Here is a 70004-nt window from a genome sequence, read left to right as displayed (position 1 = left end):
ATGAAGAGGGAAAGCTAGTGCTGGTAGCATATGAATCCAAGAAATTTCAAGGAGCAGAAATAAATTTTGATCACTGTGAACATGAGTGTCTAGCAGCTGTCTGGGCAGTACAATCTTTTGAGTCCCTTACAGGAATGGCCTCTATTACTATCCAAAGCACCAACACTCCTCCCAAGTACATTTTATCAGGGAGATTGATGGGAGGTAAAGTCTCAAACACCCGAATGGCTCAATGGACGCTTATTTTAGTTAACAGAGGAGTGACCACAGAAACAGTGTCCAAGCCGGACATGCTAACACATGCCCTAATCAAAAAAGGGAACTGACATGAATGTCCAGAGGTCACTTTGGAGCAAAGAATTGCCTTGGTAGAGGCACCCCCACTGGAAGAATTAGATACTGTGGGTATCTGACAGGAGTGCAATGGTAGTAAAAGGGAAAAGATGTGTAAAATACTCTGCCATTAACTTAGAAAAGGAAGTCATTCAGACCATGGATCGGCTCAGCATGCTGAGCTCCATGCAATTTATCAGGTTTTAAGGCAATATGAAAATTCCCCACAGCCTGTGTATATTTATGCTGACAGTGATTTTTGTGTGAAGGGGATACAGTTTTGGATACATGATTAGTATAGGAACAGGTGGAAAGCAGCAGATGGAAAGCATATTCAGAGGAATGGGAATGGACCCTAAACACTTAAAGGTGCGACATGTAAAGGCACACATAAAGGCATGGGTATGGAGGCCACCTGGAATAATAATAATTGGACACCTGGAACAATAGCCCGACAGCATGACATAGCAGTTGTAACCAGAAGTCAGAAAAGGAATGTCTGTGCTGACACATCTGAGACAACAGATGGCACTACAGACTGCCCTAACCGTGTTACAGGAAAACTAGAAGGACAGGAGTTACTTAATGTAGCCCATCAGTTTATGCATGAAGGAGTGGAAGGGACTTTAAGAAGGCTAAAGCAAGTAGCAGAATGGGAGTGTATGGAAGATTATGTTAAAACATGGTGCGAAATTGTGTGTGGTGAGCTCAGGACAAGGCTCATCCTCCTAACTGACAACCCATGATGTACCAATGAAGGCTTGGGCCATGGCACAGGGTTCAAATTGATTTTATTGATAAATTGCCAAGGAGTAAGGAAGGATTCCAGTATTGGTGATAACTGATTCTTTTTCAGGATGGATGGAGACATTTCCTACTAAAGATAATAGCACCAGGGTAGTGGCCAAAAAGTTTTTTAATGAGGTAATATGTAGATACGGCATCCACAAAATAATAGATTCTGACAATGCGGGAGCCTTTGTAGGAGAAATTTTTACAACAATGATACAAGCCTGGGGAATTAAACAAAAGCTCCATATACCACACCGGCCTCAGTCTTTAGGCCAAGTAGAGCGCATAAATCGCACTATTAAGGATGTGCTCCAGCAGGTACTAAATCACACAGGAAAAGACTGGCCGGATAAACTGCCTCTGATTTTGGCTGCCATCCACATCAGTAATAGATTAAGGACAAAAATTCAACCCTTTCAAATTCTGTTTGGACATTCAATGCGCCTAATGATTGATCCTAGTTTCCTGGTACAGGGTCAAGAAGAAAGCTTTAATATAACCCTGCATGATTATTTTCAATGGCTCAAACAGTTACAAGAAGATAAAACCACCCTCCAGTATAGGGTTAATCAGGCCATCGAACACGTGAACAACAAAATTCAGAAACCAAGTCCCACAAAGGCAGCCCTGTGGGAAACAGGGGACCAAGTCACATACCTTCAAATGGGGAAAAGGGAATTGAAATGAATAGGCTCTTACTCCATAGTGGACTGCCTTAGCCCGTTGGTATACCGTACTGAAAAAGATGGAAAACTGAAATGGGTCCATGGTTCGCAAATTAAACTGTTTACATAAATAATGATCTGTGAATTCTTTGCAGAAAAGAACATTCCAGAACCTGAGCACAAGGCGCTGCTTAACTACCACAATTTTAATCCACAGAAAATGAGACTCCAGTGTAAGGTCTGGCTTTATCTGTTTCTGGGAACTTTCAGTACCTAGATAATTAGAGCAATCATGGGAGAAGATGCAGCCCTCCTCATAAGCCAATATTTAAAAAATAATTCACTCCCTGCCAACCAATCATGGATTCCTACCCATGATCCAGCGATCCTCATGGAATGGTATGATAAAAATACTAGCCAAATCTTAAAACCCTTAGGAAATATCAACATGTATGCCTGGGAAGGGGAAGTAGAACTTAAGGTTCACCTTATAAACACCACAGGAATACCAAACCACTGGGAAATAGGGGTTAAAATAGAGGGTCCCTATGGGGATACCACCTGGAGATCCAGCTACCCACGATTACTATATCAGTGGGATAAGCCTGTTAAGACAGAGACAATACTAACAGTTATTGTGGGATATGGTTCAATACCCCATAGTAAATTGAACCTATGGTTCCCGCACACATTCATCAGAACCTGGACCAGGGACTATGCATTCGAAAATTGGAATCTAAATGTTCACCCTACTCCCTTCCTATTATAACGGCCTGGATAAAAACACATCAACACTCCAATGGCCGAGCAAAACGAGATGTAGTAGACACCATACTAGGAGGTGTTGGTTTTGGAGCAAGAATTATGAATACTGTAGACCTGGAGGTAATTAAGAATAAGTTAAGTTCCTTGTCACAACTGCAAGATAGTCTCATTCACAAGCAGGCAGATAATACTGTGGATTTGGTACAAATAGGTCTGGGAAATCTAAAAGCAAAATGGAATATGTGGCGGTGACTGAACACCACCTCCTGGCTGCTATATAAACAACAAATAGAGTTAGGAAATAAAACTGCCTTGGCCATAGGATGTACCGAGATGCAAATTCTTAGTTGAGCATCACTTGAACACGAAACGTTTTGGGTAATATCTGGGAATGTTCGGGTATTAACGCATCTTTTAAAAGAACAGAAGAGGTCCTTGTTTGACACCTACAAACGAATGGATGCAATATGTTTCCAGCATGAGTAAGCCTGATTTGTTATTAGGTGAAATTATTGTTAAAATTGCTCACCGCCAGTCTGTGGAGACAGAAATATGGAAAGTGGAAGCTCCCAAAATTGACCATGGGATCCTTTTGGCTACCCTGGGTTATGGGTCAGTGGGCTGAGAAAGAGGAGACATTATTGGACATCCAAGGGTGCACGGAATGGAGCCCTCAGAAATGGGTGTGCTTGTCCCTGCCTGTCACCACAGACCCATGCGGCAAGGACACATCATTGAGAACATGTGTATGGGACAAACTAGAAAATGTGACACGTGTTTTGTACAACGGACAATGTGTATGTGTTATACATCCTGGGAAACAGCATTCTGGGAGGGTACAAGTATTAGCCAACCTCCAGTGGGTGAATGTAAATATAATGCCCATGTATTATATACTAGCAATCAGACAAACTATTTACCAAAGATAGAAGTACAGAGCACTATAACCGCCATCCCAGTTAATTTCTCTGTTAGCCTTGGCCTGGATTGGCATGATCTAATTGATCATTTGCTGTCAGAAACAAAGGTGACTCAGTTTTTACAACAGACACAGAGGGATATAGGGAAGCGTGTCATTCAAATATTACATGCAAATGTAGACATGCTAAAAATTGTTAGGTCTGAAAAAGAACTGACAGCCTATCAGTGGTAAGACGTTTTTACAGGCTGGTCGCCAACCTCTAAAGGCATATTGTCTATTATGTTTCACCCATTGCTGGTTGTGTTAATATTGTCCTGTGTTTGCTTGCTAGGAATGTGTTGTATGTGCTGTTGGGCAAAGAGAATGTTTGTTAAATTACAACCAGTTGTATAAAATATGACCCACTCGAGAATTGTTCTTGAGGGGTCAAAAGGGGGACTTGTAGTAGGATTTTATGTTTGTATTTTGTATAATTTAGAATGAAGGATAAAGAATAATAAGATAATAATGTAGCATGTGTTAAATGTATTGATGTATGATTTGACCGTATCCTTCCAGCCACCCTTTTTGAATAGCAGAAAGGAATGGCCTAATGTGCCGTTGGTAGAGATGCATTAGCCAGAATCTTTTTGTCTGGGCTGATTTCAAGGCGGTAACAGAGCTTTTAGGGTCACCATTTTGTTGTAGGTTTAGTATTTTAAAATAAGTAAAAGAATGCAATGATTGTTTTTCTTTTGTATTGATGTTCCTATTCAAAATGATCTGTGTAAATCAATTCTGTTTTGTGTGTGACTGAGGAATGTGTGTTAAGAGATAAGTATGAAGGCCATCACTGAACCAGATGTTCTAGGGAGGAACCGGAGACACACGCAAGGACTCTAGGAGGTTGCAACATGCCCCTATTGAAATATCAGAGGAAGGCAGATTGGCGACTCTAAAGATGAGACAGGCACTTACCAATGGGGACAAGATAGCTGTGATCAAAAACAGCATGGGGTAACTCCCTGAGAGACTCGATGAAAGAACAAGATAAAGGATGAGAAGGACAATTTAAGAAAACAAGCACTCATCAAACAACAATTGATTACAGCATGATGGTGCAAAACTCATTGGTCCCAATGAAAGAAAATCAATATATAAACAGGGTGCCTTGCCATGAAACTTTGGGTTCGTCCTGCCAAGACTTCCCTGGAGCATTGTATTGTGACCGACAGAACCCAGCTCCTACCTACCCGTGATCAACCTAGCTGGCCACTAGATTGATCCGGACTCTGGACTGGTAACTATAACATTGACTGGCAGGACAGTGTGTGTGTGTGTATGTTGTGATTGAATACAAATGCTAATTGTTGTATCTCCAATAAATGCGGCGTATTGCCTTTTCCCCTGAAAAAGATCTCGTGTGCTTCTTATTAGCATAACACATCCACAGCCAGGGGACCTGTCTGTTAGCCCCCCAGGAGATGGGGTATGCAGGCAAGGGTCACTCTTTCTACCCATACCATTCTCCCCTCAGGGAATCATAGAATCATAGAATATCAGGGTTGGAAGGGACCTCAGGAGGTCATCTGGTCCAACCCCCTGCTCAAAGCAGGACTGATCCCCAACTAAATCATCCCAGCCAGGGCTTTGTCAAGCCTGACCTTAAAAATATCTAAGGAAGGAGATTCCACCACCTCCCTAGGTAACGCATTCCAGTGTTTCACCACCCTCCGAGTGAAAAAGTTTTTCCTAATATCCAACCTAAACCTCCCCCACTGCAACTTGAGACCATTACTCCTTGTTCTGTCATCAGCTACCACTGAGAACAGTCTAGATCCATGACGGCATCCAAGTGGCAACAAGACCTTACAAGCCCCAAGCCCCCTTGAGCTCTTAATTCTGAAGTCAGAAAGATCTGACTCCAGTGAGGACAAGCTGTCCTGACCAGGGCACTGGTCGTCAGTGTTCCGTAGGACAAATGATTGCTAATGTGAGCAAAAGCAAGTTTACGGTTCACTTTGTTTGGGGTATGAGAAAGGATCACTGGGCCATCCAGTGCTGACAGAGTTTCCTATTAATGAGCGCCAATTGCAATGCTCCTTTTCTGGCAGATGTGCCTTAAGGACACCCCACCTAACTAAGCAAAGCAGCTTGGAACACACTTTTTATAAAAGGTATAGTCCTGGTAGATAAATGAAACTGAGGTTTATCTGATCTGTGAGTGCCTCCAGGGCTATCCATAAAGCCTTGCTGGGCTAAGAACCTTTGGCTCTTCTCTAGGACAGCTGTTGCTTGTCTGGCGGATAAAAGACTGCTGTCTGTCTTCACTGTGTAATTATTTCTCCAATTAGGACTTGGTTGGTACTATTCCAGGCTTTTTCTACCCACACAAGTGTACATTTTTTTTTTTTGTTATGGATTGCTGCTCTTTAATTATGTCTTTACATTGCGCTTATTTTAGCAGGAGTTTGAAGTGAATCAGCTATTCTATGGGGGAGAATTACTCCATTTCCTGTTTTCTTCAGCAGATGTTAACACAGGTGGTCTTTGTTCCAAGTGGCTTTAGTGCTAGTGAAAAGTGCCCAGAAACTAAAGCCACAGGACAAGAGCAGCACAGGCTTTGCCAGCTTGTTCAGTGTGCCTCAAACCCTGACCTGGAGGGAACCCTCAAGTGGGGCAGAGGAGTTTAATCTCCTTAGCTCATTACCTCCTTGGGCTGAGTGTGATGATGGTTCCGTTGACACGTGACCACTAAAGGACTGGACTGAGACTACAGACTGATTTCACATGAGTCACAAACAGCCATTCAATGCCAATCAACCTAGTATGGATTCAAACCAGTAACCTAGGATTGTTTTTGAAAGCTGAGGGCCCCTCTCCCTCAGAAAAATGAATTAATTGCAGCCCCTCTAGCCCTACCATGTATTGTTAAAGGTCTGCCCATCCCACTGCTCATCCCTGCTCTGGCTAGTCTGTTTCTCAGACAGGGGGTCCCAACCCAAAAGGGAGTCATAAGCCTATTGTACAGGGAGTCACGGTATTGCCACCTTTACTTCTGCTCTGCCTTCAGAGCTGAGCAGCTGGAGAGAGGTGGCAGCTGGCCGGGTTCCCAGCTCCGAAGGCAGCACCCCACCAGCAGCAGCACAGAAGTAAGGGTGGCAGAACCATACCAGGCCACTCTTACTTCTGCTGCCTTCAGAGCTGGGTGCTCATCCAACAGCCACCCAACTCTGAAGCTAGAATGCAATGCTGCTGCCAAGAGCAGAACAGAAGTAAGGGTGGCATGGTCTTGGGGAGGGGGGCAGATCATAACAGCCTGAAATATTTTTAAAGGGGTACCCAGCAAAAAAAGTTTGGGAACACCGGTGGTGCGTGCCCCACCCTTTGGGAAGTACTGCAGTAATCTGTTTCATGACAAAAAGCCTGATTCTGTGTCCCTTATTCACCCTGGATAGTACTTATTCATGGTAGTGTTCCCACTAAAGTTAGCGAGATTACTTACATCTGAATGAAACATAAGCAAGAATTGCAGAATTGGGCCCTTTGGCCCAGCTCCTCAAAGGTTATTAGGCTCCTAACTTACATTAAAACCAATGGGAGTTAGGTGCCTTGGAGGATCTGGGCTTTTGTCCGTAAAATACTAGTGCCGCTTGCTATTGGTCACCATTTGCACTAAAATCAGTCCAAATTTAGGGGGGAGGAAACAGGATTCTGCAATCACCTGTGGGTCTGATGCCACCTGGTGGTAATTTGATGCATTGACCTCAGAGTAAAAGCTGGATGGATGTGTGACAGGTGATGGATGTGTGTTTTCGATCTCTTTTTGTATATTTTCAGGAAAAGTTGTTTCTTTTGAAAGAGAGGGACTGAAAACTAGGTGTAATATATAGTTGCCAGCTTTCTTACTGAACAAAACAGAACACCCTAGCCCCGCCCCTTCGCTGCGGCCCCGCCCCTTCCCCGTGGCCCCGCCCACTACATTCCCCCCTCCCTCAGTGGCTCACTCTACCCCACTCTCACTCACTTTCACTGGGCTGGGGCAGGGGGTTGGGGTACTGGAGGGGGTGAAGGCCCTGGCTGGGGGTGCAGGCTCTGGGGTGGGGCTGATCTGGGCAGGTTTTGGGGTGTAGGAGGGGGCTCCTGGCTGGGAGATGAGGCCGAGGGATTTGGAATGTGGGAGGGGGCTGCAGGTTGAGGCAGGGGGTTGGGGCGTGAGAGGGAGTGAGGGCTCTCAGGTGGGGCTGGGGATGAGGGGTTCAGGGGAGGGGAGGGGACTCTGGACTGGGGCAGGGGGGTTGGGATGCAGGAGGGGTACAGGCTCTGAGCTGGGGGTGTGGGCTCTGGGGTGGGTCTGAGGGGTTTGGAGTGCAGGAGGGTGCTCTGGGGTGGGATTCAGGAGTTCAGAGGGCAGATCAGGACTGAGGCAGGGGGTTAGGGTGCAGGAGGGGTTAAGGGCTCTGGGCTGGTTGTGCGGGCTCTGGGCTGGGGCCAGGGATGAGGGGTTTGGGGTGCAGGAGGGGGCTATGGGTTTGGGGGGGCTCAGGGCTGGGTCAGGGGTTTGGGGCTCAGGGTTGGTGCGGCGATGCTGCGGGTCTAAGGCAGGCTCCCTGCCTCTCCTGGCTCCACAGAGTGCCCCGAAAGCAGCCAGCAGGTCCGGCACCTAGGCAGGGGCAGGGGCAGGAGGCTCTGTGGTGTACGCTGCTCTTGCCCACAGGCACGCCCCAGCTCGGGCGGTGTGCGGAGCCCTGTGGCCGTCTCATGGCCCTCCTGCCGGATCTCCTGGCCACTTCCAGCACAAAGCGCGGTGCCCCAGGACAGGTAGGGACTAGCCTGCCTTAGCCCCGCAGCACTGCTGACCGGGCTTTTAATGGCCTGGTCGACGGAGCTGGCCAGAGCCACCAGGGTCCCTTTTCAACAGGGTGTTCCGGTTGAAAACCGGACACCTGGTAACCCTAGATATGGAAAGAGAATGTGCACATTTCAACAATGCAGCCATGCCGTTCCTCTCAATCCTGATCTATAGTGCCTCCTGCTATTACACACAGCATCCTCAGACAGTGTCATTAACAAACCTCGGTCCACACTTGAAATATTTATTCCCTCTACAGGGTGTATTCTAAGCAGACACTGCAAGTCAGACCCAATAATATTATGGTTTAATATTATGCATAACATAGGGAAGCAACCACTGGGAATTATATTGAGATCATCTAACTTGTAAGAGGAGGTTACTTACTGTAACTGGAGGTTCTTTGAGATGTGTTGTCCCTATCTGGATTCCAAACGTGGGTGCGCATGTGTGCCATGTGCCAGAGCCGGAACTCTTCAGAGCAGTGACCCGACGTGCACCATGTGTCAGCCACGTTGCAGAGGCGATGCGTGGGTGGCTATGGGGGGTGGTGTCAAGTGCCCCCCTGATTGGTCTTCCTGGGGGTGGGGAGGGAGAGAGGCTCTACCTTCTCCAGTGGTGAGCTGGAGACGGTTCGCACCACTTCACGCGAACCGGTTGTTAAATCTTGAAGCCGGTTTAGAATCAGTTGTTAAAGGGGTTCGGCAAACTCCAGCCCGGGGGTCACATGCAGCCCGCGGTACCGTCCTGTCCGTCCCGTCTGAGCTCTTGGCTGGGGAGGCTCCCCTGGGAATTTCTACTCACCCGGTGGCCCTGCAGTCCTTTGGCGGCACTTCGGCGGTGGGTCCTTCACTCGCTCCGGGTCTTCGGCAGCACTTTGGTGGCGGGCCCTTCAGTGTTGCCGAAGACCCGGAGCGACTGAAGGACCCACCACTGAAGTGCTGCCGAAGACCTGGAGCGACTGAAGGAACTGGTTCTTCAGCTTCTGGCAGCTCGTCACTGACCTTCTCTCCCTGTGCCTCCCCTACCCCCGTACCTTTGGCTAAATTGGCTGCTCTCCCTGACAGCCAGGCAGGGAGCAGGACAGAGCCGCATATGCCTGAGAAAGCTGCAGGAGAGGGGGGAGAGGGGACTTCAGCTCACTCGGCCCCTGATCCCACAGCAAGGCCTGGGAGGTACCTTGGGCATCTACTACTTTTAAAGCAGCAGATCCAGGTAACTTGCATCTAGGAGTTTAAAAGAGCTGGCCAAGGAGCTGGCTCACCCATTAATGCTGATTTTCGATAAGTCTTAGTACACTGCAGAAGTTCCAGAGGACTGGAAGAAAGCTAATGTTGTGCCAGTATTTTAAAAGGGTAAATAGGATGCCCTGGATATTTGTAGGCCTGTCAGACTGGCATTGATCCCAGGCAAAATAATGGAATGGTAGATACCCAACTCAATCAATAAAGAATTAAAGGAGGGTAATATAATCAATGCCAATAGCATGGGTTTATAGAAAATAGATCCACTCAAACTAACCTGATATCTTTTTTTGATGTGTTTACACATTTGGTTGATAAAGGTAATAGTGTTGATGTAGTACTTAGAATTTTGTGCAGCATTTGACTTGTTAACACACAACATTTTGATGAAGAAACTAGAACAGTTCAAAATTAACATGTTGGCACCCACTAAGTGGATTAAAAACTGGCTGGGTGACAGGTCTCGAAAGGTAACCGTAAACAGGGAATCCTCATTAATGGGTGTTTCCCCAGTGGGCTCCCACAGAGATCGGAGTTTGGCCCTACGCTGTTTAACATTTTTATTGATGACTTGGAAGAAGGCAAAAAATCATCACTGATAAAGTTTGCAGACAAAACAAACATTGGAGGAATGGTAAATAATGAAGAGGACAGGTCACTGATACAGAGCTAGGGTGACCAACTAGCAAGTGTGAAAAATCGGGACGGGGGGTGGGGGAAATAGGAGCCTCTATAAGATAAAGCTCCAAATATCAGGACTGTCCCCATAAAATCAGGACATCTAATCACCCTATACAGAGCGGTCTGGATCACTTGGTAAATGGGGCACAAGCAAACAATGTATGTTTTAATATGGCCAAATGTAAATGTACAGCGAGGAACAAAGAACGCAGGCCACGCTTACTGGATGGGGTGGGCGAGGTCTATCCTGGGAAGCAGCGACTCTGAAAAAGACTTGGAGATCATCTTGGACAATCAGCTGAACGTGAACTGCCAATGTGACACTGTGCCAAAAGGGCTAATGTGATCTTTAGATGTATAAACAGGGGAACCTTGAGTAGGAGCAGAGCGGTTATTTCGCTTCAGTGTTTGGCACTGGTGTGACTGCTGCTGGAATCCTGTGTCCAGTTCTGGAGCCTACTGTTCAAGAGGATTTAGAAACATTGGAGAGATTCAGAGAATGATGAAAGGATTGGAAAACCAGTGAGACTTAAGGAACTCTGTCTCTTTAGCTTAGCAAAGAGAAGGTTAAGGGGTGACTTGATAGTAGTTTCTAAGTACCTACTTTGAAGTAGAAATTTTATAATGGGTTCTTCAATCTAGCAGGCAAAGGTCTAACAAGATCCAGTCTTTGGAATTTGGAGCCAGACAAATTCAGACTGGAAATAAGGCACACATTTTTAACAGCCAACAATTGTGGCAGATTCCACGTAACCGGCAATTTTTAAACCAAGCCACTCTCTGAACTATTTTGTAATGTATTGTGGGAGAACTTGTCTGTCCTCGGCCCGTGTGTGGAAGTGTTTTTAGGCCACCAAGTCAGTAAACAGGCTCCATGTGAGGAGCTTGCCCGACCCTTGAGCCCCAGAATGCAGGGAGGCCATACCAGTCCAGAAACGGGTAGCCATTGCCATATGGAAGCTGGCCGCCCCAGACTGCTGCAGGTCAGTGGCTGGTCAGTCTGGTGGTGACAAGCCAACCGTTGGTGTTGTGATGGAAGTTTGGGAGGTGATTATTCCTGTGGTTTGCCCACGGGTGGTGGCAATTACTAAGGGCCCCAAAATACTAGCTGGCTTTGAGCAGATGGCCTTCCCGAACTGAGTAGGGCAGGGGTAGTCAATTATTTTTTGTCAAGGTCCAAATTTGTTGATCAAGGTAATTTTAAAAAATAATAACAATCATAATGATAATAAGTAAGTAGAAAGATTTCACAGTCCATTCAAAAGCGTCTGGCAGTCCGGATTTGGCCCGTGGTCTGCTTATTCGTGGCACATCTGTTCCCACTGTCTGCCTAGCACAAGGGGCACAGGCATATGGCTGCTGGAAAGCGTACTGCTCCCTTGTTACATAGCCTTTGGTCAACAACAGAGGCGGGGTTCGTGGACACAGCATGGGACACACCGGCCAGGCGCATGGTACCAGAGCATTCCAGAGATCTGGCATTTACCCATTTGGACAAGAAGGGGTTTTGGTCCCCCCACATGACATGGCTATCGATGGGGTGTCTGTGCCCACTGTTGCGTGGGTGGCTGAACCCTGATGAGAGAGCACCTGGCAGTAGAAGGCTCAGCCATCCCCAGAGCAGTTGCTGGATGGTAGGGGAGTGTGCCCGGGGCAGGCTGAAAGCAAGAGCGTGCTGCCTACAAACCCATCGCTTCTTCCTGGGGGCTGCCGTGTACTGCGCAATATACACCAGGACACAGGCGAGAGCTGTCACCCAGGGTGGGTTGATGCCTGTGCTGGGTTACAGATGCAGGGCAGGAAGCTTGACAGTGGCCTGTGCTCAGTGGGGCTGGATCTAGGAGAGCAAGGGGCGTGAGGGAAAACCCTGTGTGCCCCCAGCCTTGCTCTGCAGGGGGAGATGAGATACTGTGGAAACACTGGCTCACCTGTACAGTCCATAGCAATGTCTGTGTATTTTATCTGTGGCTCTTTAAACTTCCCACCCTTCAGGGGATATTGAAAAGGTGCGTGTCTGGAGTCAGGCGCCGTTTCTTCAAAAGGACCTTGGGCTGGGATACATCACCAGCCCATCACCCAGGCCCTCACCTGCCTGGGGTTACTGGCTCCTGCCAGGACCACAACGAAGTGGGGCAGGGCAGCCCACTCCCCTTGGCCCTAGACTCTACTACACATTCACAGTGCCAGTCTCTCTGTTGGGAGGGGAGGGGAGGAGAGTGGGGAGACATCCCAGCCGGTCCCGGTCTCTCTGGTGAGAAGGAAGGGGGAGATGGCCCGGCCTGGCCTGGTCTGTCTGGAGGGAGGGAAGAGGGTAGACATCCTGGCTGGTCCTGGCCTCTCTGGTAGGAGGGAAGGGGGTAGATGTCTCAGCCAGTCCTGGTCTCTATGGGGGAGGGAAGGGGGGAGATGTCCCGGCCAGTCCTGGCCTCTCTGGTGGGAGGGAAGGGGAAAGATGTCTCAGCCGGTCCCAGTCTCTATGGGGGAGGGAAGGGGGGAAGTGTCCCGGCCAGTCCTGGCCTCTCTGGTGGGAGGGAAGGGGGAAGATGTCTCAGCCGGTCCCGGTCTCTGTGGAGGAGGGAAGGGGGAAGATGTCTCAGCCTCTCTGGGGGAGGGGAGGGAAGGGGGAGATGTCCCAGCCGGTTCTGGTATGTCTGGTGGGAGGGTGTGATGAAGTGGGAATGTTTTTAATATTTTGTCTGAATAGAGTGTGCGCCTCAGTTTCCCTGGTGTGTTACGCAAGTATATAGGTGATGGGATAAGGGCATGTGATCGTTCCAGAGACCCCTAGCAGGCAGGTGTGACTGCTGGCTGGTTGCCTGGGCACAGACAATGGACGACACTCTGTATCCTGGCAATTTATGGCTGGGGCCCATCCTCTGCGACAGCCAGCTGGAGGTGTTGGAGAACAAAGCCAGAGGTGTAAGCCAGGGGACGTGATTGCCCGGGAAACAGAAAGAGAATGGAGGAGGGCAGCTGGGAATGACTGAGGCTCGGCTGCTGGAAGCTGGTCCATCTGCAGTTGGGGAACTCAAGAGGGGAAAGCTGTGGCCTTGGGGTTCTCCGCCCTCCCGTTAGGATGGACTTTGCTGAATATTCCTAATTTCTGTGCTAACGAGCTCCACTCTATGCTGTGTCCCCGACCACTAATAACCCATCTGTGTTACCCGCTGGCTGAATTTACTGCTGACTGCAGGGGTGGGGTGCACAGCCCCTCCGGGGGCTGGGGGAGGAGGCTTCCCCAGGTGTCCCATCCTGGGGACTCCCTGCGGAGGGCTCATGGCATGGAGTGCCCCAGCCTCGTCCGGCGTCACATGCCATGAACATTCCTAGGCGCACGCGCTGCCCTCGACAGGGTCTCCACGTACAGATAGCACGGCCTGGAGCATGGAGGGCGCCGTGTCCTGGAGCTGAACTTCCCTAGCCTGGGACTCCTCTGAGGAGCTGGCGAATGCACGCTGGAAGTGGGGATTGCTGGAGGCCAACTGCCCCCTGCACGGGAGGTGGTGCTGGTGTTACCAGATTGCTCCGCAGGGGCTGAGCCCAGGGAGGTCTCAGCACTATGCAGGGATGGGGTGGTTCTCTCTTTGTGGGGGTGACTCAGCAGGGGCTGCCCTTACCCAGGAGCCAGCATGGTGCTGGGGGAACTGTGCTTCTGGGAGTGCCACCCTTTGGATGAAACTCTGAGCGCCTGTGCCTGATAGCTCAGTGGGCATGATGCAGGAGCCAGAAGTGCCAGCACTCCCCAGGATCCAGGGTGGGGCTGGTTCTGCGCATTGTGGAGATAAACTAGGGCAGGGATTCTCACTACACATTTTTTGGTGGCCTCTCAGTGCAGACACCAACTCTTGCTCATGGCCGATCTGACGGTTTTTGCAGACTCAATAATACAAATAATGCACAGTTATCTCTATTCTTTCCTGGACCTACACAAAATAGAAACACGAATAAGGTGCTTTGCTTGTCTTTTTTGTTGTTGCTTTCTTTTTTTTTTAAGACTTGCTGGCTAGTAAGTCTGCTGTGAAAAGTGATATTAACATACAAGTATCACTTTTCACAGCAGCAGGCTTACTCAGCCTGGGGACAAATAAAGCCCAGGATCGGGAGTTGGGTAGGGAGACAGCAGGGGCAGGGCCGGCTCTAGGCACCAGCAAACCAAGCATGTGCTTGGGGAGGCACATTTTCAGGGGCGGCATTCGGGCTATCTTTTTTTTTTTTTTTTTTTGCTTGGGGCGGCAAAAGGACTGGGACACTCGGGCAGGGGGCTGCCCCGCAGGGCGCAAGGAACCGCCTGCAGGTGCTGGAGGACAGCCGCCCCCCAGCACCGCAGCCGGGGCTGGGCGAAGCAGGCCAAGCCGCCCAGGGGCTGCGGCAGGGTGGCCAGGAGCAGCAGCAGCGGGACCATAGAGGGGACTGGTGCCCAGGGCACTGCTGTGCGGGGCCCGCATCCCGCTCTCCAGGGCTCCGCTCCCTCTGAGGCTGCCCTGCCCCGGCTCCTCAGCCCCCTGCTGGGGTGGTCCCCCTGGCTCTGCCCTCCCGGGTCCTGGCTGGTCCTGGAGGCGGGAGCCCCAGCTGGAGGGACCCTGGGCTGAGGCGTGGCCCGGGAGCCCCGCTGCTTACCCCTACACTGCCAGTGCCGGACCAGCTGGAGACAAGGGGGTAGTGGGCAGAGTCAGCACTGGTGCGGGGGAGCCCAGGGCTCGGGCAGCAGGGGGTGCCGGTGTGGGAGTGGGGAGAGCCCAGGGCTGGAGCGGTAGAGGGGTGCAGGGGGGAGCCCAGGGCTGGGGTGGGGGGCAGCCAAACATTTTTTTGCTTGGGGCAGCAAAAAACCTAGAGCCAGCCCTGAGCAGGGGCCAAGAGCAATAGGAGGGCTGGAGGCTGGGGATGGCATCAGCCACTGCACGGCCAAGGTCTGAGCCCAAAGCCCCATAGCAGGATTCCAGGGCCTGAGTCTGAAGCCCTGAGGCTGGAGCCTGGGGCCTGAAGCCCTGCAGCTGGGGTATGCACTGGGCCGAAGCCTGGGGCCAGAGGTGATGCGGGGGAGGGGGCATGAGCTCAGGGTCAGAGCCCGCTGCTGCCTGGCCGGGGGATGGGGCCCAGGGATGGAACACAGAGATGGAGCCTGAAGCCCCATGGCCAGAGCCTGGGCCCTGTCACCCCAGGGCTAACGCTCAATTCCACCACGCCCGGGAAGGTGGGGAACTCACTGGCTCTTGACTTCTTCAGTGTTTGTGTCTCCAGAAGGGGCGGGGCCCAACCCCTGCTGGCAGCCCTTGGGGAGGGGGCCACTGCTTCCCCACCCCCATATCACAGCCCAGGAGGCTGTGGCCACAAGAAACACCTTCCCCCACCTGAGAAATGCTCATCTGGGGGATCACAAACTTCACTGCATCTGTTGGCTAAGCTCATTGCCTGCACCAGGTGCACCTTGCATCCCTCCACACCTTGCCAGGCTTCCTGGGGACTCCTCTGCCATCCGCTCTATTTCTGGGATCCCCTGCAACTCCCCCATACCAGGCATCTGTGCCCCCATCCATGCCATGGCTCCCCCATTGCCCTACTTAGCAGTGGCTCTTGTGGCTCTTCTTTTTTCCCCCCTCCACAGTAGCTTTCTTACCCCGTTTTGACCTGAATTGTATGGGATAGTTGTTATGGCTTGCCACTGATTGCATCTGACCAGAAGATTGATAGGTTCTTGTCCAATTCAGACAACAGGGTCTGAGAACTCAGAGAGTTCTATATCGGGAGAAGACTCTCAGGGTGCTTGGCAAAAACACTTACACTGAGGACAATACCAAATTGATAAAAGCTTTATTGAGATTAACAAAAGAATAATAAATGCTGTGAAACTTGTGACTGTAAAACAGTAAAAGAATTCCAAAACTCCTGGTAGTAACATTCCTATTATAAGTACCTTAACCTAACATACTCACACCCGTCCTTGAGGATCCAGTAATAGGAGGTGTAGGACCAACCTTACTCCTGGCATGCCCGATAACACGATGGCTCTGGCTTCCCAAGTAGTTAGGACTGTTGAGTAGTTATACTACACTATACAAGCTGAGCTGATAGCGTGACAGAAGATAGAATGATAGGTAGAACAAAGAAAAGAAAGAGCTCCCTAAGATATCCTTACACGGTATTTTATTTTATTTTATAGGATCCTGACACTATGTAATTCAGGCCCAACCTACTATACCCAAATCTTATTTCCATACCCTAAGAAATTTATGGGTACCCTTAGCCTATAGGTTAGTAGATTATGACACTTATTCTCTACATATTAATAAGTATTGTCTCACTCCAAAAACTGCTATAAGTAGGCTCTCTTGGTGACTTCCAGGTTTGTGGTATACCCTGCGGTTACCAACTGGTTGCAGACGCCGGATAAACCTGTTCAGTGTTGTGTGTAGTTCCTTCCTTTGGTTCACCAAAGTTCAGGGACCATTTCTATCTGTGCCAAAGGTTGCCAGATTTTATACTGACTTAGTCTCAACTGATCATACTTTTAGCTATTTAGCGGATCTTAACGGATACAAGCCAGTAGGCTTCTTGCATTTCAGCAAAACTTTTTCTATGTATAATTATTAGGAAACACATATCATATGCCTCAACACAGCCTAATTTCATAGGAATTAATACTGATAACCTAGAAGAATCATATATGAAATGGATTAATTCAGAAAGAGAAACATATTATTTGATACGGCTGGCTGGATTAGTAGGATATAATAGCTAGCAAAATAATCCTATGGGATACACTCGCCCCTGCTGGGAAGGGAGAGCAGACAGCTGGCACCCACTCTATCTCTCACTCCCCCATGGAGCAGGTTTTGGGGAGACAGTGCACTGGGAGGGAGGGAAGAATGAAACCTCCTTTGTTCTCTTCCTCCACTGCCCCCCTCCCCCTCACCAGCTGAGCCTCTGCCCCACAGCTGTCAGGCAGAGCTCAGCAGGGAGAACAGGGAGCAGCGGTTTAAGGCTTTTATAGTTTTCCAGTTTTCACCAAAATAGCTCACATTCTGCCCTTTGATGCCTAAAACATTTCCCAAAACTGCGGACTATCAGCTGGGGTGTTACTGTCCCGGACCCCCGGTGTCTTGGCTGTGCCCAGCTGTCAAACAGTCCCTTGGAGGAGTCCATCAGTGTGCCAGTCCCTCACGTGGCTCCAATGTTCCTTAAGGGCAGGCCCATAGGCTCAGCATCTCTGAGATTGAGCCTTCGGGCTCCAGCCCCCCTGCTTCATCCCGGGAGCTCTGCCTGGCGAGTCCCACAGCCGTAGACTTCTGGTCAGAGACTGCCATACTCTGCAGGGACTAATGTACCACAGCAAGTATTCTCAGGAACCCTCATGCCAGGCAGCATCTGCAAAGCAGTCGCGTTCAGTGGGCAGCTGGAACCTAGCGTGGGGAGTCCCGAGCTTAGCCTGGAGAAATGTTGCTTAAAGCATCCTCCAGCTGGCCAACCCACAGCACGCTGCAGCTAAGCGGGAGCGCCTCCATCTTAGGCTCTGTCCCTGTCTGACAGTGCCAGGTGGGAGCAGCCAGCCTCTTCCAGACACCCACTTGTGCTGGAGTCTTGAGAGGTAGCAGGGAGGGAAACCTCCGTCCTCCCAGGGGCTAGTTGCTGGGTGTGAATGTTCTGGGATGCTGATATGGGGTCACATTCAGCAGGTTCCAGCCAGCTCCTTAGCGGCCCATTCATTGCACTCCAGACTGCAAGGCGAGCCGCACACCTCACATCTCCTGCACCGGCCCAAAGCAAACATAACCCTTCTCCCCCCGTTGGGGAAAATCACAGGGGGAAACTGAGGCACACATTGGCGTCATAAAAATATTCCAGACGACAACAGCACCCCGCCACCTCCCTCCCCAGACAACAGCAGCTCCCCCATGCCCCAAAGAGAACCATGCCATCTCCCTCCCCAGGTGATGATGGCGGCCCCCCGCACTCCTCCCCAGACATGGACAGCGCCTCTGTGACGGAGTAGGGAGTGGAGAGTATTGACCTGGGAATGTTGCGTGGGAGTTTTACTGGTACTGTCTGCATTGATGCTGGATGGAGATGGGATATCAGGGTGTGACTTCACTTGAGGGATGATATGTGAGCAGGTAACCTGAGCCCAGGAGGGGGTTGGGGCCAGGTGACACCTTCTGCCCAGGAAACTGGACAAAGGCTGGAGGAGGAGCTGGGGTGTGTGGCTGGGTGAGACTGCTGGAGGGCGTTTCAGTTTGGAGCTGACTGGGGAAACGGAGACCGGGGTCTGGGCTCCCTACCCCACAAGATGGACCTGACTGAATGGTCCTGTTTCCTGTACCTACAAGCTCTCTTTTGGACTGTGTTCCTGTCGTCTAATAAACCTTCTGTTTTACTGGCTGGCTGAGAGTCACAGTGAATCACAGGAACTGGGGAGTGCAGGGCCCTGACTCCCCCACACTCCATGACCACTGGTGGCAGTGGTGGGATGTACTTCACCCCGTGGATGGCGCTTCCTGCAGTAAGTGACTGGGGAGCAGTAAAATGAAGGGGGACTAACAAGGATCAGGCATGCTGAAGGCTCAGAGAGGAGCGGTTTTGGGGGACAGAGAAGCTACACTTAACCCCTGGGAGGGTGTGACCAGCGAGAAGGACTGTTGCAGTAACGGGGTCCCCCTGGTGAGCAATTCCAGCAGCGGAGGAGTCTGCGGCTTGACCCCGGGAGAGAGGTGGTGACCTGGAGAAGGGCTGGCACAGTAGGGGTTCTTCCTGGAAACCGTGGGAAACTGAGAGCACAAGTCTGCAAGTCCACAGCAACTTGGGAACAGTGGGAAGATGTATAACCATCGCCTTAAGAGGGACCTGGTCGAGCTGTGCAAGCAGAGAGGGCTGCGCATTGCAAGGCTCACCAAAAAACAGCCGATGGCCCAGCTGGAGGAGGAGGATCGCTCAGAGGAGACAATCCCTGTCTCTGAGAGAAGCAGCCTGGCAGATGCAGCGCGGGCACCGGTGTCTGTCCCAGTTGGGAGGGGTCAAACTGCTGCTGAGGGCATTCCAAGGTCTCACCTACCTATGAGAGGGGCTGGAAGGAGCCTGGCGAACACAGAGGGCACCGTGACCCCTGCAGCCAGCAGGGGATCCTCACGGCAGAGCTCCCCATCTCTGGAGCTGAGGGGTTTGGAATGGGAGCGGGAGTTAAAACTGAAAGAGCTGGAGGATCGGAAAAACAGCGGCTGCATGAACTGGAGGAGCGGGAGAATTGGGAAACATAGCGGCAGTATGAACTGGAGTTGGCAAAGCTGAGGAGCAGAAAGCCCCCTGCTGCTGCAAGTGAGGGGGGATCCAAGACTGCATGGATCTTTGATAAGCACATCCTGCCCCAGTTTAAGGAATGGGAGGACATAGATGAATTCCTGATTGCCTTTGAGAAAGCCTGTGAGCTGCACAGGGTTGAACCTGCAGACAGGCTCCAGTTTCTCACCCCCTTACTGGACCCCAAAGCCGTGGGGATGTACAGCCAAATGGAAGGGGTGGAGGCAGAGGACTATGAATTGTTCAAAAAGGCCCTGCTATGCAAATTTGGATGACTCCCAAGGCGAATCGGAAAAAGTTCCGGAGTCAGCATAAAACCCCTGAGGACACATATCTAGAACTGATCCTCCAAATGGAGGAATATGTCCGCAAGTGGGGCCCAGATTAAGGAGGACATGGTTAAACTGATTGTACTGGAGCAACTGTATGAACATTGCCCAACCAACCCGAGGATATGGTTGGTGGACAAAAAGCCAGAGGACTTGCAGAGCACAGGGCAGCTGGCTGATGAGTTTGTGGACAGCCGTTCAGGGGGTGGAAAGGAGGAGTCCCAAAAGAATAAGCCCACGATGATGCAGAAAGTCACCCTGGGACCCCCCAAAGGGGGAATGTGGAGAACTCCCTCCCAAGGGGAACAACTGGCATCAGGACCAACCACCTGGCTTGAGGGGACCAATGGAACAAAAACTGCTATTACTGTGGCCAGAGAGGCCACGTACAGACCCAGTGCCCAAAGCTCAAGGGCAGACTGAGCAGACTGAACCCACACAGGGTTAACTGGGTGGGGACCCACCTGGAGGAGGGGCAGGCTTCCCAGGCAGAGGAAGCTGGCAGCTTGCCAGCTGCTCAGGAGGGAGGAGTTTCTCAGACCAGCTCCTCTGGGGAGCTGGATGCTCCTGACTCAAGGTTCTCAGCTTAAAGGGTGGGCACGGGGCTGTCCCTGTGGAGCTAGTGCCTTGTTCCTCTAGAGGTGGATGGGAGGAAGGTCAATGGACACGGGTGCTGAGGTGATGCTGGCCCAGCCCGAGGTGGTGGCCCCAAATTGGGTGGTGCCCAACAACTACCTGACCCTGATGGGTGTGGGCAGAACGCCATTCAAGGTGCCCATGGTGAGGGTACATCTGAAATGGGGGGCCAAGGAGGGCCCCAAGGATGTGGGGGTGCACCATCATTTGCCCACTGAGGTGTTGATGGGGGGTGACCTAGAGGACTGGCCAAGCAAACTCCAGAACCCCCTAGTCGTGACCCATAGCCAGAGCCGGCAAGGGGTACTACGCCTTGAAATTGGGAACGGTACCTCACCGGAGGCATAGGACCCTACTCTGGTGGGGAGGGAGTGCCCAGGGACAAGACTCAGAGGGGTGGTGGCTTCAGACCCAGCCAGTGAGAGGGAGTAGGTCCCCATCCCTTCCCCAGCTGCTGAGTTTCAGGCCAAGTTGCAGAAAGATCCCTCCTTGAGGAAGCTAAGTGGCCTCAGTGCAGCACAGACCGTGGGGAGAGCTTACCAGGAGAGGCTCCTGTGGGAGAAGAGGTTCCTGTACCGAGAATGGGCTCCCCCAGGGGAAGTGGAGTCCTGGGAGATCTGCAGGCAGCTGGTGGTCCCCCAGAAGTATCCCCGCAAGTTACTGTACCTGGCCCATGACATCCCTCTCTCAGGACACCAGGGAATTTGGTGCACTAGGCAGAGGCTGCTACAGAACTTTTACTGGCCTGGAGTCTTTATTACTGTCCAACAGTATTGCCGATCCTGTGACACCTGTCAGAGGGTGGGAAAGGCCCGGGACAAGGGGAAAGTGGCTTTGAGACCTCTGCCCATTATACAGGAGCCTTTTCAGAAGGTGGCTGTGGACATAGTGGGTCCTCTCAGCAAGACGACCCGATTGGGGAAGAAATACATTCTGGTGGTGGTAGATTTCGCTACCCGCTACCCCGAAGCAGTGGCCTTGTCTTCTATCGAAGCAGACACTGTTGCAGATGCACTGCTGACCATTTTCAGCTGAGTGGGGTTCCCCAAGGAAGTCTTGACAGATCAAGGATCCAATTTCATGTCAGCCCTGCTCCAGTGCTTGTGGGAGAAATATGGGGTACGGCACATCTGGGTCTCAGCATATCACCTCCAGTCCAATGGGCTGCTGGAGTGGTTCAGTGGAACTCTAAAGATGATGCTGAAACCCTTTATGAACCAACACCTGCAGGATTGGGACAAGTACTTACTTCACCTGCTGTTCGTGTACAGTGAAGTGCCCCAGGAGTCTACCGGGTTTTCGCCTTTTGAACTGTTTTATGGAAGAAGGATAAGGGGGCCCCTGGACCTGATGAGACACGAATGGGAGAGGAAAGCCACTCACAATGGAGAATCAGTGGTGGAGTATGTCTTGACCTTCCAAGAAAGATTTGCTGACCTCCTTGGCTTGGCCAAGGAGAATCTGGCCAGAGCCCAGAGGAAACAGAAGGTCTGGTATGACTGCACAGCATGGGCCCGCGCCTACATGGTTCTCATCCCCGTGAGAAAAAACAACCTACAGGCCACCTGGGAAGGCCCTTTCAAGGTTGTCAGGCAACTAAATGAGGTAAACTATGTGGTGGAACTGTCCAACCAGACACACCGCCATCAGGTGTACGACGTTAATATGATGAAGCTATATTATGAAAGGGGGAATGTGATCTTAGCTGTGTGTGTACATTGGGAGGAGCAGGGAGATGACCCTTTAGTAGATCTATTCCCTGAGACAGGAGCTGGCTCCTCCCTGGAAACAATTCCCTTCTCTGATCAGCTAACCCCTGCCCAGCAAGCTGAGATCAGAGGGGTGTTGCATTTGTACCGACAGATGTTTTCCAACCAGCCTGGACTAACTAATCTGACTGTCCACTGGGTGGAGACAGGATCACACCTGCCTATAAGATGCTCCCCCTTCCAAGTCACAGGGAGAGGTCAGTGACATGCTGGTTTTGGGGGTGATCCAGCCATCTTCCAGCCCTTGGGCCTTGCCTGTGGTGCTGGTACCCCAATAGGATGGGTCGATCCAGTTCTGGTGTGGACTATCGGAAGCTTAATGCCATCACCGTGTCTGATGCCTACCCCATGCCCAGGCCTGGCGAGCTCCTAGACAAGCTGGGGGCAGCTCGCTACCTTACCACCCTGGATCTTACAAAGGGCTACTGGCAAGTGCCACTGGATGCAGATGCCAGGCTGAAATCTGCCTTTATCACCCCTCTGGGGCTCTATGGGTTCCTGGCCCTGCCTGTTGGCCTCAAGGGGGCGCCTGGTGGATCAGCTACTGAAGGGGATGGAGAGTTTTGCCGCAGCATACATTGATGACATCTGTGTCTTTAGCCAGACCTGGGAGGACCATGTGTCCCAGGTTAAACAAGTGCTGGACCGACTCCAGGAGGCTGGGCTGACCATAAAAGCTGAGAAGTGCTAGGTGGGGATGGCCGATATATCTTACCTGGGACACGAGGTGGGGAGCGGCTGCCTAAAGCCAGAACCAGCCAAGGTGGAGGTGATCAGAAAGTGGCCCGCTCCGCAAACCAAAAAGGAGGTCTAAGCCTTTATTGGAATGGCGGGGTATTATCAAAGATTTGTGCCACACTTTAGCTCCATAGCCATCCCCACCACAGAGCTATGCAAGAACGGGAAACCAGACAAGGTGGCCTGGACCGAACAATGCCAGAAGGCTCTCTGTGCGCTGAAGGAGGCTCTGGTCAGTGGCCCAGTTCTGGTAACCCCAGACTTTGACAAGCCCTTTATGGTATCCACCGACACCTCAGACACAGGGCTGGGTGCAGTGTTAATGCAGGCTAATGAAAATGGGGAGAGACATCCCCGAAGTTGTTATCTCGGGAGCAAAACTACACAGCCATAGAGAAGGAATGCCTGGCTATGGTGTAGGCCCTTAAGAAACTACAGCCATATCTATTTGGGAGACACTTCACTGTGTACACTAACCACTCTTCCCTGACCTGGCTACACCAGATGAAAGGAGCCAATGCCAGTCTCCTGAGGTGGAGCCTGGCTCCTGCAGAATTATGATATGGAGGTGGTCCCTGTGAAGGGGAGTGCCAATGTGATAGCTGATGCGTTTTCCCGGAGAAGGGGGCCTGAACTTCCCCAGGTCACTGGTTAGAGTGACCCCGCTCAGTTCAGTCTCCAAGAGGTGAGAGATGTGGGAATGTTCTTAATATTTTCTCTGAATACTGTGTAGGTGCCTCAGTTTCCCTTATGCATTTCTTAAGTATCTAGGTGGTGGGATAAGGTCGTGTGATTGTTGCAGAGCAGGGCAGGGGTGTGCCGTGGTCTGCACAGAGAATGGCCAACACCCTGTCTCCTGATGACCAGGACCCCTTCTCCGCAAGGTGCCAACTAAAGATGTTGGAGAACAAAGAGATTGGATGGTCTCCTTGCCTGGGAGAGGGACAAAGGCCAGAGCAGGGGCTGGAGGGGTTTTCAGTTTGGGGCTGGCTGGGGAGATGGAGGGAGGCCCAGCACCGGGGTCTGGGCTCCCTGCCCCTCAAGATGGACCTGACTTGGGGGGGGGGTCCTGTTGTCTGTACCTACAAGCTCTGTTTTGGACTGTGTTCCTGTCATCTAATAAACCTTCTGTTTTACTGGCTGGCTGAGAGTCACGGTGAATCGCAGGACGTGGGAGGTGCAGGGCCCTGATTCCCCCACACTCCGTGACAGAAGGGCAGTAGCAATCCTGAAGGGGAGGACCCAGAACTGGTAGTGAAAGTGGTCAACCGTGAAGCAGAACTTGCAATGAGCAGGCTGGATGTGGAAATATTTGTCCTTCACATCTAGAACCGTGAACTAGGCTCCATGGGGAAGAGAGGGGATAATGAGGGGGAGGGTGACCATATGGAAACGGATCTTGCAAATAAATTTGTTCAGCAGCTGGAGGTGCAAGATAGGGCGGAGGCTACCCCCCTTCTTCAGCACAAGGAAATAGGGGGAGTAGAAGCCCCAGCCCTGGTAGTGCTGTGGAACGAGTTCTATAGCGCCCTTCTGGAAGAGGGCATCTGCTTCCTCTCAGAGAAGGTGAGAATGCGATCACATGGCAGGGTACTCCCAGGATGGGCCATGAGACGGGAAGGAGGAGAATTCAATTAGGTACCCCTGATGGACAATGTCTAGCACCCAGCGATTGGTGGTAGTCTTGCCCCAGTTGTGAGTGAAGAGGGCAAGACAACCCCTGAAAAACACTGGTGGGGTGGTGATGGGGGGCAGGAAGGTTTGCAGTTCTCAGGCTACTTGGAGGAACGCTGAGGAAGGGTAGAAGCAGAAGGAGTAGCAGCGGCGGAGTAACGGGATTGCTGGGAGCAACACCAAGAAGAATCTGGTGGGCACTGGGTGTAAGGCTAGTGGTAAGGCTGGTACGTGGCCCAAGGGCGGGGTCGGAAGGACGACCGTTGCTGGCAGCCGGCAGAGGCCAGAGTATAAAGAACCAGTGACCGGAGAGTGGCACAAGAGTCTTTGAGGGAGTGCAAAGACTCGTCCGTTTTGTCACTAAACAACTTGTGGTTGTCGAAGGGGAGGTCCTTGGGGTAGTCGGGACCTCTTGCAAGAAGCTGCTAGACTAGAGCCATGAATCCTAGCGAAGGACAACTCTGGATGCTAGCAAGCAGGATGCCATATTGGCAGCGTTAACTACGGCCTGGAGAATCACCTTGACCACCAACTTTCCCTCATCTAGGAGACGTTGGAAGTTCTACTGTTTCTCCAGGAGGAGGAAGGCCTGGAAGTCCATGAGCTTGGAGTATGAAAGGAAATCATGCTTGGCCAGGATGGCATCTTCGACAGGCAGATTGAGGGCTGTGGCCATGCGTCAAAGTAAGGCCTGGTACTGCTTGTGGTTGGTGGGGGAAGGTGGTGGAAGGAATGATGGCATTGCCTGGAGATAAGAAGGCACCCATATGGACCAGAGGTGGCAAAGGTGCTGTTGGTGCCACTGGGGCAGGGATGGCCAGAGGTTCCTCGAAGACAGAGGGGAGGGACTGTGTATGTTGGAGACAGGCAGTGCTGCAAGCGAGATGGCATCCTGCACTCATGGTAGGGGTTCCAGGCGGCCCAGTAGGGCCAGGCATAGGGGTTGCCAAGCATCAGCGGTGCCCGCAGGTAGTGGAACCACAGGTCGGCCAGTGGAGCGTACACCAGAGGGTATGGTGTGCGCCAAGGGTCCGGCCTGCAAGACCATGCAGGTGAAAAGGAGGGGTCCAGTTCGCAAGACCACTTGGAATCAGAAGATGGGTCCAGTAGGGGCGGAGCCGCCAGGACCGTCGGTGCAGGAAGGGTGGGACGGTCCAGGAGCAACAGAGGCGCCTCTGTGGAAGGGCCCAGCGGAGAAGGGTGGAGCAGAGCAGGAGGCTGGAGCAGGACAGGCTCATCTGTGGGAGATGGCAGGCGGAGAGCGACAGTAGACACAGAGCCAGGAGCGGATTTTTGCTGTGAATAATGTGGCTTTTTCCAGACCTGTCTCTTCGTGGGCCTGAGCACAAACCCACTGAAGTCCATGGAGAGACTCCCATGGACTTCCGTGGGCTTTGGATTAGGCCTCATATGCTCATTTAAGAGGTACATGCTCCTTCAGATGTCCCCAGGTGATAGATCTCAGGTCAAAAAAGAACAGCATATTTTGGCTTTGTACATAACCAACCCTTTGGATTTAGCTGCTTTGGTACCAGTAACAGCATCATGTCTCTTATCCTACCCCATGCACTTCTGGCCTCTATATTCTCCCTCTCTGTTTCCTCCCAGTCTTGGTACCCCCTTCGACACACACACATTTCCCTGTCACAACACACTCCCTGAATCCAACATGTCCTTTGCCCCACATTTCCCTGCCCTGCTCTTGCTAGTGGCTTGCAGAAAACTGTCTGGTCACATGGTGCTGGCTCAACTGGTTTTTAGCTGAAACAAAGCAGCAGGAGGGGGGACATGAAATGGAGCACAAATATTGACAGTGTGATGAACTTTCTTTTTCCAAAAAGGACACAATACTTCTCATTAAAAGCTAAAAATACATTCACTCCTTTCCCAATATTACTTTTTCATGCAATTGCTGTATTTGCCATAGTGATGTTATGCAACTCTGAAAGGAAGGGGAGGTGGATCCAAATGATCACATGTGGGAGAAATGTATCCACAAGATAAACGCTTCATTAAGATGTGCTTCTCATTTTGTAAGTTTGGAAACCTCTAGTCTGCTGATTGAAGTATGGACTGGCAGGGTCAGTGGAGCAGTGTCCTAGTTCCAGCACTGCCAGACTTGCTGTGAAACCTTAGACAAATCACCTGCTTCGCTGTCTCACTTTCCCCATCTGTAAAATGGAGATACTAATGACGTGTAATGCTATCTAAATTCCTCAGGTGAGGGTGATATAAAAGAGCAAAGCATTTATTATTGACTGATGGCTCTTCAGCAACCTGGTGAGTTCAGAAGTCTCAATCTAGATGGGCACCCCCATTTCAGGAACCACTGCAATTGACCCTCTTGTTGAAAGTGTCAGCAGAGAGGCCAAGGACAGAACTGGTCTTGGCAAATGATCCTGTATCATTCCAGACGGTTCTTTCTGAGTCAGGGGTGAGAAACGTTGGAAAGGCAACATGGGAAACCTGCTCACCTGGGAAAACCTGTTCTGGAGACCTGCCAGTGAAGGTTATCAATCTAGAACTTTTCACCAACATCAAATTAATTCATGAAAGCATACGTTTTTTTAATTTAAGGGAATTCGGATGCCAGAGCTGGGTAGAAGACGGTAGTGTAGGCTTTATGTAAGAGTTATAGGCATGACTTGACCTGCCCCTTTTTCCTGTTTAAAGATAGAGCTGATCAGGCCCTATTCAGAGTCTTAAGTGATCACTGGAGCTGAAATCACCGATAATCAGGTCTAAGTGCTTAGACCTGCTGAGGGACAGGACTCCTGGGGGGGAATATTACCCAGCCTGCACGAGCTGGGTGGAACCTCAAGAGACCAACTCACATAGGTCCCCGTAGAGAGGCAGGTGAGGTGGCAGCAGAAGTAACACTGCAGGGCCATAGGTGACTTGAGCAGATGATGGCATGATGGAGTGAATGGTGGCAACTATAAGCCAGTTGAGGTGGCATTGCTCAATGTTTCTTCTCCCGCCCCGCTTTCTGGGAGGGAGATAAACTCATGTGAATGCACCACTGAGTCTCTGCTAAGGGAGAGGGGACTGGTGTGTTAAAGGAACATTTGTTGGATTTAAACACCACAAGGTGAGAAAGGGAGGCAAAAGGACACTGCCCTGTGGACTCTGGGACAGGAGTTTTGCTCATGGTCAGATGTGTTTGAATCATGGTTGTGGCATTTCCCCAAATTAATGCCAGGCTCCTTTCCTCTTTTTATTAAATGTTTTCTCTGCTATACAGAGACTCAGTGTTTGCCTGGGGGAAGTATTGCCTCTCAGAGGCAGCTGGGGTGGTGCTTAATTTCCCCAGATTACTGGGTGAGGGCTCAGGCCGGTTCTGTGCTGTATTGTTAAGAGGGAGCCCTGAATATTGAGCCAGGCCTTTGTTGCTGCCAGCTCCCCCTGGCAAAAGGGTCACACCATTGTCCCCACCCCGCCCCACTCAGAGCTCTTCTGCTTGGGGGAGAGACCCGCCAGTGTCTCCAAGGGCCGACCAGCAAAGCCCCTTCCCCCTCCAGGGAAGGCGGGCACGCGGCCTCGCTTCCCGGGTTTCTGCGGCCTTCCTCACTGCCAGCGGGGCTCTGTGCTTCCCAGCAGGCTCGGCTCCCCCGATTCCCTGCCTTTCCCATCGCGCCTGTCCTCCCGACCCCCCAACGCTTCCCGCAGGGGCTCCTCGGGGCAAGGGGGCCGCGCCGCCTCCACTCACACGCCGCGCGGGGAGGGGCATGGCTGGCCTGCTACTGGCAGCCAATTACATCAGAGAGCAGTTTTTGCAGCCCCTTACATACGGGTAACTGCTGCAGGTAGCAAGTCCCACAGGGAGCCGTTTCCCGCACTGCACCGGCCGGCGCTGGGGGGGGCCGCCGCAGGCGATGTAGAAGTTCCGGTCGGACGGTGTCCCTGAGAGCTCTGCCCCCCAATTCCAGCGAGCTACAAGCGCGAGCCACCAACCGCCCCGATTCGAATTCGCATCCTGATCGCCCAATGACAGAGCGGAGGGCGGGGCCGCGGCCACGATATCCCCGCCCTGTCAGCAGACCGACCAGTGACAGCTCCAGCTGGGTTTGAAAAAAAGTGCGCGCGGCTGGTGGGCGGGCCCTTTCCCTGGTGGCAGGGCCCGCGCGGAGTGGAGAAGCGGATATCCGGCACGCTATGGGCGTGGCCTAGCCCGAAGGGGCGGATCCTGGGTGGAGCTTCCTTCCTCGCTCTCTCCCTGACCCGCATTGATACCGGGGAGCGGGGCCCAACGGCATGGGGGCGGGGCTCAGTTGGAGCCCCGCCCCGCCCCCTCTTTCTCCGCCCCTGCCCCCAGGGCCGGGACCTGGGCTCATTTGGACCCGGCCGGCTCGCGGGTGCGGTGGTGGCTGGTGACAGCTCGGCTCCCTGGGGACTCGCACCGCAGCGTGGAGGGGCAGGAATGAAAGTGGGCGGTGAGCGTCCTCCACGCCCCTGGGCGGGTTGGGGCCTCTGTGGGGAGTTGGGGTCCCTCTGTGGTCAGTGTAGGGGGGATGGGGCCCTGTGGGGGGGTCCTTCTGGGGAGTGGGGGCCCTCTGCGGTTGGGGGGCGGAGTATGGAGGATCCTGCAGAAGGTGCGTTGCCAGCCAGTGGCTAGGGGGCTCCAGCCCCTGTTCTGGCAGAACTCAATACTCCTTATGTGGGGTTTGGGGAGGGTTAAGCCCAGGGCGGAGGCTCTGCCGGCTCGGTTGTCTAATTTCTGGCGGGGTCCGTGGGGATCCCTGGGATGGATAATGCTCCCTCTCTGTTGGATGATCCTCTAAGCCTCAAATGCTACATTCTAAGACCTGACGCATGAGGGCCGTGAAATGTCTGAAATACCCCTGCCAGGATCCTACCAACTTCCCTCAACATCAGATGGGCTTAAACCCCTGCAACCTCCCCTTCCACTTTCCTCAGACCGTATCTGGCCGTGGCACCTCCTAATTTTCCTTTTTACTTCTCCCCCTGTGTTCAGAGGATGTGTTTGGAATTTAAAAATAAAATCTAAAAGAGAGGGAGCCCCACTGGTTTAGGCGGGTGGATTTAAAAATCAACCGAGCCTATAGTGGGACAGGACCTGCCTGCAGGGGGAGGGGACTCACTCGGGGCTCCTGCATGGGCACCCAGGACATTAGAAAAAAGCTACCAGTCTTGTCTTGGCCACTTCGGGTTTCTCATCGGCGCAAAGAGTTTCACTTAAATTATAAAGTAAGGTTATAATTATAAAATGGAGGAGAGGCTGCAGGCTTTTCAAGGAGCAGATGAGATTTTTGTTTCAGAAAGGCAGGGTGTTTGAATGAATGAAATGTAAATTATTGAAATATACACTTTGCAAAATTGCCTCATCAAAAGGAGAGACTTTAATAAAAATACTTAAAAACTTAATTCAAAATGAGAGATTTTTGATATTTCAGGCTAGTCACAGGACTAGAAATCAGACGACAGGATTGCAGTTTACTGCTTTTAAACAGAAGTCTCCTTTTATCGAGATTTTATCTTTGCCATGACAGTAAAATCTAACATTGAAATATGACATCCAAGCAGCACCTCACTCTTTCATGTCCAAATATAATTCTAGTTGTTTAATGTAATAATAGCTTATATTTCTGGAGTGCCTTTTATCATGCAGGACACCAAAATGCTTTACAAACTGCAATATTCATTGCTAATTTAATATGGCTTTCTCTGGGTTGAGGGTAGCAGCTAACTAGTACATTTATGGAGGGAAGAGAGAGAATATATGGTCTAAGTCATGGGGGCAAGCTCCCCTACTTTTACAGAAGTGCTAAGGACTCCTATGTTCTGAGCAGACAAAACTTGCTTTTTTATGGCCTGTGCACTCTGCCTATTTAGGGAGATCATCTAATGACATTTAATTTTTTTTTTTTTTTTTGCCAAAAACTATAAATGGGTTTATCGAGAAGAATATTTTGCTGAAGGCAGGTTTATTTTAAAAGGAATGATTTTTTTAAATTACACTTTCTGCATTAATGGGACAGAATTTGAAGTTTAATATGTTCTGGTTCTATGGGGTACATAACACAACAGACCTGCTTCTATAATACACTATCTTTGTTTGCCAAATGTACTTTGGAATGCTTCAGTTACTTAATCAGCACCTGAATTTAAAATATTAGAAATGCAGCTTGTGTACACAATATAGATATGTTTGTAGTATATGGGGTCATTTTAAAGTAAAGCCATCCTAATATAAATTCTGGGCTACGAGAGCTGAACTGTCCGCCATCTAGTCTTACTTCAATTTCCTGGGCTGTTTCGTCAGTTTCAGTTCTGAATACAGGCTTAATTGGCCTGCCAGTCTAGAAATGCATTGCCTCTTATATTGCAGTAGTTCTCTTGCTGAAATTGGGGATGGTGGGGAAAGGAACACCTATGAGAATAATAGTCTGGTGACTTGTGCATGTCAGAATTGCCCTTAATTACGTGGATATCATCCTTTAGTCAAAGGTAACTAATAGGTAAGCCAAGGGCTACCTGGGGGAGAATGGGGCATTCAGTTAGAATAGTAGCTTGTTTAATTGTTGATCCTGGAAACTCCAAAGAGTTCCATATTCATTTTGGCATAAAAGGATATTCTAGGTGGCCCATTGCTTTTTTTGCCTAGACAGATACTTACAAACGTGCATTGGGAAATACCCAGTTGTGGGGACTATCTTTAGCTTAGCTAGTGCCTGTGGCGCTATAATTAAAAATGATCAAGTCCCTGCAGCTGCTTTATTTTTATTTATTTAATTTCATGTATGATTTGTTTGTGGTTTGGTACACTTGTTATATTACCTTTCTGACTTTCATTGTTCTGTAAATTTACACTTATTTTAAAACTTTTTTTTAATACCATGGATTGGAAATTAACTGATAGAACAGGGGACAAGGAAAATCATTAATTCCGCAAGTGGAATATCACTGGGATCCCTAGTGGGACCCATATTTTTCATGACTGAGCTAGAAGAAAACCCAGCTAATTAGACTTCCCGGCTAAACTATCATTGTATAAAAAGACCTACAAACTGGATTTGAAAAATACACCTGACATTGCCAAGTGGGAAATGTTCCATGGTAAGAACAACAGCCCTAATCCATCAATTTGCAGAAAAGTGGGGGGGATATATGTGTGTTTCTAGCCTTTATGGCTGCAAAGATAACTTTCCAAATGTGACCCAGCGCAGAGCAAACAGACTTGCTTTGTCTGCTGCTCAGAGCTTTATGAATGAAACTGGCAAGTCTCTGGTCCCTGCTGCTCTTCAGAGTGGGCAGCAGTGAAATTGACAAGATTCATGTCATTTTCATTCTGCTGCTGCTTGGCAAATCTCTGAGCAGCAGCCACAGCAGGTACTGGGGCTGTTTGCTGGGGAGGAAAATCCCAAAAGAAAGCTGTGTGGTGGTGAGGGATCCCTTTCATGTGGTTCAGGGCTTAAGGTAAGAGAGATCCTTTTCCCTTCTAGCAGGTCAGGGTGCTTCATATTTCTGACACCTACTACTCAGACTGATGCAAAAGATGGAGTTCCTGAGCAGAATCCAGGGCCAGCTTCTCAGCAGAAATCTGGACACCTCGCCCTTCCCAGCAAGTGGGAGCACTACTGGGCTTCTCACTAGAGTATTGCCCCTGAATCTCTCTAGTGAGCCCTCTCTCTATCATTAGCTTTTGTCTCTGCCTCTAGCTAACTTAGTCCTTTCGCTAGCAGGTGCAGGGTGAACTTTCCTGTCCCTCCTTAGGAGGAGCAAGTAAGGGACTAGAATATATATAGACCAGGCACTAGTCTAAATATCACAAGGAACAAATGCATGAAGGAAGGACTTGAATCTCTGAAGATGGTATTTCAAGGAGCAGTGACAGGAGGCCATGGAAAGGGATAGGAAAATATTGACAGGGGAAAAAAATTAAGGCGACTGTCCACATCACTGATGTTACTCCAGCACATTAAATACTGCATGAATGGGAATTACATATGGAGGAAGTTTGCACAATGGAGGATGTTGGGCTGAATGGCGCAAGTGATCTCTTTTGGCCCTGTCAATTTAACTATTTTTACTTTAGTTGGTTAGTGATCCCCTTTTATATATGACTGTGCAATTGATTTGCTATCGTATCAGAGCCTAGAATTCTTTTTTAGTTTCCATTTCATTGAAGAAACAACATAATTTGTGCTGCAGTAGAGCAGGCTCAGTAACAGCAATCATTTTCATGTTAATATGTGGACTAGTATTCTTTACAGCTGTTGTCTTTTGTCCTGAAATTTCGACTTGACAGTGCTCTTTCACTAACTGAGATGTCTGGGCTTTTTGTTTTTTCTAGTAATCCACTGTAGATGTTCCAGGTGTTTTTCTTTCCCTTCAAAACGAAGGGTAAGAAAACGGCCTCGTGTCCTGACATTACTGAGTCTCCCTGAAGATGTTCTGTTTCATGTTCTGAAAGGCCTTCCTGCTGAGGATATCCTCTCCATCCGAGCTGTGAGTCTGCTAACCCACTTCACCCCTGTAACGGGATGGGGTTTACCTCTGTCAGTGTGATGCCCTGACTCCCAATGGCAGGACTGGACACAGGGAAGGCTGGATCCTCATGGCAGAGCAAATCTAACTACTGTATGTATTCCTTCAGTTTTCCTTCAGATCTCTGCCATTGTGGTAGCAGTTTCGTTGCTAAACCTCTCAAGATTGAGGATTAGCAGCAGTATATGAGTGTTTTGTTTAAATTTTCCAGAGGGAGCTATCCTGACAAATCATTCTGACCAGTTTGGTTCGGTTAAGAATGCTTATCTTATTTTCCAAAATTTACTTTTGTCTAATCTAATTTAATTAATGTAAATAAAGTGGAACAATAGTTGTACAAAAATCTACCTGTGCCATGTTAATATGGCTATAACAGTAGACCACAAGAAGGATTTTTCGGTGGATTCTTATATGTTGTAATAATGTACTTCTGTATTTTTTCCTCTAGGTGCACTCTCATCTTAAGTACCTTGTAGATAATCATGCTAGTGTTTGGGCATGTGCAAGTTTTCAAGAAGTATGGCCTTCTCCAAACAATCTGAAGATGTTTGAAAGGTAACGTATAGGAATCCAGGCATGGTCTATGCATTAGGGGAGACTTTCAAAGGTGCAGAGGAAAACTAGGTACCCATTTCCCATTAACTTTCAATGAGAGTTGGACACCTAACTGCCTTTTCTGCCGTTGAAACTCTTCCCCTTAATTTGATTAGGAGCACTCTTAGTTTCCTGTCTACACTTCAGATTGGAAATGTCTTGTTAAGCGGAGCAGGGGTCATAGTTATATTTGGAATGTAAATGGATGCTGTGTCTACAAAGTGCTTTACAATCCCCTGATGGAATGTACTGCATAAGCTAAAAGTATTGCTACTGTATAAATGTAATGTATATAATGTAAACATTAGCAATACTTTTAGCTTATCGCAGAAATGTGGACCGAAAGGCTGCACAACTGTGTTTTTTAAAGAATTTAAGACTAATATTTGAACTCTCTCCATATTTCAAAATGAGTTTAAAAACCTAAAGTTGCAAGCAAATGACTGTACTTTGAAAGAATAAAGACACTATCTCAAAAAGGTGTGTATGGGTGTTGGCAGAGGCAGAATGTAAGAGCTGAATCTGTCTGGTGCCTGTGTAACCATCCTATGTGCTTCAGAGGTGCAAGTTCTGAATTCCTCAGCTGCATTCTGGAGCTGTGGCCATCTAGTAGAAATGAACATGGAAGCAAGGTCTCCTGCTGCACTGGAATCTTCAAATGATTCAGATGCCCACTGAGTTACCTTTTTGTACTCTTATTTAGGGCTGCTGAAAGGGGTAACTTTGAAGCTGCTGTGAAGCTGGGTATAGCATACCTGTACAACGAAGGCTGTAAGTGTGAAAGCACGTGCTGTGGAGCAGAGGGAAATGATGGTGGAGGGTGTGGTTCTATTCAAAAGAACAAAGAAATTTTATAGTGAAGTCTGATCAATAAGCTTGGATTCTTTTTATCGGCAACATGCTAATCTTTATCCCTACTATTTTATGGATGTTTGGGTTTTTTTCTGCCCATGTTATAAGATTGTTTTCCCCTGTCATTTCTGAGTATGTGGCAAGGTCTTGTATACCATTGTGCCTTTTCTATGATAGCTGCCAATGGCACTGCGAGCGTTTCCCTGGCTATTGAAATTCTGGGGCTAAAATGCCATTATGCTACAGTAAACCTCTAAACAGCACTAATGGATTCCACTTCTAGCTGAAATGTGGATGTGTTTGAATCACACTGTTAGCAGCTCTTGAAGTTAGGCTTTGGAAGCCTCCAGTCAAATTTGGTTGGGTCATTTTGCCAGTTAAAAGGTTCACACTGAAGCAAGCAGAGGCACTATTCAGTCCTTCTTCTGCAACCTGTTACCATTTCTGTGAAACCATCCTGCTAACTGTTGTACTGTGGCCCTATTAAATTCCAGGCAGATATTATGAATTAGCTTCTGTTCCCTCTTTAAAGCATCTGTTTCACTTATTCAGTATCCATCTCCGATGAGGGTCGTGCAGAAGTGAATGGGTTAAAGGCATCTCATTTCTTCAGCCTGACCGAGCGTCTGAATGTCTGGGCAGCCCCCTTTATCTGGCTCTTTATTCGTCCCCCATGGTCTGTGAGCGGGAGCTGTTGTAAAGCTGTAGTCTATGAGAGCCTCAAAGCAGAGTGTCAGTTGCAGAAAGTAAGTGGTGCTCTTTCTGTCAGTGGCTTTAGGGCAGGGCAGCACATCCACCCAGCAATTTGCACAATTACATTTCAGTTTCTCCAAGGAGTATCTTGTTCTCATGCCATTGATTTATAGCTGTTTAACCATTGTTTAAAAATTTAAAGTTAATACAGAGCAAAATTGTATGTAGGAGAAGCACTGCTTGATAGCTGTCAAAGGATTGTAACTGTGATTGTTCTGCCGGGTTAATTTCTATCTCAGAAGTGAAGAAATACTGAGGGGGGAGGAAATGGTCGGTCCATGAAAGGCCAAGGGCAAACAAAGCTCTAGCCTGGGACTATTTTGAAGAAGTCTCTCTCGTTTTGTGGTTCTCTTTAATAATGTGCAGTTTTAAAACTATTTTTTTAGGCCCAGAAAGGCTCTATTCTCCACTGCTTGGCTAAGGTTTTAAGTCTCTTTGAGGTGAGTAGTGTTCATTTCCCACTGATTGCTTTGGGAATTCTAAAGGTACAATTTTACAATACAAATTTCCCCTGTGACTTTTCAAATGTTAGATGAGTTGTGTTATTATCTTCATGTGAGATCAAACCAATTGTTCTTGGTTTCCCCCAGTGTGAGAGAGTCTGTGAAGGCCTTTTCTATTTAAAGGGAAAGTCAATTTGAAATCTAATTAAGCTTCGGTATGGATTAAATCCTGGGCCACATTTTCTGCTGGAGTAAACTTGTGCAGCTCTGTTGACTTCAGTGGAACTGTGCCAGTTTACATCAACTGAGTATCTGCCCCCACGTTTTTTTTGTTTTTTTGTTTTTTGTTTTTTTAATGAGTTGAAAGTAGTTTTAGCTAGTAGGCCCGCTTGTTGTGCTTGCAGTATAGGATGCCAGGTATCATCCTTTTGAGACCTGTCATGCTGGGTACCAAAGGAAGGGGCATGCTGGCCACCAGGAAGCCTAAATTGCTTTTGACTACCTGAAGAAAGCTGTGAAGTAACTCGTAAGCCAGGGTCTCCAAAGACCGTGCCTGCAGTGGTCCAGGAAACCATCTTGAACATTTGAAGGATGTTCCTGATGGTAATGGATTGATTCTGTACTGTAGCTTTGAATCTGAGGATGTTCTGTACCACTCAGAGTCTCTGGGGCTTGTGTGCTCGTCTGACTGGGTATGAACCATAAATAACATTTGATCTTTTTATTTTCAGGATGAAGAAAAAAGGAAAGAAGCCCTTGAAATGTTTGAAGAGTCTTCGAAGCAGGGTTGCCTAAACAGCTCCTACCGCCTCTGGGAAAGTAACAGAAGAGCTGCTGTGAGTACACTTGGCTCTTAAAATGATCTTTTCACCTCTATTACAGTGGCACCAAGAGTTCCCAACCAAGAATAGAGCTCTGTTGTGTTAAGTGCTGTATATACAGCCAGCAAGAGACAGCTTACAATCTAAATAGACAAGATGGATAAATGGTGACAGAGGAAGTAGTATCTCCATTTTACAGATTGGGAAGATAAACACAGAGAGGTTAAGTGACTTGCCCAAGGTCACACTGGATGTCTGTGGCCCAACTGAGAATTGAACTCTGATCTCTTCAGTCCCCATCCAATTCCTTCAACCCAGGATCATCCTTAAGAGAAAGAGACTGACTGTTGTGTGAGGATTTTCCCACAAAGGGCAGAAGAGAGAGAGAAGTGATGCCGTTGGATAGTAGGAGTACTCCAGCCTTCACAAACATCGAACCAAGTGGTTATCTCCCCTGGACAAAAGGGGCAATACCTTCTTAATGCTGTTCATATTCCTTTTCTCTAGATGTCAGATCCTGGCAGATACCTTCAGAGCCTCAGGAAACTAAGGGACTATGCAGCAAAGGGTTGCTGGGAAGCCCAGGTAAGACTTCCACTAGTGACGCCAAGACATTGTTTTTTGCACGGCCCTGTCCACACTGGCGTAGAAAGACATGGGAGTGTGCTTAAACATGGATCCAGTTGCTGGCCATTAGGAACAGCAGCTAAAACTCTTCTCAGAAAACACTTACTTAAATGTACTCTGCAAGGTAATCTCTTCTGAAAATACTGCACTTGCATAAAGAAATCTGAGCAAGGGCTCATCTTTAGTAAGCAATCTTTAGTCTGAAGAGCCTGTCCCAAAATACTCCACACACATTGTGTACCAGAGTTCTGCCAGCTTTGAAAAATAACTGTTTGTTCTTAATGTCTCTGGAGCGGGTCCCATAAGCTAGGTTTCATTTCATTTTGAATGTAAAAATGACATGAGTTCTCCCAGGATTTCAGTTCAAATTTTGTTTCTCTGTCCAAATGGAAAATATCTCACTTGCTATTTACATTTCACCTCTTGTCTGTCTACTGTAGATATCTTTAGCCAAAGCTTGTGGGAATGGAAACCAGCTAGGATTAGAAGCAAAAGCCTCCAATGAGATGGTGTCTCAGCTCTTCCAGGCCTCCCTTTCTGTCAGAAAGCAAAGCATCTTCACTGTGCAGAAGGGAATGAATGAAACAATGAGGTAAAGGCAAGCTCAGCAGCCAGGTCTTTGGCAAAGAAGTGTGTCTATGACATGGCAGGAAAGGCTGCTACTGTTTCATTGTGCTTGTTATAGTTCTGTCTGGAATGAGATGCGACCTACTAGATCATTAAGCTCTTTGTGGAGTTAGGTCTGGGACACGAGCAGTGAAGTGCAATGCAGAAAAGTTTGTATTTTGTGAATGTCACTAATTGCAAAAAGAAAAGGAGGACTTGTAGCACCTTAGAGACTAACAAATTTATTTGAGCATAAACTTTTGTGAGCTACAGGTCATTGCACAGTGTCCCTGGATAGACCCAGAATGACAGTGACACTTATTTTGATAAGTTCATATTTTAAGATGTCTTTTTTACTTTCAATCTGCATTGATTTGCCAGTCTGCCTAAAAAACACCTACCATGGTCCATCAGCCCGCAGTTTGACTCAAGTATCTGTCCTATTACCTAGATGCAACAGGACATTTTACTGAAGTCTTGTTTTGATGTTCAATGTTTTGTTGGCTAGTAACTTTTGAAAGGATAAGTCTTGATATGTGTGGAGAGTCTCTGGTGTTATAGCTGTCACTTAGCACAGGTCTGGATGGCTTCTTACCTAGGGGATCATTTGATTTTTATCTCCTATCTAGGTACATCCTGATTGACTGGCTGGTAGAAGTGGCCACCATGAAGGATTTCTCCAGCCTTTGTCTTCATATGACAGTGGGGTGCGTGGATCGGTACTTGAAGCTGAGACCTGTATCCCGGGCCCGGCTCCAGCTTTTGGGAATTGCGTGCATGGTCATTTGTACACGGTGAGTTTTGATGACTGATGTGCATCAGTGATACGAACTCAGCATTTAGCTATCATGTTCTGCTTTCTCCGCTGCACTAGTAACAGGCCTTCCTTATCCCTTTACACAGTGACTTCCCTTTGAATGTTGCTCTTAATATTTCCAAATGAGATACAAAGTGGTGCTGCTGCCACCTGAACACTTATTTAAATGTGCTGAAGGGGCTGGAGCTCTCCATACGTGAAGTGCTGTCTTCTGTGTAGAGTAGATGATTAACATCAGAAATCCTACTAGGAAGCAGGTCAGCACTATCATTCTGATCATCCAACCTGCCATAAGTAACTCAGAAAAGCAGATCTGTACCTATGTCTGTGTTCATGCAGTTTTAATAACAAGTCTTTGTGGCACAGAAGTATTGTGTTCCCGGCCTAGTGTTTTATGTGGGACTAATTCCGCTACTTCTGCTATTTCAAAGTCTCTAGGGTTTAAACAGAGATGCTGCCAGTCACAGGAGACTGAATTCCAGGCACAAGGAATAGGTCTGGTTACTGGTTCTGCAGCCTTTCTGGGAGAATTACACCTGTGAAAACTGCTGCAGGATCTAGGCCTTCTAGTCAGTGATATGATAAAGGTGCAGGCCCAGGTTAAAGGTGCCATGGACAGGGCATCGTCTTGTGGGAACACCTGACACTCTCAACATGACTCTACCTGGTGTCTTCCTAATCTGTACTAACTTCTTCTCCCCGCTTGTGCAGGTGTCTCCATAGCATAGGCTATCCATGGATGTCTGCATGCAACCAAACACTGTGTGTGTGGCTCTGCCTTGGGCCTGAGTGCTAACCATCTTTAATATTGCAGCTTCATCAGCAAAGAGATCTTGACAATACGGGAAGCTGTGTGGCTAACAGACAACACATACAAATATGAAGATCTGGTCCGGATGATGGGGGAGATCATCTCTGCCCTGGAAGGCAAGATAAGGGTAAGTTTGGAAAACCAAGGGGGTGGGATGCTTACCTTCCTGGCTGTCCTTTGCTAAGTTATGGAGAGTTGCTATACTGAGTGGTGAGATGTGGATCCTTCTTCCGCTTCTCTGTAGACTAGGCATGTTGTTTTGGGTGTTACTGGTTTCCTCTGAACCAGCATCCTTTGCTGCTTTGGTGACTGGGTTCTTCATTTGGGTGAGATGTTTGAGGATTGTTTGTATGTAATTCTGTACCTACAAGTACTTGATGTGATTGCACTGTAGGAAGTTAAATTTAACCCCCTTGGGACCAAGTCCAGAGATCTCATGCATTCCTGCCTTAGTGTCTGGGAAACATCTTGATACCACCGGGGTAATAAGAAGCCATCTTTTGTAATGAGCCTCCATGAAAAGGGATGGTCAACTGGGAACAATTCCATTCTGTGTTTGGTGCTTTGTTGTGTCGGAGTTTTGCCAAACTCTGTGTTCTCCCTTATGTGTTAGATTCCTACTGTTGTGGATTACAAAGAAGTGCTACTGACCATAATCCCTCTGGAGAGGCGAACGCTTCACCTGTACAGCTTTATCTGTGAACTCTCACTATTGAACACAGGTCTCTGTGTGTATTCCCCTGCCAATCTGGCTGCTGCAGCACTACTACTGGCTAAGATACTGCACAGGCAAGGTAAGGAACAGGTTGCTGCTAATCATTTCATAACTGGACCTGCAGGAACTGCAATGTAGCATGTTCATCCATGCTGTCCCTCTGGATAGCAATCTTTCTGCTTTAGCACCAAGGTATCTACTTGTGCCAGCTTGCCTCAGTCATGTTAAAGATAACAGACGCTTCAGAAGGATGGGGTGGGCTTGGTCCTTTTCTCCAGTAATTGCTGTGTCGAGCTCAAGCGTTATCACAAGACTTGGGTTTAAGAAATGCCCACGGAATTTTTACTAGCGATGCTACGGACTAGATTACACAGCTAGGAATCTCTCTAGTTCTGGCACCTGCAGCTGTTGTTGGAGCCCGACAATTGATTCTGAATTTCAGATGGATTATCTGCTGGCATGATCTTATGTAAGATCTGCTTTATTTCTGCAGTATGGAGTTTTAGGTGCTAATGTACTTATTCCCTTCTCCAGCACATCCTTGGAACAGCCAGCTGTCTGAATGCACTGGATTCTCTCTTGAAGACCTGATACCCTGTGTGCTGAGCCTACACCAAAAATGGTATAACCTTCAGAACCTTTCTAAGTAGCTCTGGGGTTGAGGGGGAGAGGAGTGTTTGGCATCCAGCTGTTACAGACCCACAGCATAAATCTTAATAATAAAGTTTTTCTAATTAATTACTGTCTCGGAACTAAGGAGGTGACATTGGAGAGTATGTGCCTCACTCCCCACAGCCCGGGAGAGGTTGAGAGACCTACTGCTGTTGCTCCAATTTAGTACCAGCCCTAGCGTTCTCTAAATAGTGCCCTGGGCTCTAGGGGGTGTGCTTCTCATTACCAGCAGTCTCAGCCTGCCAAGTCTCCCGATTCTCAAGGCTGGGACTTGCTTGTCAGCAAATTCAGGAAGATCCGCAGCAAGGCTGGAAGATCATCTCCAAAGGTGTCTCAAGACCCAGATCCCACTCCCTGCTGCAGACCTGACCAAGTGGCAAGGAGAGGAAGGGGGATGGTCCTTTAAGCTGTCTCAGAGGCCCAGCTACCAGTCCTGCTAGTCAGCTTCCCTGCTGATGAAGCACAGTTGGTTTGTGTCAAGGTTCCTTCCCCACTCTGAACTCTAGGGTACAGATGTGGGGACCTGCATGAAAACCTCCTAAGCTTATTCTTACCAGCTTAGGTTAAAACTTCCCCAAGGTACAAATTATTTTACCCTTTGCCCTTGGACTTCCACTGCCACCACCAAACGTTTATCTGGGTTTATTTATTAGGAAAGCATTGTTTGGAAACATCTTTCCCCCCAAAATCCTCCCAACCCTTGCACTTCCTGGGGAAGGTTTGGTAAAAATCCTCACCAATTTGCATAGGTGACCACAGACCCAAACCCTTGGATCTTAAGAACAACGAAAAAACATTCAGTTTCTGAAAAGAAGGATTTTAATAGAAGTAAAAAGTAAAAAAGAATCACCTCTGTAAAATCAGGATGGTAAATACCTTACAGGGTAATTAGATTCAAAACATAGAGAATCCCTCTAGGCAAAACCTTAAGTTACAAAAAGACCCAAAAACAGGAATATCCATTCTATTCAGCACAGCTTAATTTCTCAGCCATTTAAGGAAATCAGAATCTCTAATGCATATCTAGCTAGATTACTTACTAAGTTCTAAGACTCATTCCTGTTCTGTCCCTGGCAAACAGACAGACCCTTTTCTTTTCTCCCTCCTCCCAGCTTTTGAAAGTATCTTGTCTTCTCATTGGTCATTTTGGTCAGGTGCCAGCGAGGTTATCCTAGCTTCTTAACCCTTTACATGTGAAAGGATTTTTCCTCTGGGCAGGAGGGATTTTAAAGGTGTTTACCCTTCCCTTTATATTTATGACAGTTTGTCACACCAGAACTGAGGGGAAACATCCTCCAGAGCCATAAAAGAAGGGAGGAATGTTTTTAGGTCAGCAAGTTCTATGAACTGTGTCCTTTCCAATGTGCTCTTGTAACACCTGTGCTGTGATTTTCTTTCTCCTAGTTTCCATGATGATGTCCCAAAGGATTATAGGCAGGTGGTGTTGACTGCTGTGAAACAACGATTTGAAGATGAGCGTTATGAAGAAATTGGCAAGGAAAAGGTGGGGAGTAGCCTTACTGTTCTGCTCTCCATTCTTTAGTGGCAAGCACCTTAAGCAGAGCGACCAGTGTAGCAGGCTATCCAGTATTCTGAAAAGTAACACGTTCAAATTAAAAATCCCAAAGGGAAGATGAAGAGAGTACACTGCTAGCGCAGTGGCGTTAGCATCACGCACCCTGTGGGGATACAAGTTGCACAGTTGGGCTGTAAATGCCAGGGAGCAGTTCAAGACATATTTATCCTAGAGAAAGTATCAGGCATTTTGGTTGTTGGGAGGGCACTGCTGTAGTTGTCTGACTAGGTTGTCTTGTTGTTTAGGTGATGAGTTATAGCCAGCTCTGTTCACTGTTAGGAGTGAAACAGGAGGACCCAGAGCCCAGTCCCTTACACACAAGTGCTGAGGAAATTCAGACTTTCCTTAGCTCTCCCTCTGGAAAGAGAACTAAAAGGCAAGTAAAACTAAGCTCTGTTCTGTGTACTCTCTCTCCTATGTTTGCAGCCACTGGACATGGATGATTCAGTATGGAGTTCTCATGGGCATCTGACAGGGGGTCTTTTGCCTCCCCAAAATATCAATTGTGTGCAAATCACTGAGTGGGATTTTTACCCACTTCCCTGTTCTGAGCTGCCATTCTCTATGGACTCAATCAGTCCTTCCCCAGTCACCTTAACTCTGCTTAGCTTCTTCCTCTGGATGGCTGGAAGGGAAAGTTTGGGTTTCATGCCATGTTTTGCTGGCCAAACCAAATGACCAGTTGTATCTTTAGTATTCGCTGAAAGAGTTGAGTGAGGCAAATGGTCAGAGACTAGCCTGTTTCCTGATTCAGGATGATTTCCTCCATATATATGCTGAGTGAGTAACCTCTGAGTTTCCCTGCAACAGGAGAAGAGAAGACAGCATTCAGGAAGATAGGGGCAGCTTTGTGACTACACCCACAGCTGAACTATCCACGCAGGAGGAAAGCCTTCTGGACAACTTCCTGGACTGGAGCTTGGACTCCTGCTCGGGTTATGAAGGAGATCAGGAAAGTGAAGGGGAGAGAGAGGGAGATGGTAAGTAGTGTGTTTTTTCTTCTTTGATTACAATAGAGAGAGACCGCGTTTTCCCATCTGCAGCTTAACAAAGTCAGGTTACTCTTGCTAGAAAAGTGCAAACTCTTTCAGAGGGACAGCAGTCACTGAAAGAACGTCCCTTTTCTATTGTACCATGGTGATTATCTTTACACCACATTCTGTAACAGCAAAAGTTTCTTGATAGATGCCAAAATCTCCTAGTCCATTTGCAATGCTGCTAAATGTTTGGCCACAAGACTTGGAGAGCTCTTATTCACAGATTCATAGATATTAAGGTCAGAAGGGACCATTATGATCATCTAGTCTGACCTCCTGCACAACGCAGGCCACAGAATCTCACCCACCCACTCCTGCGAAAAACCTCTCACCTATGTCTGAGCTATTGAAGTCCTCAAATCGTGGTTTAAAGACTTCAAGGAGCAGAGACTCCTCCAGCAAGTGACCTGTGCCCCATGCTACAGAGGAAGGCAAAAAACCTCCAGGGCCTCTTCCAATCTGCCCTGGAGGAAAATTCCTTCCTGACCCCAAATATGGCGATCAGCTAAACCCTGAGCATATGGGCAAGATTCACCAGCCAGATACCCAGGAAAGAATTCTCTGTAGTAACTCAGATCCCACCCCATCTAACATCCCATCACAAGCCATTGGGCCTATTTACCATGAATATTTAAAGATCAATTAATTGCCAAAATCATGTTATCCCATCATACCATCTCCTCCATAAACTTATTGAGTTTAATCTTAGAGCCAGATAGGTCTTTTGCCCCCACTGCTTCCCTTGGAAGGCTATTCCAAAACTTCACTCCTCTGATGGTTAGAAACCTTCATCTAATTTCAAGTCTAAACTTCCCATTGACCAGTTTATATCCATTTGTTCTTGTGTCCGCATTGGTACTGAGCTTAAATAATTCCTCTCCCGCTCCAGTATTTATCCCTCTGATATATTTATAGAGAGCAATCATATCTCCCCTCAACCTTCTTTTGGTTAGGCTAAACAAGCCAAGCTCCTTGAGTCTCCTTTCATAAGACAGGTTTTCCATTCCTCGGATCATCCTAGTAGTCCTTCTCTGTACCTGTTCCAGTTTGAATTCATCCTTCTTAAACATGGGAGACCAGAACTGCACACAGTATTCCAGGTGAGGTCTCACCAGTGTCTTGTATAACGGTACTAAAACCTCCATATCCCTACTGGAAATACCTCGCCTGATGCATCCCAAGACCGCATTAGCTTTTTTCACTGCCATATCACATTGGCGGCTCATAGTCATCCTATGGTCAACCAATACTCCAAGGTCCTTCTCCTCCTTCTTACTTCTAATTGATGCGACCCCAGCTTATAACTAAAATTCTTGTTGTTAATCCCTAAATGCATGACCTTACACTTCTCACTATTAAATTTCATCCTATTACTATTACTCCAGTTTACAAGGTCATCCAAATCTTCCTGTATGATTTCCCGGTCCTTCTCTCAATTGGCAATACCTCCCAGCTTTGTATCCTCTGCAAACTTTATTAGCACACTCCCACTTTTTGTGCCGAGGTCAGTAATAAAAAGATTAAATAAGATTGGTCCCAAAACTGATCCCTGAGGAACTCCACTGGTAACCCTCCAGCCTTTTGACAGTTCACCTTTCAGTAGGACCCGCTGTAGTCTCCCTGTTAATCATTTCCTTATCCACCTTTCAATTTTCATATTGATCCCCATCTTATCCAATTTAACTAATAATTCCCCATGTGGCACAGTATCAAACGCTTTACTGAAATCGAGGTAAATTAGATCCACTGCGTTTCCTTTGTCTAAAAAAATCTGTTACTTTCTCAAAGAAGGAGATCAAGTTGGTTTGGCACGATCTACCTTTTGTAAAACTATGTTGTATTTTGCCCCAATTACCATTGACCTCAAAGTCCTTAACTACTTTCTCCTTCAACATTTTTTCCAAGACCTTGCATACTACAGATATCAAACTAACAGGCCTGTAGTTACCCAGATCACTTTTTTTTCCTTTCTTAAAAATAGGAACTATGTTAGCAATTCTCCAATCATATGGTACAACCCCTGAGTTTACAGATTCATTAAAAATTCTTGCTAATGGGCTTGCAATTTCATGTGCCAATTCCTTTAATATTCTTGGATGAAGATTATCTGGGCCCCTCCATTTAGTCCCATTAAGATGTTTGAGTTTTGCTTCTACCTCAGATATGGTAATATCTACCTCCATATCCTCATTCCCATTTGTCATGCTACCATTATCCCTAAGATCCTCTTTAGCTTTATTAAAGACTGAGGCAAAATATTTGTTTAGATATTGGGCCATGCCTAGATTATCCTTGACCTCCACTCCATCCTCAGTGTTTAGCGGTCCCACTTCTTCTTTCTTTGTTTCCTTCTTATTTATATGGCTCAATGGCTGCAGACTCTGGAATGTAGAAAATGGCAGACAGGATTACTGAGTATTGTCTGTACTGCTGTGAGGTAGGAGTGCTCCCAGATAGCACTGGGAACTTTGAATCAATTGGTGAGTGAAGGAGAGTCCTCATGGCTTCATATTAAGGGATTTTGCTGTTCTCATAATCCAGGAAAAGCTATTGAAGGAATCTGGCTGTAGCCAGCTATGTGGTGGAGCACTGTCCACACTGCAGCCTTTCCTGTTTTGTTTTGTTAGTGCTGTGCCTTAAAGCTTTTTATACCATGTCCCCTGTACAAACAACTGTTAGAACATACCTGTGGAATGGGGAGGAGTCCCCACTTTACACAAGTGAGAAATCAGAGCTTGTGTGTTAACTTCCTCTGTGGCTTTAGAGAAAGTTAATTGCCCAGGATTAGAGATCTTGAGTTCCTGGCTCTGACTTCTGTGCTCTCACTACACTGCTGCTCAGGTAGATCCAAATCACTGTTCTATATCTTCCTCTAGTGACTGCTCCCAGTGGAGTCCTGGATGTAACTGTGGTCTATATGGATCCAGCAGAGCACTGCTGTCAGGATTCCAGTGATGAAGACAGCCTAGCTGCGGAATGGCCTGGACAGGATGTACTAGCCAGGAAGCTTGAGCAGCCAGATGCTGAGAAACAGCGGCTTGCTGGTCACGGTCGAAAAGAACCCACACTAGAAGCCACCTCAGGCTATTCCTCTGTCCACAGTGCCAGTCCTACTTCCTCTGTAGATGGCAGCTTTGGAGCACCGATCAAAACTACCTCAGCACTGTCTCTGGCCAGTGCCGTGAACAAAGGGCCATACCTGCCTCACTACTTGAAATCACATTTACAATCTGTCCGGCCCAGGTCCACTGAGGGCAAGTGTGAGAGAAGGCAAGTCAAACGGAAAAATGTGGCTGAGCATAGTGAAGAAGAGAGGATGAACTTGGGCTTCTTGAGCCTCTGATTTCAGTGCTGTTTACTTTCATTTCAGAGGGCTCTGGGAAGCAGTATTTTGGTATAGTCTTGCAGGGAAGGTAGCAAGTAATTGTCAGTGTCAGACGGCCCATGCCAATCATGCTCTGCAAGCTCCATTTCATGCTTCTGTGGCTTAGTGCTGAGCTACCTTGTTTCTTGGTAGCTGCTTTTTAAAATGTTCCCTATAGTCTGATCCTATGCAAATTAAGAACCCCCTCTGGTCTTGAGCACATGTCAGGAAAACCCAGAACCCTTGTGTGCTACCCAAAGCCATCTTGATTTTACCTGCAATGCATTGCCCAGTGGGTAGCCGATTCCTCCACAGAGGAAGAAGGGGAAAAAAAAAAACTCTGCTGCTATGACCTGTTTTTCCCCATACACGGTCGTAATCCAGGAAAAACTCTCGAGGGAACCTGGCTGTAGCCAGCCGTGAGGTGGAGCACTGTCAACACTGCAGCCTCTCCTGTTTGTTTTATTAGTGCTGTCTGAAGACTCCCTTAACAGGTTATTTGTGCCTGAAGCTAAGGCAGGGTGTTAGCTCACTCCCAGCTGGTGCCCCTCTTACTTTCTCTGGACATTAGCTACACTGCACTAGAGTATATTCTGGAGCCAAGCAAAGGGTGGTAGTGGTAAGTGGGGATACTTACTCTAACAGAGTGGAGCTTTTAAACGTCCCTTCTCTGGGGCAGGCTCTAGGCCTTATTCTCCTTCGATTAGTCCTACACTGCTGGAGCTCCAGTCAGCTCACTCTCACTTATAGAGCTGTCAGTCAGACCCTCCCTCTAGCTCCATGTGTTTCTTCAAGTGAAGAACATCCTATCTGTGCCTTACCACTTCACTGCCTTTTGCCTTTAGTTACAGCACCACTGGTACAATCTGCAAGAACTCAGTCCCAGTGTCACTTTTGTGTTCTGTCCATATTGCAGTTTGTCTTCCTTGCTATTCTTCCAAAATGGCCTGCAATAGAGCCTGATTCTACTTTCCTGTTTGAATTTATTTTGAACACTAGGACAGAGGAAGCAATGTAGCAATAGCAAATAACCCTTCTACATGAAGCCCTATCTTAGATACCTCTCCATGACATCCCAGTCAGCAAGGAAGAGCTGGTGTCTTTCCCCCAATACTGGATAAAGGATTCCATGCCTTATACAGTCTGTGGAAGTTGTACAAGAAGAGCAAAAGCCCTAAGAAGCTGAGGGACTAGAGGCTACTTTACCCACTGACTTAGTTGTTACCAGAGGGGCTGACCCTCTAGAACAGGTGGTGAGAACATACATGGTACAAGATTTCTGGCAGCTGTTTGTCATGCTTGGCATCTGATAACACTGGAACTATACTCCCTGTTTACCTTCCTTTGTTGAGAAATTATTGTGGCAGAGACACTGACCGTTCACATACAGTGTAGTGACTTTTGTATAAAACAATTTTTTTTATACTTGTCTGTGTTATTTTAAAAAACAGGGGTAGTGCTTGTGTCTGGTAAAGGAGCTGATTGTAAAGGGGTTGTGATGGGAGAAAATTGTCTAACAGTCACATGCCTTGAGGCATAGAAAGGTGAAGTGACTTACTTAAGGTGTTACAAAGTCACTGGCAGAAGCCTCAATGCAAGTCTGTCACCTGTTACTAGATAAGGCTGTTGGTTATAGCTGATCCATGGTCTCTGCAACTGAGACCATTACAGAACAGATATTAGCAGCTGCAAACAGTGGCTTATTTTCTACAGCTACCAGCTTGAGCACTGACGGATTGAAAAGCACCGGTTTATCAAGCAAGCTGCTATTGTCACTTTCACAAGCTGGATTTGAGAATACTGCATCTCCAGGAAGCACATTACTTACAAAGCCTGGCTTCTTCCAGATCTTGAGCTGCTCTCCTAGAACTAGCCTGACTGTTTGACAGGTGGATCATAAAGCTGGAACGCAGAGAAGCAGGGTTTCTAAGACACTTTCCCTCATCTGTCAAGGTGCAGTGGAACTGGTTTAATTTCTCGTCTGCAACTGTAAATAACCTCACCCTCCTTGTGTAACAGCTAGTCATCTATAAGCCTATGGATATCTGCTACAACTCCTGACTCTTATACTTTCTCTATCCCTCCATAGTAACCTACTAAAAAAAAAAAGCTACAACGTTAGAAATTATCTGGAAAAGGTTGACAAAGCTGGTGCTTATACTGACTCAGCATGTAGAAACCTAGCTTTACACCTTCCCCAGGAGCCCACCTCCTCCATAGTGGTTAAGTGCTTAAATACTTTTGGGGATCTGGGCCAAAAATCAGTAGCCAGGCATTCTATTAAGGCTCTTCCAACCACCTAGACAAATGGAAAACAAGTAGATTTTAGCATGCACCTCTATCCCTGCAGAACATCAAAGCCTAAGCCTATTGCGTTAGCAATTCTGATCACAATGGGAAGGAGTGAATCAACTCCGAAGTCAGAAGTGGGGACTCTGACAGGCACTGAGATGGCCTTTTAGGGGCATTTGTGGTGTCCAGCTGCACCCAGCCTTGCAGCAGTTACACCTACAAGCAGAAAGGCTACAACTTAGTAAAAAACCAAACAGCTTAAGGGATGGTGGGAGAAAAAATCATGGAGCAGGTCCTCAAGGAATCAATTCTGAAGAACTTAGAGGAGAGGAAAGTGATCAGGAACAGTCAGCATGTATTCACCAAGGGCAAGTCATGCCTGACTAATTGCCTTCTATGACGAGATAACTGGCTCTGTGGATGAGGGGAAAGTGGTGGATGTGTTGTTCCTTGACTTTAGCAAAGCTTTTGACACGGTCTCCCACAGTATTCTTGCCAGCAAGTTAAAGAAGTATGGGCTGGATGAATGGACTATAAGGTGGATAGAAAGTTGGCTAGATTGTCGGGCTCAACAGGTAGTGATCAATGGCTCCGTGTCTAGTTGGCAGTTGGTATCAAGTGGAGTGCCCTAAGGGTTAGTCCTGGAGCCAGTTTTGTTCAATATCTTCATAAATGATCTGGAGGATGGTATGGATTGCACCCTCAGCAAGTTTGCAGATGACAATAAACTGGGGGGAGAGGTAGATACGCTGGAGGGTAGGGATAGGATACAGAGGGCCCTAAACAAATTAGAGGATTGGGCCAAAAGAAATCTGAGGTTCAACAAGGACAAGTGCAGAGTTCTGCACTTAGGACGGAAGAATCCCATGCACTGCTACAGACTAGGGACCGAATGGCTCAGCAGCAGTTTTGCAGAGAAGGACCTAGAGGTGACAGTGGATGAGAAGCTGGATATGAGTCAACAGTGTGCCCTTGTTGCCAAGAAGGCCAATGGCATTTTGGGATGTATACGCAGGGGCATTGCTAGCAGATCAAGGGACATGATCGTTCCCCTCTATTCGACATTGGTGAGGCCTCATCTGGAGTACTATGTCCAGTTTTGGGCTCCACACTACAACAAGGATGTGGAAAAATTGGAAAACGTCCAGTGGAGGGCAACAAAAATGATGAGGGGACTGGATCACATGACTTATGAGGAGAGGCTGAGGGAACTGGGATTATTTAGTCTGCGGAAGAGAAGAATGAGGGGGGATTTGATAGCTGCTTTCAACTACTTGAAAGGGGGTTCCAAAGAGGATGGATCTAGACTGTTCTCAGTGGTAGCTGATGACAGAACAAGGAGTAATGGTCTCAAGTTGCAGTGGGGGAGGTTTAGGTTGGATATTAGGAAAAACTTTTTCACTAGGAGGGTGGTGAAACACTGGAATGTGTTACCTAGGGAGGTGGTGGAATCTCCTTCCTTAGATATTTTTAGGGTCAGGCTTGACAAAGCCCTGGCTGGGATGATTTAGTTGGGGATTGGTCCTGCTTTGAGCGGGGGGTTGGACTAGATGACCTCCTGAGGTCCCTTCCAACCCTAAGATTCTATGTGACCCTCATGCACTTCTACACAGGTGGATTTCTTGTGGCCCTGTTAAATACCTTTGGCTCCTTCCTCTATAGGGAATGAGGAAAGGCTTTTGACCCCAGCTCTCTTATGTAGGCAGTAGCACTATGCTATATGTATTGGTCCTACTTAAGTCTTTAGGGCAGGGGACTGCTTTTGAAATTGCCCTGGCCTATGCACATAGGGCTAAAAGCTGAATCCGTTAGGAGTAAGTTCACATAAGGAATTCTTAGCAGGGAAAATGCAGACTAGAACTATACCAAATAACTGTGCAGCTTATGGCTCAAAGGAGCATTATGTCAATGACTCTCACATGAAAATGGCATGTATCTGACCTCATGGGGAGCCAGCCTGCATTGTTTCTGAGCAAGGGTAACAGCGCAAAGATAAACATCAAACTGCATGAAAAACCTAGCTTCCTTATCTCAAAGGGGTGCAGATGAGCCCCAGCAAGGCTAACTGACTTGCTCATGGTCTCACAGCTCGTCAGGCAAATCCAAAAACTTTTCAGGTCTCTGCTCTTACTTGCTCATATTTCCTCCTGTATGGCTCCTGAGCATCTGCCCCCCGTAACAATGTTACAAATTAAATCTCTTGTAGAAAAATAAGGTAGCAAAGGCCAGTCACAGTAGGCTTCCCTACTGGGTCACAGCTGGTGCCTGGCTCCATCTTCCACAAGGCAGTGTCAATCCAGCCTTGGAGGAATGTTGGCTTGAGCAGAGGTTGAAAAATGAGGAGGGTTTTATTAACAGGTCCCCTCTGTGCTGCAGGCATCCAGGCCATTGCTGCAGGAATCTTTACTTAGCTTATTGAACAGAGGGGAAAATTTCATGACTCACACACTTGGTGCTTTGTACTTAACTGGCTACTACAATTCCCTTCCAATTACTTTTCAGGGAAGACAACCTACTCTTGTGGTTTGAGCATGAGGACACATGAGTTCTATTTCCAGCTCTGTCCCTGCCTGTGAGCTTAGCCAAGTTACTTCACCTGTGTGTCTCCACTTCCTCATCTGGAAGCATGCCCTCATTGGTAAAGTGCTTTCAGGTCTGATGAAAAGGCAAGGTCAATGCCACGTAGGATTTAAATAAAGAGCCTACGCTCCCTGGATCAACACAGAAAACAGAGCCTTGGGATCCATCCACAAAGCGTTTATTACAAAACAAGCAGTGTTTAGTAGGCAGGATACAAACATTTAAAATCCCTGATTTCTTTTCTGTTCACCAGGCTCAGTCTGTCCCCCTATGGCAACACTCCCAGTTGCTAGGTAGTTCCAAACAGTGGTTGGGGCAGCCATCTGCCAAGCAGGAGTTTAGTCTTCATGTTAGCTGGAGCTCATTAAGCTACAGCACTGGCTCAGAAGTCAGCTTTCTAAAAATCACTGTAAAAGCCCTAAAAACAATCCCTCTCAAACCCCCAAGGAATTCTAGAACAGGTGTACAATGAAGGACAGCAGGAGCCGGCTGCCCCAGAGCAGGGCCCTTCCAATAGGTTAAACCTCTCACAGTTTTAGTCAGTTTCTTGAGATCTGAAAAGCCACAAAGAAAAACATAAATCGGGATGGAGCATGACAAGCCCCTTCTACTCTGTTACTCAGTGCCAGTGCTGTTGGCAGTGCCACCTGGAGCCAATTTACTTGGGTCTGACTCTAAGCTGAGACAAGGGCCAAGTCTCCATGTGAATTCATTAGATTGTGCTAGGGCTGAATTTGGTTCAATACCTTGGTGGCTACCAACAAATTTTACAGCTTCCAAGATGGGAAGAGAGATTTTAGCCAGCACAGATTTAGGTGGACTTGACCAGCCGTGTGCTGCCTGCTCTAGCAAGACCACATCCTCTGCCCACCTTAGATCCTAAGGTGATGGACGCCACAGAGAGACCAAAGGGCAAAAGTAGGGCTCGTCCTACTGATGTGGGCATAGACTAGCCATGGGAGCCTCTGAAGGTGGCAAGTTGCCAGAACTCAGCAAAACTAGAGCTACACCTATGCCTCCAGGGAGGGGACGGCGTGAGTGTCCACTGCTCAGTCAGTGTCCCTGAGAAAGCGAAGCGCCTGCTTCGATGGATGAACGTGGTGTGAGGCTGGGCAGCTCTCTACCTAAAGGCTGGGCACATCTTCATTCCTCCTGCCTCCTACCCAGAAAGGGCTCTGACAACAGTCTGTCTGTGAGCCGCAGGGACAAAGAGAGAGGCAAAGCCAATCTGGCCAGGTTAGCCACATTTAGCATCAAAGAACAGTGCCACAAATTCTGATCTTGCTCCAGCCTTTGGGAACAGCCAGCCAACTTGTACTGAGCAGTGACCCTCAGGACATCTTAACCCTTTCAGAACTGCTGAGTTCCCCAGTGATGATAAATGGGAACAGTGTTAGGGGGAGAGACCTGAGGCCAGCATGTGAGGCTCCCCAGCTGGGAGGAAGCAGGGTGGGACATCACTCTTCCTGATAGGAAGTCCTATTCCCTGCTGCCAGAAACTTTCCTTGAACCCACATGCATGTTCTCCACGAGACCCCACACCCACTCTCAACACAACTGGAGATGGGGAGGATACTGATCACAAAGAGGTCGGAGGGAGGGGCAGGGTGCTCGAGTGGGGAAGGAGGGCTGAGGAATGGAAAATGAGCACCCTCGGTGCTCTGAGAGTTAACACAGGCCCCACTGGAGTGGTCAGAGTCCCTTAAGCCCTCCTTCTAGAGCTTCACACCCAGTGCAGAGAGAAGCCTCCTCCCTGCTGACCGTGTTAGACTCACATGTGGAGGGGAGATCTGATAACAAGGCTGTGGTCACCACTGCCAGCTGAAGTAACCTGGGGCTGGGGGGAGGGGTGTGTCTGTGTGACTGTGCTTCCCCCAACCTGCTACCCCCATAGAAAGCGCCTTACCTAAGGCACCACCTTGAGATTCACCGAGTCATAAGCCGAAGTTCTCCTCATCTCCAGCGGCTTCCCCAAGAACTTTCGCAGTGCCTTGTAGTCTGGCTCCTCTTCAAAGGCCAAGGCCATTGCTTGCTGCAGGTAGCTGTGCAGGGCATCTGCAAAGTGGTACAGACACTCACAGGAATGGCTATGGTTCTCCAGAGCAGCAGCCCCAGCATTCACTCCCTGCGTAGCTAAGCCAGATGCTAAACAACACTTCCGCAGGGGCTTTTCCCAACAGACCCCTCCTCTGCACTGATGGGGGAACTCGGGCCCAGAGAGGGAAGCACCTTGCCTAAGGTCACCCAATGAGTCAGCAGCAGAACTGGGACTAGAACCAAGGTCTCCCTGTTCCCACTCACTTGCTTTAATCCCTGGCCAGCATCCCACTGTAGCAAGGCTCAGAATCACCACCTCATGCTGCATGGATGCTGACGCAGGGCATACAGATCACCCTCATTCCAGCTGGATGCAGAGCAAGGAGAAAAACTGGATCCATGGGGGAACCTGAGAGCGGGCTATGTCACCCCGCACAGATATCAGGAATCTTTCTGAAGCTCCCACAGCCTCCCTGGGCAGGATCTACAAGGGCATCTCTCGCAGTCAAGGCTACTAGTTCATGAGCAGACTGGCACTGCAGCAAAGGGTTTAGAATGACTATGGTCAGACACAGCCCGTCAGCTGAGACTGCATGGGGGAGACAGCCCAGTTTCTAGCTTCAGTGAACAACCAGCCCTCACACACAGTGACCCACTAGGTCCCACAGCCACACTCAGTATAAGTCCATACCTGGAGCTGGTTTTCGGCCGAAGCACAGTCGCAGAAGCCCGACCACGTCTGTTTTGTACCTACAGCATTTAGCACACACTCAATGCCAGTAAACAAGAAAGAAGGGACCGAGCGCTTGAACAAACTGCCCCCAGCGATGGGGACAGGTGAAAGCCATGCATGATGACCAGCTCAACTCAAACCCTCCAGCCCGTTTCGCCCACACAGTGATTTCAGGGTGGATTCTGCTCCCACTGCGGTCAAGAGGAGTTTGGCCAGCTACTTCCATGGGAGGCAGCACTTCCAGTCACAGATTTCAGACACCCCAAGATCTGTACCAGGACTATTGAGTCTCCCATTAGTTCTGAACCCCCTTCCCTCACTGCTTTCCTCCTGCGGGCCCCCAGAATGGTAGGCAGGGTCCCCAACCCCAGGGCTCACCTCTCTTTCTGCTCCATGACCTTGTGCACATCAGCCAGCTCGTCAGTCCAGGGCAGGAAGCCACACAACCACTTCACCATGCAGTAGCCCAGAGACTGCAGGTCACTCCGGCGAGATGGTCCTGATGGGAAAGTGAGAGAAACCCAGCAGCTCAGGAAACACAGTGAGAAAAGCAGAGTTTTGGAGTAAGACCCAAAAAGGCCTGGTTCAAGGGTGTCCCTCCCCGCAAGGAGACAGCATAGAACTGAGCTCTGGAAAGCACAAGGCTGAACAGCAGGAAACATTTCCTAGCGGAGTGGCCTAGTGATTAGAGTCAGGATTCCTGGGTTTTCATCCCAGCTCAGCCACCAATTCACTGCAACTATGGAAGCGCCTCTTCACCTCTTTGTGCCTCAGCTCTTCTTCAAGTGATGGTCCCTATTGTATTCACTGAGGGTTACACATGTGCGGCACGCGCCCAGAGTCGCAGAATCTGAAGTAGCATCCGTTGGTCCACACATGCGCCCTGATTCACCTCAGGCTTCTGTCCTAGGTGATAAAGGGTGGGGCAGACCAGCCAACCAAGTCTCCAGTTTCTTCTCACCGCTGTGTGGTCCAGGTCAGAACCCCCAATGTCCTCATCTCTGACGAGCAGGTTGAGATGCACAAGCATCTCATGGAGAGAGCCATGAGACCACAACTGGACACAGGCTGGGGAACCCCCTCCACCCCCCCCGTACATTGGCCCGAATCAGCGAGAAATGCACTCTGCCAAGCTTTACAGACACCCATTAAACCAGCACCCACTGTCCTGGATTTCCACTCCCCTCCATGGCTGGGTTACCACGACCTCGCATGGAATGGAAACATTCTCCCACCATGTCACGCTCCTGCCTGAGTCACTTGGTGACTGTGGAAGTAGCAGAGCAGCTGCATGGGAGGAGGGAGCAGCTGGCTGACCAGAGAGGAAGCCGTTACCAAAAGCTAATGGAAGAACAGTGAGGGGGAAGGATACAGGCAGAGGGCGCCCCAGGCAAGCAGGGATGGCAGGGGAGGAGAGCTGTCACAGTCTTGCCAACCCATCAGGGACTGCGGTCTCACCAGCTCCCCTGTGCCCATCCAGGCTGATGAACTCAATGGTGCCCTCATGAGGAGTCCTTCTGCCTTCGCGCTGAGCCACATGCTTTCCTCCCGGGCAGTATCGGAATGCAGAGCAGTAACCCGCCAGGGTGACCTAGGAGAGAGAGAGAGAGAGAGAGAGAGAGAGAGAGAGAGACTGTGAAATGTCTTCCTGGGCGACCACGCAAGGGGAAGGAGGAGAGTGCTGCTGCTCTGGGAGAACCCGGGAGCCCCTCACCTCCCAACGTCCCCTCTCCAGTTTAAGAGATCCCACCCCTTCTCCCTGCACCACCCCTTAAGATGCAGAGACTGAAGGGAGCCCAAATTCTTTCTCTGGGGGGTGAACACGTCGGGTACAGTGACCCTTGCAACGCTGCACACAGCGCCTGCTATGGGGCTGCACTGACACAGGGTGCAGCCAGGAATCAACCCTCCCCTCCATACGAGAATGCTCTAGCTAGGGCATTGCCCCACTTCTCCTGCTACCTCCCTCTGCTCCTGCTGTTCTCATTTCCTACCTCTGCAAGGTCGTCTGGGTTCACATAGATGTTCTCTGCTGTGATGTCCCCGTGCACATACTCGTTTCCATGGATGTACTCCAAGGAATCTAGCTAGGGGCAGAACAGGAGACATCACACTCACGCACAGCCCTTCAGTATCCCCAGTTAGCTCTGAGCTAGAGCATCTTCCCCAGGCTCGTGGCAGCTGGGAGACTAAGGATCAGGCTAACTGCACAGCCTCTTCCACTCTCTGCTTTTCACATGTTGGGAGGTACCTGAGAAATTCAGGGGGGTCCCAATCACTCTGTCTCCCAATTTCCTTGGGGTAGAACATTAATAGACCCATAAGTTCATCACAAACCGCCCCAACCAGCCCCATGCTCAAGCACAACGTTATACTATTCAGAGACTGGAGCCCGGCTTAGTCTGCTGTACCTGATCTTTAAAGGTGCTTAGCAAAAGTTGCTCTCGCCCATTGACTTCAGTGGGATCTGTGGGTGCTCAGTGCTTCAGGAAGTTACTCTAGTAAGTTTGAGCCATTTCACTGTGCTCTTTTGTGCATGTGTTTAGAAAGTAAGTTGTGAAGTTTCCTTAAAATTTCCCTGGAGGCAATGCACAAGCAGCAGCTGCACAGGAATCACCCATGACGCACTGGTCCCAGCCTTGGCCTGCACTGGAACTAACATCCTTGCAAAGGCCAGAGAGAATCCAGCTCTGAACGACCCCCAAAAGGATCGGCCTGCCACATACCACCCTGATGGCGATCTGGAAAACTGGTTTTTCTGTCAGAAGGTTCGTGCCATCGTTCAGGATTGACTGAAGGGTTCGTCCTAACTCAGGGAACACCAGAAACCTGTGAGAGAGCAGATAAGAGCACGTTGAACTTGGTCAGCACCTGTCATGGGAGGGTCTCAAAGCTTATTTGGGTAGCTCAGCAACCAATCTTGACCTGAACTGTTTTCCCTTACTCTCTAGTTTAACAAAGACACAGCTTCCCTTGTATTTGACAACAGAACCTGTTTGTGGAGAGGAGAGGGAGAGACACTGGCAGGTCAGCATTCCCTCTGAAGTATTATCGACTCATTACCACATTCCCTTCCACACAGAGCTCACAGGCCAAGACAGGCAAGGGGGAAGGGACAGCAGGAAGGAGGATTCCTGGGAGGAGGAGGTGAAAGAGAGAGAAGTCACTATGTGCACAGGGAGCGGGAGAGTGTTCCAAGCCTTAGCAGCAGCATGAAAGAAGATGCAAAGGCAAGAGTGGAAGAAGGGGAGGCTAGGAGAGCGAATGGCAGGAAGCAGACAGCAGTGGGGTAATCTGAGTAGCACTATGATGCAGGAAGCCAATGAAGGTCGGCGCAGCGAGAGGGGAAAAGGATTTTACCTGCTACAGTTTGGAGAGACTAACTAGGAGGAGAGACAAGGATTACTGGGGTTACAGTAATCAGATGAGAGAGGGCCAATGCACAGACAGTGGGTCAGTAGCTGGTGGGGTGAGGGTGGGGGGACAGAAAAGGGTGGTATTGTGAGAGAGAAGAGAGAGGCTGCAGCAAGAGCCTGGCAGTGGGGATCGAGGAGATAAAGAGGATAGTGGAGTCCTGGGAAGGAGGAAACTCCCCAGCTGTCCCCATCTGGCAGCTTGCAGTCCTGCCTTACCTGTAGTTACTCTCATGGAGACCAAAGCCAACGCAATTTGGGATCCCCAGCAAAGGCACCGAGTGCATCCTCTTCCACTTATCCACTAGGAGGGAGACAACAGGACAGATGGGCACGGCTTTGCCATGCTGCTAGCTAAGGAACTCTGCAAACAGTGAGGGCACCCCCCTCCCCCCCGCCAGCGCTTTTCCTTCCTCCCACAGATACAGACCCTCTGCACTGGGCAATTGAGAGTTCAAGGCTCATCCTGTCACCTGAGCTGCCCCCATAAAAGTCAGAGTAGCAGGCAATCAGACGGAATACTAAAAGCTCAGTGGCAGGCAGCAGGAGTTACAGGAAGGGTAGGATGAGGGGATCGGGGTGTGGGGATGCCAAACCCAGGCCAGGAAAGGGGGAGAGGTGTGGGATGCTACAGCCCTAGGTATTCTGAGAAGGGGAATGGCATGGACACCTATGTCCCACATATAAGGGAGGTGGGAATCACAAAGGCGCAGGTTTGACCTGGATCCCTACTCCTCAGATGTCATGCCCTGACGAGTACCCCAGGCTCAACTAGCTGGACAGAGAGCAGCTCTGCACAGCCAGGGTTGATGGAACAGCTACGGGATGGGCTCCAGTCAACCCCAGAGAGGACAGGGTGCACAGTTAAACAGCTGTCAGTGAGACAGAGACAACTCTACAGCAGGGGAACTCCTCTGAGCACAGCAAGGAAAAACACCGAGCTGGGAATGGGAAGGTGCTGCCCAACAGACACCCTGAGGTTTCCCGCTCCTGGGAGAGTCATTTCTAAACACACTGGTTAGCACTCAGCACTCTTTGAGGCACAGGTCAGACAATGATTTGAGTCACCTGAGTCTTGCCTTTGGAGTGTCTCCTAGCAGATGCACAGGGAACCCAACCATCCAGGAATGGCACTTACCTGTGATTTTCTTTGCCGCTCGCTGAAGGAAGATCTGCTCGTTGTAGAGCCTGCCATCTTTGGTGTCCTGAGGGTTGGGAGGAGAGAGAGACGAAGCTGCACTGTTTTACCTTCAGCGATGTGCTGCGTCAGTATCACCACCACATCCATTTACTAGGGAGAGTGTGGGTGTAAGAATCCTGCCCTAGCCCTTCTCACCTATGGATCTCACAGTACTGCACTGAGGGGGCTAAGGAGAGGGGGAGTCACCCAGGAGGTAAGTGGCAGAGCTAAGAACAGAACATGGTCTCCTGCCTCTCAGTCCAGTGCCCCATCTACTGAACCACGCCACCTCCCACTATCTATACAGCACAGCTAACCCAAGCACGGGAAGGCCTCAGGACAGACAGCTCAAGTGCTACTGCTCAGTGCTCTCTGCAGGTAACTAAGTGCTCCAGAGAATGAAGACAGCCCCCTAAACTGGTCGGAACTGTGCGATCCTGCAGCTCTTTCTGGGGTTGGAGCCTTCCAGTGGAGGAGCTTACTGAAGTTTGGTTCTATGAGTTTCCTCAGGCCATTCAGGGCTGGTGGAAGGAGCCAGGTGACAGCCTTGAAGGTGAAACTCTAATTGTCCACAGCAGGGGCAAGGCCGTGTGAGATAACATGGGAATTCTAACAACAGGAGCTGCACTGAACCCTGAGAAAGGCCACCCCCCTGTAGTTCAACCTGCCAAGAAGTACCAGAAATATGGCAAGGAAGCTTGTTCTCATGCCACTTCCTGCCCCTGAGAAGCTGCAGACAAATGTCTGGGTGCTGTACTGAGCCACAAACCCTCTGGGGTTCCCAGAACACCTTCTTGCACGTGGACGGATACATGCTGGTATGTATTTGGTATTGCTCTTTTTCCACTGCAGTTCCCTAATGGCCTGAATGTATTGTCCAGAAGCTGCAGGATGCCACATGCTAGCTTAGGAGAGACATCACAGAGTGGGAGAGGTGACAATTTCAGATCCACTGGCCCAGTTTGATATCATTAGCCCCACCCACACGTAGTCAGTAGTGCTGTTAATCGGCAGCTGGCAGGTGGTGCAGATTAACAAACTGCAGAATTCTTTCAGTACCTCCCCACCAAGAGTATTTTGGCTGGTGGAATGTGTATTGAACCTGTCCTGCTTTCTGAATCCTCAACACCCACAACTAAGACCTTGTGTCCATGAAGAAAAACAGTGTCCTACCATATCCCAGAATCCTTTGCCACTGCAAAGGGAGGAATTTGGGCTGTAGAAACAATGCAGTGTCAGGGCAGATGGGGTGGGTAGTGCTGGCATGGGACGGGACTGCTGAATGGGAGAGTTGGTACTGCTCTATAGTACTGTCAACACACAGAGATGAAGGTTTCCTGGCAATCTGTTAGTTCTATCTACACATTCTTTGTGGTGTTAAACATTTCTCATTAACCCTTCATTGGAGAAGTCTCCCCAGTAATGTTTTCCTCTGCACCTTTTAACTCGTTCTTCCCTGGCACAGTTCCAGTGACACTATTCCAGTGACTAAGTGGGCACATTCTTCCTAAAACCCCTCTTTCCTAGGATTCATCCCTGGGTTTTGCTAATAACAATTTCTAAATCCCATTAACCAGAAAAGCCAAGGCAGACACAGGACAGTGACCTGGATACCACTCTGGCTCATGCATTGTCAAGCACAGTCAACGAAATTCCAATTGCAGACTATTTATGATTGGGAATGATGCCAGTTCTGGAAAGCCCAGCTGAACTGGCAGATGCTGGGGAGCTGTCACAGGGTAACGAATTTAGATCAATCAGCATTTGACTTTATAAACTCATTCTGGCATCAGAGAGGTGACAGATACAGAAGAGTTCAGTGTTAGATCTACAGTCACTTTTCAGACTACAGAGTGTTCAGTACTTCTGGGGACAAAAAACAACACAAAACACACGCATGCCAAGAGTTTTAAATAACACTTTCTAGAGTTTTGTTGTTGTTAACCTTTACAAAACAGGCTTAAAGAAGATTCTATGACATATACTAAATTTATAAACAAAGGGGACAAACTCTACCCTCATTTACAACCAGGAAATCGACAGGACAGCAGAGGTGTAACAGAGGGTAGAATTTAGCTTTGTAACATAAAGGGCAGCCACTCTGGGGTGGCTTTTTTAAATCTTTAGATCTGTTTTCCTTACAGCTTTGCTCACTGCTATTTATTAAGGGCCTCCTGATCCAGCTTCCATTGAAGTCTAAGTAAGACTCCCCAGGGAGTTGTACGGGGTCTTTAACCTATGCAGTTTATTTCCTCATTTCTCTGACTAACTTCACCTGCAACAACAAAGACAATTATGCTAGTTAACACTGTGAAATCTTATGGAGAATGAGACTAGAGGGAACCATTATGATCTGAGCTTCTCCATTCTACCACTCCTTTCACCATGGTACCAGCAGTGCTGGTAGGTCAGACCAAAGGGCCCCATACATGGAACAGACCAGAACTCACAAGTTTGAGAGAGTATCTTTGCCTTTGAGGGCAGGCTCCAGATGCTGACTGTGCTGTGGAAGGATGGAACAAATGAGGTTACAGGTGCACAGGACAGAAGTACTTGCAGTGCTAGCTGCTCAGAAACTAGTGCAAGAGTGGCTTGAGTCTCAGTTATCCTCTGCCTCCCTCACCTTGGGACTGTGAAAATACCATCTGTGGAGGCCTCTTTGCAAGTGGCTGCATGACAATACCCACCTTGCTTCAGAGTTATAAGACCTTTGTCTCAACTCTCTCCAGACACTGCTAAAGCAACAAACACTGGAGCACCTAGGCATGGCTGTAGTATCAAGGGACTCTGCTCTTTAAACCTGGTATGTAAATAAAATGATTCATCAATACCAGGAGAAAGATGCGCCACAGTCCTCTGACAAAACACAAATATAGAAAACTGTGTAAGATCCCAAGCTAATGAGAGAGCTGCCAAAGGTGCATGTTATCCTCTCCTAGGGACAGGAAATGGATCAATGGCTTTCAACCCTTTAATGCTGTCCCTTTCCACATAAGAAGAGTATGGGACATCTATGGCCTCCTCCAAGGCTCAGAACCTGTTCTTTCCACTTGTGTGTGAGGTGGGTGGAACAGGGATGCTCTAAAATGGAGGGAAGAATTAATAGTCTAACCCTCAGCTTTTAAATACTACCACTACCCAGACATATGCTGGGTAGAATGTTGGATGCATTTCCAGCATCCTTTGCACGGGGCATCTCTTTGGAAGACCTGCTACAGACAGAGCAAAGGATTCTGGGGGTATGGGCCTACGAGGGCACTTCAGGTGCTTGCTGCACTGTACATGGCAATCAGGGAGTCTGCTGAACTGATAGAGTCTGAGGAGGCAGGATCAGGATGGGGAAGGGCAGCTAAATCCCTTATTTACCTAAGATACAAATTCACCGGTGACCAGCTCTGTCTTCAAACTGGGAAGTGTCAGCAAGAGGCTTCAATTATGATCTCTTTCAAGAAGCAGTTCCCCCTCTCTTCACATCCCCTGAGGGATCCTCCCCAGTAGACTGAACTTTCAGCATGCCACAGGAAGAGAGGAAGGGAGGGCTACTCTTCCTCTACTCCCCACCCTATATACTCATCATCCTCCCTCAGACGGCATCCCAGCATGAGATTGCACAGCACCTTCATACATCAGCCCACACTCGCTCTGGTTCAAAAGCTTCCCCAGTTTCCACTGCTTGCTGTTCTGGTCGGTCAGGATCTTGCCCTCTGGGAGAGGTGCCACGGAGGTGGACTTGAGCCGCCGGGGAGATCGGGGACTGACCTTTGCTTTGAAGAGGACACAAAAGCAGGGCTCTGATCAAATAACAGGGCACTACAGACAGAGTGAGTCCTGCTGCTCTCCAGCACACCGCAGCTCAGATTCCAACCAGAGACATTGTGATAATACCACCCCAGCCTGATAGAGCTCCCCATCTCTCGCTCCCAGACACTTCACCCTGCTCCTGCAGTGAGGCCCTGGGTTTCATGTATTCTCCTTCCAGCAGTGGACAATCAAACATCTCTTGTAACCCATCCACACCACCCTGTACTTCAGTCAGGAGGTAGGGAAGGGACATGATGGCAGGATGAACAAGCCACCTCTGTAGTGCTCCAGTGCTACCTTAAGTGCCATGAAGTAGCTGTCTGCCCCACCCCCACATGAGCACAGCAGTGGTGAGGAACACCCCAGCTCTCACCCTTGGATGCCACCTTGGTGCTTGGGGAAGCAGCTGGTGGGCTCCAAGCCTCCTCTTCAGTCGAAGTGGAAGCTAGCATTTTCTCAGAAGACATCCACTCTACTGTCTCTCTTGCTGGAGTCGGCTCATCCTGCCTCAGGGCTGAACAATTAAAGAAACAAACCCTCACAATGCCATCCATGGTATTCCAATGATTGTCGATCATAACACTCCGCACTTACAGCGCCTTCCATTCATGGGGCTCAAAGCCCTTTTTGGTGAAACACCTCACACCCACACCACAAAACAGGTCGGTGCTGTTAGCCCCATTTTACAGATGGAGAAACTGAGGCACAGATGAAGTCACATAGTGAGCTTGTGGCAGAGCTGGTTCAGAACCCAGGAGTCCTGGGACTCTACTCCTCAGGTCAGATTGCATTCACTCCCTTCCACTGCACTGCCATCAAAGACAACAATTTTGCATACCCTAAAGCAAGCAATAAGAGGATCTATTCAGACAGACATGTACTTGGTATGCCAATGCTCCACTACTTCTTGTAATCAGGAGGGTTTGGCTAATCCAGAATCTCTATCCAAAGAGGCTGCTGTTTAACCCAGTCTTACCTACCTTTCAGAGAGGACAAAGAGGCATCTGGAGTGAGTTGCATTGGCTCCTCATCTTCTTCTTTAGGCAGCTTATACCCACAGACAGGGCAGAAATGAAATGCTGTCTCTACCTTCTGGCCACACTGCGGGCAAAAGTTGATCATTCTGAAAAACAAACCAAGGCAAAGCAGGGTGGAGAGGGACAGGTGTCAGAGCTGAAGTGAGAAGTCAACTTTTCAAAGGTTTTTTTGGTGTTTTGGTGGCTGCGTCTCTGGAGAAAGAGGTTTACTAAGAGGAGACATCCATTCACCCACCATCAGAGGCTCTCAGTATGCATATTATTGTAAGAGCAAACGTGTAATTAACTGAGCTGCAAAGATCAGGAAAATGAGGCGCATAGAGATTAAATGATTTAAAGACCACACAGTGAATCAGGGGCAGAGAGATGACGGGAACCCAGGAGTCCTCATTCCAGCCACTAGATAATGCTGCAAGTGGAGTCTCCAAACTAGCGCTGGGACAGCAGAACTGGGAAAGCATCTGCCTTTATCAACATCACTATTATCAACCTCAACAGCAAGTGAGACAGTTTCTGCATCACCTGGGGAAGGAGTCCCAATGCAGCTGTGTTTGCTAGGTCCTAGCATGCACTCTACCTCTCTGCCCCTCACCTATCCATCTGGGCAATGCTTAAATGGTCACTAAAGCTCCCAAAGGTAGCAGGTAACTTGCTAACTGAATCTTTCTTTTCCTACTGCAGGGAAATCCTTTAGTGGGTGTGAACGCTGGGGAATAGGAGGGCACTGGGAACAGGCAGGACTCCCAGTATGGTATTTGTGGAGAAGTCACAGCAAGACCCTGGGTCCCATGATGAATTGCCAGGATTACAGCAGCACTGCTACAGAGCAGGGAGTAGCACCAGAGGATGGGGAAGAGGTTAGGTCCAGGCCAACACCCTCAAGAGACAATAGGGCTGCAAAACCAAGTCTTACACTGGGCCTTTCATCTGCCCGGCTGGGCCCATAGATAAACCCAAAGCAGGCCCCATTACCCAGCCAGCCCCCCTGGATTCCTGCCCAGCCCCAAAGCCCCCATCACCCAGAGGCACTCCTGCCCCAGAGACTCTGTCCAGCCCCACATTACCCCGAAGCCAGTGGTGAGCTGGAGCCAGTTCGCACCGGTTCGCGGGAACCAGTTGTTCCAAAACCAAAAGTGGCTCCTTAGGTGCCGACTCCATGAGTGCTCCAGGGCTGGAGCACCCATGGGGAAAATTTGGTGGGTGCAGAGCTCCCCGCCCCGCGCCAGCCCCCAGCTCACCTCCGCTCCGCCTCCTCCACTGAACGCGCCGCCCCGCTCTGCTTCTCCGCCCCCCGTCTTCCCGTGAATCAGCTGTTTGCATGGGAAGCCGGGGGGCTGAGAGGCAAGTGGCGGCTTCGCACTCAGGCCCAGGGAGACGAAGGTGAGCTGGGGGGCGCAAGGAGGTCTGCCCGCGCCGGAGCAGGTTACCCGGGGGGCACGCACGGGAACCGCTCCCTGCCCCAGCTCACCTCCGCCACCCTGGGCCTGAGTGCAAAGCTGCCGCTTGCTTCTCAGCCCTCCCTGGCTTCCCACACGAACAGCTGATTCGCGGGAAGCTGGGGGGAGAAGCAGAGCGGGTGGCGCGTTCAGGGAAGGAAGTGGAGGCGGAGCGGTGGCGAGCTGGGGCCGGGCGCAGGGAGCTGCCTGTGGGGGCTCTGCACCCACCAAATTTTCCCTGTGGGTGCTCCAGCCCTGGAGCACCCACAGTGTCGTCACCTAAGGTGCCACTTTTGATGTGATCAGTGGGGGGAGTGGCTGCTTCACTACCCCGCCCCTAGGAACCAGAGGGACCTGCCGGATGCTTCCTGGGAGCTGCCCCAGGTAAGCACTGCTGGGACTCCCCACCTCGCCCCCCGGCAGGTGCCTCTGGCTCTTAGGGGCAGGGTGGGCACCCACTACGGTGGCCCACGAGACCCTCCTGCCTGGTTCTGGGGGCAGTCAGGGGATAGGGGTGGATGGGGCATGAGTCCCGGAGGTGTGTGTGTGTGTCAAGGAACGCGGGTGGTTGGATGGGGCAGGATTCCCGGGGGGACAGGGGTGGGCAACGACCCCCTTGTGGGGTGAGGCGGGAACCGGGTTGTTAAGATTTTGGCAGCTCATCACTGCCTGTAGCCCCCACCCAACATCTGTCTAGCTCTGCATCTCCTGTCACCCAGAGTCACCCGCTGCCCGTCCCTATAACCAAACCGCCCTCTGGTGGCCCTGCCCAGCACTCCCACCACCCTGGGCTCCTACCTAGCTCTGTAGCCCCACACCCTGACCTACCAGGACCCTGGACAGCTCCCATCACCCTGGGGTGCCCCCTGTCCCACATCACCATCAGACACCTACCCATCCCACCCCAGCCCCAAGCACCTGCCCCTTCCCCTTGGTGCCCCCATCCCGCCCCCAAGCACCTGCCCCTTCCCCTTGGTGCCCCCATCCCGCCCCCAAGCACCTGCCCCTTCCCCTTGGTGCCCCCATCCCGCCCCCAAGCACCTGCCCATTCCCCTTGGTACCCCCATCCCGCCCCCAAGCACCTGCCCATTCCCCTTGGTGCCCCCCAAGCACCTGCCAAGCCGCCCCATTCCCCAGGGTTCCCCCCATCCCGCCATAGGCACCTGCCCGGCCCCGCGGCCTAGGAGCGGGTCTGGGGCCCTACCCGTGCGCTCCCCGCTTCCGGGCCGGGCAGCTCGCCTCTCCCCGGCGCCAGGGACTGGGCCGGCCCGGCCTGGCCACACCGCGGTGGGCCGCTGCAGCCGGGCCGGGCCGGGCCGCGGGGATCGCTCGGCGCCCAGCGCCCGCCGGCCCGGTGCCCACCAGCAGCGGCAACCTCCTGCCGCCTCGGCCGCGTCTCCCCATGGCCGCCGCTGCCCCGCCCCGCTCCCACCCGCCGCCTCTGACCTCAGCGGCGTCCCGGGCTCAGCTCCAGCGCGGGCGGGGCTTGCACGGGCAGCCTGGCTGCGGGGCCTCACGCCTTTGCCCTGCAAGCCGGAGCTTTGCGCCGGGACTTGCAAAGCCAAGAGCAAGATGCTGGCCCTCCCGTTCGTGGGGAAGGGGAACAAAGGGGGATCGTCACGTGACCCGCGCGTACCCCAAGGATCAGGCACTGGAGGGCAAGTGGCAAGCCCCTAGCTGCCCTGATTTGTAAGCAAGTCTCACGAGTTCGGAGGCCTGACCCACGGTTTGCAGTGCTTGGAGCTGGCAGTCCTGCAGCCGCGCTTGTTTCACACAGAGGAAACCCAGGGCGTGAGTGAGTGCCACTTCTCTATTCTTCCTCTCCTACGTCATTTCAGGGAGTTTCTTTAGCTAGCTCTGGTGTCCTGTTTGCAGAATTGTTGGACAGTTGGAAGAGGTAGAGTAAATAATTACTGAGAAAAACTAGAAATATCTACACGACTTCAAAGTTAGATTCCAGGTAGATGGTTGGCAGGTAGGAATATTCTGTTTAGAAATAATCACATTAAGTACTTTGGGTCAGTTTCTGTTTCACACTGGTACCTCACTGATTTGACCTTTGGTTTAAGCTCTTAATTGCTAGATTTATCCAAGATTTTTTTCCAAATGTCATGCACTGGGTAGCCATCAGAAAAAAAAATCAATATGCGCAGGTACTTGCAGATCTCACGCTTGTGGAAAAATAAATGGATTTCTTCATGTAGATGTACACGTGCAGATAAAATGCACAGGTAAAGCAGAGACACTTGTGAAGTAAGTCACTAGGGGTTAGTTCCTGCTGTGATTGCTACATGGGAGACCCAATGCATCTGCATGGAGCTCCACTGAAGTCAGTGGGATTCTGTCTATGCAGGACTCATTGCAGGGTCATAGATTCATAGACAGGCAGGGCTGGGATGGACTTCGAGAGGTTATCTAGTCCAGGCCCTTGTGCTAAGGCAGGACCAAGTAAAGCTAGAACAGCAGTAATGAAACTTGGTCAGCTCTGTTGCTGAACAAGCGGAGAGGATTTTACCTTGAACCAAGTCTATCTTGTTAAGTTTTAGCTACTAGAAAACATTTTATCTTCACTTTTTTCTTGCAACCATTTTTGACTTTAATACCTTGTACTCACTTAAACCCTATCACTTTGTAGTTAAATAAACTTATTTTATTTTTAATCTAAACTAATCCAGTGTTGTGTTTAAACTGCACTATTTGGTATCTCCAGTTAAAGTAGCTAACTGTTGAATATTGATACCTCGCAGCGGCAAAGGACCTTTAATATCTGAATTGGCCAGGAGAGGGCTGGACAGAACACACATACTGGAGAAAATTTGGGACTGGGAGCATGTTGGGTTCACCCTGCAAGTTGTAACCAAGGCTGGTGGAAGCCAGAGTGAAGCTGGAGTGTTGCTGACAGGCTATTGAGGTCAGAGCTGCAGCTACACAGATACTCAGGGTGTGACTTGCATGCTGGTGGCTGTTTGTGAGCAGCCCAGGTTGGGAGCTACAACAGCAAAGCATTGAGGCATCCTGAGTTGCGGGGCAAGTGGTGACAACCCCTCACTGGTCTGGATTGCACCCGAGAATGTGACAATTTGTCCAACCTGTTCTTAAAAACCTCCAGTAAGGGGGAGTCCACAACCTCCCTTGGAAGCCTAGTCCAGATCTTAATTACCTTTATAGCTAGATAGTGTTCCCTATTATTTAATCCTTGCTGCAGATTAAGCCTGTTACTTCTTGTCCTACCTTCAGTGCACATGGAGAACAATTAATCACCATCCCTTAACAGCCCTTAACATGTGAAGCCCTTATCATATGTGAAGACTGTTATCAGGTCCTCCTTCAGTTGTCTTTTCTTGAGACTAAACATGCCCAGGTTTTTTTAACCTTTCCTCATAGGTCAGGTTTTTTAAACTTTTTAACATTTTTGTTTCTCTTTTCTGAACTATTTCCAATTTGACCTCATCTGTCTAAAGTGTGGCACCCAAAACTGAACATAGTAGTCCACCTGAGGCCTCACTAGTTGCAAGTAGAGTGGGACAATTACATCCCGTATCTTATATTCAACACTCTTATTAATACACACCAGAGTTATATTAAACTTTTTTTGATCATATTCAATTTATGATCCACTAAAACCCCAGATCCTTTTCAACAGTATTACAGCCTAGCCAGTTATTCACCACTTTGTATTTGTGCATTTGATTTTTGCTTCCTAAGTATAGCACTTTGCACTTATCTTTCATCCTTTTGATTTCTGTCCAATTTTCCATTTTGTCAAGGTTGTTTTGCATTCTAATCCTATTCCCTTGCAGTCCCTCTCAGTTTGGTGTGATCTGCAAATTTAGTATTGTCCACTCCATTATCAAAGTCATTAATGAAAATACTGATTAGTATCAGACCCTTGCAGGACCCCTGTTTGAAAGTGAATCATTGATAACTATTCTTTGAGTATGGTCTTTCAACTAATTATGCATCTACCTTCTGGTAATTCCATTTGAACCACATTTCTTTAGTTTACTTAGATAATGTCACGTGGGACTACATCAAAAGCCTTATAAAAATCGAGATATATCACATCTACTAGTTCTCTCTTTTCCACTAGGCCAGGGTGTACACAGTTTTTTGCACTTACTTAACTAGATTGGTTAGAAATGGTTAAATTAATGCACTGGGAACACAATCCTACCAATATTAAGGTTTTGATATGGGTATAGCTTATAGACACCAGATATTCTAAGGACTGCACAGTCCAGGTGGGATATGTTTTTCTTATTGATTTATGGGCTGGAAAACAAGAATTTTTCCACCTCTTACTTTATGTGATCTGACTTGAGAGATTATGGAGATACCACAAGTTGCTAAGCAGGGCATTTATCAGCCAGTGTGTGCAGAAGACTCAATAACTACCTATGCCATAGGTGATCCTTTGATTTAGGATTGTCACCTATCCCAATATTTCCGGGACTGTCCCAAGATTCACAGAGCAATCCCACGTCCTGCAAGCATACCTTACAGGATAAGCACAGGTTACAAAACCAATTTTGGAACCTGTCACAGGGCAGATGGCCCTTTAAGGGGAATCAGGGCCCATGCTGTCCATGACTGCCTTCTGAAGGCCTACCTGGGGGTGAATGACTGCCCAGGTGG

The 70004-nt window shown here is 49.1% G+C and overlaps 2 protein-coding genes across 6 annotated transcripts; one reads left to right on the top strand and one right to left on the bottom strand.

Annotated features, from left to right (window-relative positions):
- The first annotated feature begins 28982 nt into the window (after positions 1-28982).
- Positions 28983-51866, top strand: CCNF (cyclin F). 3 transcript variants are annotated; one of them, XM_077828926.1, is made up of 17 exons: positions 28983-29097; positions 32979-33133; positions 33621-33727; positions 34470-34537; positions 35171-35364; positions 35758-35811; positions 36546-36650; positions 37143-37220; positions 37703-37854; positions 38498-38662; positions 39500-39623; positions 40110-40290; positions 40746-40833; positions 42288-42387; positions 42705-42835; positions 43270-43439; positions 51655-51866. In XM_077828926.1, exons 1-17 carry the CDS (start codon positions 29085-29087, stop codon positions 51726-51728), a joined length of 1959 nt encoding a protein of 652 aa, XP_077685052.1. In that variant the 5' UTR covers positions 28983-29084; the 3' UTR covers positions 51729-51866. The 3 variants fall into 3 exon arrangements, with proteins under 3 accessions (XP_077685052.1, XP_077685050.1, XP_077685051.1); XM_077828924.1 differs by lacking the exon at positions 51655-51866 and adding an exon at positions 46373-48930; XM_077828925.1 differs by lacking the exons at positions 28983-29097; positions 51655-51866 and adding an exon at positions 46373-48930 and having other exon boundaries at positions 33023-33265.
- Positions 51867-51894: 28 nt separating this feature from the next.
- On the bottom strand, positions 51895-66744 carry VRK3 (VRK serine/threonine kinase 3). Of its 3 annotated transcripts, none has more exons than XM_077828928.1 (14): positions 66574-66744; positions 63877-64019; positions 63270-63410; positions 62713-62859; positions 61546-61598; positions 59054-59120; positions 58135-58219; positions 57229-57331; positions 56497-56589; positions 55961-56093; positions 54881-55001; positions 54461-54519; positions 53639-53787; positions 51895-52286 (listed from the first exon to the last, which is right to left on the bottom strand). In XM_077828928.1, exons 2-13 carry the CDS (start codon positions 64016-64018, stop codon positions 53639-53641), a joined length of 1293 nt encoding a protein of 430 aa, XP_077685054.1. In that variant the 5' UTR covers position 64019; positions 66574-66744; the 3' UTR covers positions 51895-52286. The 3 variants fall into 3 exon arrangements, with proteins under 3 accessions (XP_077685054.1, XP_077685056.1, XP_077685055.1); XM_077828930.1 differs by lacking the exon at positions 66574-66744 and adding an exon at positions 66533-66550; XM_077828929.1 differs by lacking the exon at positions 62713-62859.
- Between the last annotated feature and the right edge of the window lie 3260 nt (positions 66745-70004).

The sequence above is a fragment of the Eretmochelys imbricata genome, chromosome 10 (assembly GCF_965152235.1).
Source record: "Eretmochelys imbricata isolate rEreImb1 chromosome 10, rEreImb1.hap1, whole genome shotgun sequence".
Lineage (NCBI taxonomy): Eukaryota > Metazoa > Chordata > Testudines > Cheloniidae > Eretmochelys > Eretmochelys imbricata.
Note: the sequence above shows the minus strand (reverse complement) of the source record. Positions and strands in the feature narration are given on the sequence as shown.

Bases quoted from the DNA above. Each gene is read 5' to 3' on its own strand.
- CCNF (XM_077828924.1), top strand. The intron at 35,365-35,757 runs GTAAGTGGTGCT...CTATTTTTTTAG, and splicing joins CAGAGTGTCAGTTGCAGAAA to GCCCAGAAAGGCTCTATTCT. The intron at 43,440-46,372 runs GTAAGTAGTGTG...ATCTTCCTCTAG, and splicing joins AGGGGAGAGAGAGGGAGATG to TGACTGCTCCCAGTGGAGTC.
- VRK3 (XM_077828928.1), bottom strand. From the start codon at position 64,018: ATGATCAACTTTTGCCCGCAGTGTGGCCAGAAGGTAGAGACAGCATTT. The intron at 56,590-57,228 runs GTATGTGGCAGG...TTCTGCCCCTAG, and splicing joins TCCAGATCGCCATCAGGGTG to CTAGATTCCTTGGAGTACAT. The intron at 53,788-54,460 runs GTATGGACTTAT...ACCACTTTGCAG, and splicing joins CGGCCGAAAACCAGCTCCAG to ATGCCCTGCACAGCTACCTG.